General features: G+C 48.1%; 1 protein-coding gene and 2 non-coding genes across 3 annotated transcripts; 1 reads left to right on the forward strand and 2 right to left on the reverse strand.

Moving 5' to 3' along the window:
• Positions 1 to 1,303: 1,303 nt before the first annotated feature.
• Positions 1,304 to 1,497, reverse strand: LOC115642563. The gene has a single exon (XR_003998206.1). It is a non-coding gene; the product is annotated as a U2 spliceosomal RNA (small nuclear RNA).
• Positions 1,498 to 3,714: 2,217 nt separating this feature from the next.
• LOC115642564 lies at positions 3,715 to 3,904 on the reverse strand. Its single transcript, XR_003998207.1, has one exon. It is a non-coding gene; the product is annotated as a U2 spliceosomal RNA (small nuclear RNA).
• A 13,290-nt stretch (positions 3,905 to 17,194) lies between these two features.
• LOC115642551 (bone morphogenetic protein receptor type-1B-like) lies at positions 17,195 to 47,515 on the forward strand. Its single transcript, XM_030546173.1, has 12 exons — positions 17,195 to 17,293; positions 18,807 to 18,840; positions 21,668 to 21,764; positions 29,198 to 29,300; positions 30,849 to 30,957; positions 37,724 to 37,820; positions 38,608 to 38,743; positions 39,335 to 39,527; positions 41,107 to 41,404; positions 42,404 to 42,579; positions 44,252 to 44,382; positions 47,390 to 47,515. The coding sequence occupies exons 1-12, from the start codon at positions 17,195 to 17,197 to the stop codon at positions 47,513 to 47,515; spliced, it is 1,599 nt and encodes a 532-aa protein (XP_030402033.1).
• Positions 47,516 to 71,435: the final 23,920 nt, after the last annotated feature.

Below are 71,435 nucleotides of genomic sequence, written 5' to 3' on the forward strand. Positions count from 1 at the left end.
CCCTTGTGCTACTGCCCTTGTCAACGGCAGCACAGAAAGCCGCCCAGCCCTAGTGCCAAAAGAAGAAGATGTGTGTATGTGAGGGGGGGGAGGCTTTGCAAAAATTGGTCACACCAATAGGAAACCACACCCAGCAATTTGTGACTTCACTTCCCAAAATTAGATATATACATACACACACACACACAGCCACCTTTGCCAATGCACCACCTCACCTCATCCAGGGAGGTCTAGGCGGGGAGCTCTGTGTGGAAGCGGCGATGGACGGCACCATCAAGGTAGATTCTGGAGATGATCTCAGGAGATTTGGTCTTTAGGGTGCTCTAGAGTTCTCCTTTGCTCCATACTGAGGTTCTGTTTTTCTGCTGAGGCTGTGTTTCTTTGCCCCCCCCCCCTTTTTAGGACTGCTCTTTTCTTCAGGTTATTCTAGCATCATTTCACTCCTGTAGGCTAGTCTGGGCTGAGAGGAGCTGCCTGACTCCTTTGTTCTCCTTTTCCCTGCTTGTAGCCCTTGCTGCGTTTGCTGTGCCCACTGGCAGCTGCTTCAACACAATTAGTTTTTTTTTAAAGCCTTAAAGAGTCCTGTGGCACCTTATAGAATAACAGACATCATCAGATGCATTTGGGTATTCACCCACGAAAGCTCATACTCCAATACGTCTCTTAGTCTATAAGGCGCCACAGGACTCTTTGCTGCTTTGACAGATCCAAACTCACACGGCTACCCCTCTGATACTTGAAAATTCGTTTTTTGCTTGAGCCTTGTTACAGTCTTGGCCTTCACAACATTCTCTGGCAAAGAGTTCCACAGGTTGATGGTGGGTTGTGTGAAGAAATACTTCCTTTTCTTTGTTTTAAACCTGCTGCCTAGTAATTTCATTTGGTGACCCCTAGCTCTTGTGGTATGAGAAGGAAGAATGAACACTTCCTTCTTATTTTCTCCACACTAGTCATGGTTTTATAGACCTCCTTTGTATCCCCTTTTAGTCGTCTCTTTTCCCAGCTGAAAAGTCCCAATCTCATTAATCTCTTCTTCTACAGAAGCTGTTCCATAGCCCCTCAGCATTCTTGTTGCTCTTTTTTCTGAATCTTTCCACTTCCAATATATCTTTTTTTTTCAGATGGGGCAACAAAGAACCTCAACTCTATCAACTCACAAAAAGCTCCCAAGACATAACAATATTTTCTCATAAAGAAACCAAAACTCTGGACATTTCAATGACTTGGAAAAAAAAACTGCTTTCAAGAAATATCATCAGAGTAAAAGCCTTTCTGCTTTTCTAACCAAAACAGTCTCCCCAAAAGGAGATGCACCAATCTCGGAGACACTGCAATATGAGGTCAATGTATGGGGTGGACAGAGCAAGCTCCTAGTCCAGCCCCCTGTTTGGAAAACCAATGGAATATACAGTCTTTAAATTAAGGACATATCAGATATTCAACTGATAAGAACAAATACAGATTTAAAAGTTTATTAGAGAGTGTTTAAAAATAAATGATACAAAGAGTTTGAAGTGTCAGTTCTCAGTCATTGGGGGGAACATACAGAGTATATGGGGATGTTGGTATTTTGGTATTGTACAGCACATAACATATACGGACTGCAACGTCTCCAATGTGGGGTGTTCGGTGGGTGAGATCAGGATACAGTCAAGCAGTAGTGGGGGTACATCACTCATACATACAAGGAGCTATAGTTAATTGTAAGTATAAATAAGCAGTCTGGGTAATGGGGACAGAATGACCCTCACATGGTGGAGTTTGGTTCTGTTGGTTCAGGGCTTAGGGGGTATAGTCCAGCGGGGGGGGGTGGTTTACAGTTCCTTACCCAATGTTTTCACTCCTCTTAACCAGAAGGCCAAGAAGCAATGCTAAGACTCTACTAAGACTCTATGATGTACATGCACCCCTGCCCCCACTGTGGTCCCTGCCCCCACCGCTTTCGACCTCACCATGATGAGCTCCCAGACACGCAACGGACACCCTAACTAGGTAACTCTAAGTGAGGCTCACTTCCCGAAAATGACTCCAGTGGAAAAGTTCAAAGCAAGACCCCTTAATACACAATTCTGTTCAAAGACGGTTCCCTTTACACTCCTAATGTGCACAAACCCACCCACTGACCTGTGACTAGCAATCTCTCACTGTTAACTCTGTCATAACATTTTTTCCGAGATCTGGACCTTAGCATCCAAAATATGGGTGTTAGCATGAAAACCTCCAAGCTTAGTTACCAGCTTGGACCTGGTAATTGCTGCCACCAGCTAGGAATTATACAGTGCCTAGCTCACTGTGGTCTCCCCAAAACCTTCCCTGGGGGACCCCCAGACTCAGATTCCTTGAGTCTTACAACAAAGGGAAATAACCCCCTCCCCTTGTTCCCTTGTTACTTCCTCCCAGGCTTCCCTCCCTGGACGACCCTAGGAGATTCCCTGCTTCCAGTCCTGGAAACACAAGTACTGAGAGATCTAATCTCTCTTCCCCCTCACCCAGAGGGTATGCAAAGTCAGGCTTAGTAAATCTAACACAAATAGATTTTTTCCCCTGACTTCTTCCTCCCACCAATTCCCTGGTGAGCTGCAGACTCAATTCCCTGGAGTCTCCACTAAAGAAAAACTCCAACAGGTCTTAAAAAGAAAGCTTTATATAAAAAGAAAGAAAAAGGACATTAAAAATAGGCTCTGTATCAGGGTGACAATATACAGGGTCAATTGCTTAAAGGAAAAAAATGAATAAACAGCCTTATCAAAAAAGAATACAATTTAAAACATTCCAGCAACTACACACATGTAAATACAAAAGAAAACAATATAAACCTATTGTCTTACTATCCTTGTACTTACAATTGGAAACAGAAGATTAGAAAGCCTGGAGATAGAAAAATCACTCTCTGAGCCAAGAGAGGGAACAGACCAAGAACAAAGGACTCACACCCAAAACTTCCCTCCACCCAGGTTTGAAAAAGTCTTGTTTCCTGATTGGTCCTCTGGTCAGGTGTTTGGTTCCCTGTGTTAAACCTTTACAGGTAAAAGAACATTAACCCTTAACTATCTGTTTATTACAAACTCATACAGCAAGACAGGGCAAAGCAAGCCTATGCAAGTGCTATACCGCAACCCCAATGCTCTTGTCTGCTCCTTCCCACAAAACTACCTCAAACATGCAGTCAATGGCATCAAATCAATTCCTTGCCATGGTAGGGCCTCAGGCACTGGTGCACCTCAGTCCCTCTGAGGTGATCAGCTGGTTCTTTCTGGCCTTAAATGCTAGGAATGTGACTCAAAGGGCCACGACTTTCCTCCTCTTCTGCGCCTATGAACTATCCCTCATCTGGACAAAAAGTTTACAGAGACTGTTTCCTAAGTTAAAACAGTGGCATTTTCCAAAGGGGAAAGGGATGGCAAATTTCTCTTCTGTAGGGAAACGAGGGAACAAATGATCCAAACCGTGCACTCCATTCTGGAAGGTATACTAAGGAGAGCGATTAAAGAACCTACACAGAATAGACTAAGAAAGCAGCTGTTTGACCTACAATGAGACAGTAAAATCTGCAAGAGCAGCCTTTCAACTCAGAGGCCTAATAAGATGTTACTAATAACTAACCAAAGAGATACAAATGACTCAAAACCCTACTCTTAGTACAGACCGAATGGTAACACAGACACCACCACATTTCTTGGCTGCTCTTCAACCATCATATCTCCCCATAGGGAGGTCCAGTGTTCCCGGATGTCATTACTGCAATAACAGGGTGATGCGTGCAGTGGATGGAGCAAGCTGCCATTCCATCTCCCTAGTCCAAAAATCAGTTCAATAAATAGTCCTCAGTTAGAGGAAGGATCAGTTATTAAAGTGTTAAGAACAGATGTAACATTTTGATTCAAGCTAATCCTCTACATAATATCAGGTTTCAGAGCAGCAGCTGTGTTAGTCTGTATCTGCAAAAAGAACAGGAGTATTGTGGCACCTTAGAGACTAACAAATTTATTTCAGCATGAGCTTTCGTGGGCTACAGCTCACTTCTTTGGATGCACAGAATGGAACTCAGAGACAGGAGATATTTATATATACAGAGAACATGAAAAGGTGGAAATATGCATCCTCTACATAATGCATAAATTACCCCAAAATAGCAAGTTTGGTTTAAAAAGACATAAAAAGCACATAGTCTGATACTTGGGGAAATCTAAGTCTAAAACACACAACCAATTTGGGGATTGTGCCCTACTTCTTAATTGTCTGCCCTGAAGTCAGCACTCGCAGTCACGAGCTAAGCCAGACACCTCAAGTCCTCTCATGGATCAGGAACTGGTTAGCAAATAGGAAACAAACGGTAGAAATAAATAGTCAGTTTTTACAACAGAAAGGGGAAAATAGCAGGCTTCTAAAGTATGAGATGAGACTACAGACATTGGTCAGTTTAGACAAAAGATGACTGAGGAGGGATACGATACAGCACTGGTTCTCAACCAGGCATCTGGCAAAAGAAACCTGGGCTTGACCCACCTCAGCAGGCCACCAAGCCTGCATGCCTCATATTCGGGATGGGGGAGGATGAAGGAGGGGCACAACAAAAAATTGCAGCATCGCTGCAGAAGAGAGAGCTCTCCCCCTGCCATCATCTGTAAGGGTTGCCTCACAGCCACTGACTCCCCAAACAGGCAGCAGCTAGCCAAGAAGACACACCACTGCTCTGTTCAAGTAAGAAAAGTCTAACCACCATTCTTTCTTTCCACAACAAGGGGTAACAGCCTCACAAAATTGGGTAGAAGCTCATAAATGATGTTTTCCAAGGAAATTGTTGGCTTAAAAAAGGAGGGAAGAAGAAAGGAGTAAAAAAAAATTATACAATCTGAAAAGCAACCAGAGCAAACTGCAGAGGCACTGCCAGGGCACACGCGCCTTCTGCTCATTCAGGGTGACTACACTGACAGCCCACTAAACCTCTCGCTTTTAGAAGAAATTTAATTGAACTGATTTAAATCCCGAGTTTGATCATCAGAACGAGGTATATTGGGAGCAAAACCAGCCCCTTGACCAGCGACTCGCTTCGCTGCATGCAATGCACTGTGGGTATGAAAATAAGAGTCCCCAGTGGCTCCCGCTGCTCAAAGGAGTCTTTTCTCAGGGCTGCCCCTGCTCGTTCCCCAGCTGGACAGAGATTGGGATGGAGGCGAGAAGCTGCTCTCCTGAGACAGTCCCGCTGCCGCCCAGGCACATGGAGAACAGAGCTTGACCAGGAAGCTAGAGGGCACTCGGCTCCCTTCTGTGTTAGCAGGCTAAAACCCAGAGCAAATGCACACACTTTGCAAAGAAACAAGAGCTGGGATCTCCAACAAATATCAACATTTTATCAAGATGATCAAAAAAAACAAGTATGGTACAGAATTTAGGCATAAAACTTTCTGGTGATCAGGGAATAACACAGATTATCAAGGGGGTGCAAAATTCAGTTTAAGATTAGGTGGCAGAAGGAATACATAATCTGCAATAACCCCAACTGAGGGTAAAAGTTTAACAGGTCAACGTACAGCCACTGAGCTAGGAGGGTATGTTGTTCATATGATAGCTAAGTTCAGGTGTGGAGCAGCACAAGTGGATACAATGATGAGGATGTATTGACCCTCATTTGGTGAGATTTAACGTTCACTGTTTTTTAATCGTTGCCACAATATATAGTGTAAGCAGGGTCAGAATGAACTCTACCCTGCCATCTGTTGTAAAGGCCTTTTGGGGCTGATGTTATTTGCATGGTTACACCCACTCCCGATTGCATGATGGGAGTGCTTGTCCAAACAGACATTTCACCTGCTGTGGGATCCCCAGGCTCTTTGTTATTGGGACAGGCGTAATCAAGTGTATTTTCCAGTTTATTTTGACTCAAGGACAGAATAACTGTACCTGACATTTGAGGGGGTGAGAGCTTTGCCCTTCCCTGAAAAGTACTCACCATTAAGGTTATGGGGTCAAAAACCCAAAGCCCCAGAGAAGGAGAAATGGATGCTTGTTCCCAGTGTGTAAATGTTGCTTTTATTCCTGCTGTCCACGAAGTTGTTTTTGAATCTATTAGAGTTATTAGTTACTGGCACTAAATTTGAGCATTAGGTCTCTTGTCATGGTATGTTTTGGTACTGATAGATAAAAGTCTGCTCCATGTGTGGTGTTATGGAGTGAGGTAAAAAATGCTATTTGGACAGGTGATGCATGGACCCCAAAAGTCATCCAACACCCCACCCCACCCACAGCTCTACTCTCAGAGTCCAGAAGTTAATCTGCAAAATTATCTTGAAGCCTGAGTGGAAAGAAGTGGCTGAATGCCTCACCCCACCATGATGTTTCACAGCTGACTTCACTGCCAGGCACTCAGCACTACATCTTTACAACTATCAGTGTATAAGTGAGGGCAGAGTCAGCCACCCGAAGTATGTCTGAAGGACATAAATCCACACCGTGTAGAGGTCAAGCATAGGAATTTATTACACACAGCACTGACGGAGTGTCACCTGGTTTATTAGGCTCAGAGACACTGTCAATCAATTGATTACAATATAATATATAGATTTTCCATGGGTGGGGGAAAGTGATGGGGTAGGCAGTTCCACACCCCGGGATAGGTTTTGCTGCAAGCCAAGATAGCACATTAGCCAATGGTTAACAGGATACATACTGCTTCCGCCCATGGTCTCAAGTTAGCAAGTTAACATTTAATACTTTGATGAAATGTTATTAGTATAAAATATCTATGTTGAATTCTGATTTGGGGTCCATAGGAATTGAGCAACTCCTTTGATTGTCCAGTGGGTACATTCCTAGGGGTTAAAGCAAAGAAACAGTGAAAGTATATGGCAATACAGATTAACCCGTTTATGTCTTAAGGCAGGCATTGGTCCCTGGGAAGGGAGGTGAGAGGCTGCCATATCTTATACTGACATGTGCCAATTTTCATAAACTCAAGGTTGGATCTGTGGGAAGAACGTTCCCTACAGAAGATACTGACGCAATAGGAACAGGGATCCTTTGTTCAATTTGAAACTCTGAATAAGACACAATTATTTAGTTCTTAGCTCCAACACCTGGCAATTTGCTGACCAGGCTTATTTTAGCAAAAAAAGATGACCTGTTTACACCAGCTTTCTCTTAGCTAATCACTATTTGCTAGGCCTCTGGTCTTTGGGTCTGGGAAAGAGCTGGCACAATCCATATACCAGGTTATTATATAAAATGCAGATGGATTTTAACCTCTCAGTGTCTGACGCTTAGAACCAAACATCACTGATTTGAGTTCAGAAACACAGAACACCACTCCTCACAGACTGAAAATCAGCTCTGTTTTTAAAACAGAAAAAACATAAAACCAACATCTAGGGCCATAAGCCCCCTCTACCTAATACCCATATTCAGCCTCATTCTCATTATGGAAACCCATGTCCCTTGCCTAGCGAGTGTCATATAGATTAGGGCGAGGCCATCAATCATGCCATGCCAAGTACTGTTCTACCGTCCTTCATTCATATAACCAGGAGAACTACACTGGACTCTCTCCAATTTGTCCACATCCCTTCTCATGTGGGTCCCAACCCCAAACGTACTCACATTTCACCCCAATGGCCCCAAAATGCCGGCTTTTAATATGCAAATAGGATGTTGCCATGGTCAGATCACCCCCGAGCTCTCCAGTGGAGCCTGCTGGCAGAGAATAAGGTGAAAATTAGCCAGGACATCGCTCAGTCAATTCCCTGTGCTCCCAGCAGGTGGTATTGGAAAGCTCCAGGATCACTCACTTCCCTTTCTCTCATCAGCTTCAGGCCCCAGGGTTACAAATGCACAAACCAGTTGGGATTGTAACCACAGAACATCCCTTCTGCCCTGGGCTCAAGGAGCACAGGGTGTGGGGCTGCTCTGAGAGAATGGACTTGCACACTTGGGATGTTAGTGCAAAGATACAATTTCAATTTCTCTTAGAGAAATTTGAGGGCAATTTATATTTGGTAAAAATCTTATTTAGTGGAAGAAAAGCTACAGTGACAGCCTGGTTACTGGGGTGAAAAACACTTTCCTCCTGCGAGAAACAAGATGTTAGAATTAGAAATTTACATCGTTTGTTCCAGTGTTGGCACAGGTTTAATATTGCTTCTGTGTTAGCTTTGTTTCAGGCTGTGACCGTTTCGATTTATTGGGGGTTTTTTTGGTTCTTTTTAGTTGGAGTGCAGCAATACCAGTTTTGACACCATTCTGCATGCTTTATACAGATTTGGCCAGTATTCAATTCCTTTCTAGGAGGGTGTATTTATTGTATGTTCATTTATCATCCTGCTGTTGCACACTTTTCTGATAAAATGTTGAAATTATTAATTTGTGGCATTTGTACATTATTATTTTTAAAAACCAAGTTTTCCTTAATGTTTGGGTTTTAAATTAAGCATTGTTTTTGGTTTCAATTTTTTTTTGTCTAGGTTTTGAATTCTGATGGGATATTTAAGAGGATTTTGGATTTAATTCTAAATTTGGATAGATTTAGATTATTTAGAGTAAACCCTGTTTATTATTTTATTTTAATAAAGGTTGTATTGCTGGAACCCCTGGACAGGGGGTAGAGGAGATGAGTGGGAGGGTCTTGGGGCTCCGCAGCAGAGAGCCCATTCGGGGATGATCCCCCAGGGAAGGCTGGAAATCAGGGTCCCCCTCACCAGAATAAAGTCCCCAGGAAGGATTGATTGAGACTGGTGCGAGGGGTTAGTTTGTTAGCATGGCTCCGCGGCTCCCAGGAGGGCTAAAGGGAGGCACCCCCTAGACAAGCTGGGGGGCTGGGAGGTGGGTGACAGCAGGAGCACTTGGCCCTCAAGGCTGAGACTCGCCAACTCATCACAGCAGTGACTGTGCAGAGGGCCACCAGCTCCTGTGTGTCTGCATCCCCCGCGCTGCATTCTGAGGGGTGTCTGGTGACTGCAGCCCCCTCCCCTGCTGCACCCTGGGGGGGTGTCTGGTGACTGCAGCCCCCTCCCCGCTGCACCCTGGGAGGGTCTGGTCCCTGCTGCACCCGGGGGCGGGGACTTCTAGTCACTGCAGCCCCTCACCCCGCTACACCCGGGGGTGGGGTCTGGTGACTGCAGCCCCCTTCACTGCATCCTGCTGGGGGGATCTAGTCACTGCAGGCAGCCACCACCCTCGCACTCACACATGGGGGGGCGGAGCTTTTTTCTTGCACTCCGATTGGTCAGGGCTCTGTTTCCTCTTCCTATTGGCTGTGTTGGGAGGGACGGAGCTTCCCGGGGGGAGGGGGGAGGCCGCGGCCGCGAAGAGGGTCCTGAGCAGCACCTGGCGCAGCCCACAGCGCCAGCGGGTAAAGGCGGCGGCGGGGGCCTGAGCTGCCCAAACTCCCCCCGGCCCCCAAACACCTCCCGCCCCCGTCTAATACCCCCCACACCCTGCCCCCTCCTCAAATGCGTCCAGCCCCCCTTTCTACCTCCCACAACCCCTCCTCCACCCCCCGCCCCCTCCCCAAACACCTCCCACCCCGTCTAATACCCCCCACCCCCGAACACCCCCTGCCCCCTCCCCAAATGCGTCCAGCCCCCCTTTCTACCTCCCACAATCCCTCCTCCACCCCCCGCCCCCTCCCCAAACACCTCCCACCCCGTCTAATACCCCCCACCCCCGAACACCCCCTGCCCCCTCCCCAAATGCGTCCACCCCCCCCATCTACCTCCCACAACCCCTCCTCCACCCCCACCCCCTCCCCAAACACCTCCCACCCCGTCTAATACCCCCCACCCCCGAACACCCTCTGCCCCTCCCCAAACACCTCCCACCCCGTCTAATACCCCGGACCCCCGAACACCCCCTGCCCCCTCCCCAAATGCGTCCAGCCCCCCATCTACCTCCCACAACCCCTCCTCCACCCTCCGCCCCCTCCCCAAACACCTCCCACCCCGTCTAATACCCCCATCCCGACCCCCCCTGCCCCCTCCCCAAATGCGTCCAGCCCCCCTTTCTACCTCCCACAATCCCTCCTCCACCCCCCACCCCCTCCCCAAACACCTCCCACCCCGTCTAACACCCCCACCCCTGAATACTCCCACCCCCTTTCCCCAAAAGCGTCCAGCCCCCCTCTGTACCTCCCACAACCCCTCCTTCACCCCCGCCCCCTCCCCAAACACCTCCCACCCCGTCTAATACCCCCAACCCCAAATACCCCCGCCCTTTTCCCCAAATACGTCCAGTCCCCCCTGTTCTACCTCCCACACCCCCTCCTCCACCCTCCACCTCCCCAAACACTTCCCCCATCTAATACCCCCACCCCCGAATACCCTCTGCCCCCTCCCCAAACGCGTCCAGCCCCCCTTCTACCACCCACACCCCCTCTTCCACCTCCCTCCCCAAACACCTCCCCCGTTTAATACCCCCTGCCCCCTCCCCAAATGCATCCAGCTCCCCATTCTATCTTCCACACCCCCTCTTCCACCCCCCGCCCCCTCCCCAAATGCATCCAGCCCCCCTCTTCTACCTCCCACACCCCCTCTTCCGCCCCCGCCCTCTTTCCCCAAATGCGTCCAGCCCCCCCTCTTCTACCTCCCACACGCCCTCTTCTGCCCCCCGCCCCCTCCCCAAATGCATCCAGCCCCCCTTCTACTTCCCACACACTGTCTTCCACCCCCCGCCCCCCTCCCCAAATGCCTTCCACCCCATCTAGCTCCCCACCCCCAAATACCTCCTCCCTCATCTACCCCCGTCCCCCCAAATACCTCTCACCCCCCTCTTCTACCCCGCCCCCAAATACCTCCCGTCCTCCCCTTCTCCAATCCCCGCCACACACCCCCCCCCCGAGATACCTCCCAGACCAGAACATAATATGGAAAAAAGCAGGGTTTTGTCCTAAACATAAGGCCAGCAAGCATTCACAGTAGAAAGTCGAGGAAGATCACCAATTAATTTTTGAAATGGGCTCTGTAGCCAGGACATGATTTCATTGAATTGATGCCTTGCAGACTGAATTGTGTTTGAATACCTCTTCATGCTGCTTATTTAAACCACCCTCTTGTCTCGTGTTGGTTTTTTGCTTTGTTTTTTATTTAATAGAATCATGTTTTGCTTTTAATAGTGTTAGCAGATAAAGTGAAATCCACAAATCAGTGTGTAAGGTTAGGCTGATAAAGAATTATGCAATGTTTGTATAAAGTGCAGTTTTAAAAATGTGGTTATAATATTTACTGTGTTTAATTCCATTTTCTTCATACTGTTTTTGCTGTATACTATTAAATTACAAAACCCTTCTCTGTTAAAAGAACATTCATGTTATGAAGTCAAATACTTAAAAGTTAGCAAATCCCAGAATTTGAAGGCTGCCCAAGCATCTAATAAAAACATTTCAGCCCCCTTTACTTCCCAGTGCATGAGAAACTAATATTGTCCCAAACCCAGGAATAAAACTTTTAGGCAAATAGGTTAAATATATACAGATATGTAATATGTTGGTCTGGATGACTACAACATTAGAGAAGGGAGCTCGGACATAAATCCTGTCCACTGCAGAGATTCTATGGGAATTTTCCCAAGGGAGTTTTCATCCTTCAGATAGATCTTCGTGTAAAATTGCTTGATTGGTTGCCTTTCAGAGCCAAGTCTTCATGAACAAGCTATCGCAATTGACCCATCACACAGAGGAAAGTAGTACCTTAGACGCCTTTCTGAACTTGTGATTGCTGTTTCAGTTCCACTACATGGTCAGCGGATATCCAGTCTCAGAAGCAAAGCTGTCGTTATGTTCAGTACAATGTCTGTGCTTTGAAATAAATCAAAGGCCTTCATGGAGGTTTCTCATTGATTTTACAAGAAATGATGAGAGAAATCATGCTCTTCTTGGCTGACATTCACATGTCAGGGTGTGTACATTAATTAGGGGTTTGTGGTTATATAAAAATAGAGCTAAGATAATCAAAGGAAATAATTCTTTTAACTATAATTAATGATCAAATTAATTCAAATAGTTTGGAGAATAAGAAAGGCACATTATCCAATTGACTACGCTACTGAAGCTGCTAAAAGTTTTCTTGTGCTAAAAATACAGTGAGATTTGATATTAAATTAGAAATGTGACCAAACACTGGTTGTAAGGTGCCAAGTAAACAGTTGGTGCTATCTGAATAATAATTAGGGCTCCGTGTCTGTCACGCAGTTTGCAGAAGTCACAGATTCCGTGAGTTTACATGACTCTGCAGGAGCCAGTGTGGCTGATCCCAGGGCCGCCAAGCAGCTGGGTCCTTGGCCAACCGCTCAGGTAGCCCCCAACACATCCACACAGGCTGCTGCTGGAGTGGCCCTGGGGATAGCCACAGCAGCCGCCTCTCTGGCAGCTCTCAGCAGTGATCCTGGGGTGACCGGAGCAGCCGTGGTCCACTGACCCAGGCAGCGGTCCCTGGGTAGCCAGCCAGAGCAGCCGCAGCTTCTGGCAGCTGGTGCTGCTGGCCCCAGGCACCTCCCCCCGGCCCCGCCCCACAGTGGCCCCCTTGTGCCCCCCAACATCATCCCCCCAAGATTTAATCACAGCTATTTTTAGTATAAATCATGGATCGGTCGGGGGGGTGAATTTTTGTTTATTGCCTTTGACCTGTCTGTGATGTCTACTAGAAATACCCATGACTAAATCAGAGCCTTAATAATAATCCCAGAGAGAAACTGATTTTGATTAGAAAACTGACAGTCTCAGTCTCAGATGCCAATTTTATCAGGGCACTTCCCTTTTCAGTTTAAGATGAATAATTGTTGTAGGGTCATTACAGAGAATAATATCACAAAATATGTTTTTTTTTCTTTTAAGAATCATGACAAAAATTCCCAATTTGCAGCTCAAATGATCAATAATAAAATGATAGTTCAGGGGGAGATTTTTTTTAGAGAGAGGGGCCAAATCCTGGGACTTCTCATCTCACAAAAGTGAGCAGGATGTAGCTGGCTACCCTTTTTTCCTGTGCGTTACCAGGATCCATTCCTCAGCTGGACTGCAGCATTTGGCCCTCAGTTGTACACTCGTGGATAGTGGCTCTGGGACCAAATGCATCTCTGGTGTAATTCCACTGCAGTCAGTGAAGTTACACTAGATTAAATTGATCCATGAAGCCTAATTGTTACCTCAGAAACATCAGTTCTCAAGTCAGTGGGGGTTATTTATGGATTTCTAAGGATATGGTAAAAAAAATGGCATCACTGAGAGATGAAGATAACCACTGTGAAACATATAAATCCCTGGAATGCATTTTGATTATAGAGGGTAGGAAAGAAGGTCCTCTTTCCCCCTACCTCCCATCTGCACATACAGACCACTGTTGCTTAAGTGCACAGTCCACAGCTGAGCATTTGCAACATAAAACAGAGAGACTGTTGCTGGTATTCCTAGAACCCTGATGAGTCACACAGGTACACCTGGGGAGCTATTCTGTAGTGTACATCTGTCTCCCTTTAACCTTTGTAGTGAACATCTGATTATGTAAATGGTGTTGACCCATCCGTGGGGTTGTGAAGGAATTTCCCCTCTGGTTAGTTTGGCAGACCCCCTTGGAGCTTTTCATCTTCCTGTGCAGCATGGGGCATGGGTCCCTTGCTGGTTTGAACTAGTAAATGGTAGCTGTTCTTTGGGTGCTTGCTCATGTCCATTGCACATTGTGTGTGTGCTCTCCACATGCACCGGTGTGGGATGTTTTTCCACCAGCAGTATCCATAGGGGACCTGCTCCGGCCCCCTCTGGAGTGGTGCCCGCATGGCACGGTATAGGGGGTGCTGCCGGTTCCCCCCACCCTCAGTTCCTTCTTGCAGCCAGTGGCGGTGCATGGGATGTTTGCCGCTCTTACTAGCGTTGCTTAGGCTTTGTTCGTATGAACTAGAGTTCTTGTAAAGGGAGTGTTTTATAAGGACAAGGTCCAGCTGCAGCTCCACCCAGCCTTCCTACCAAAGCTGGTATCTTCCTACCACTTGAGTCGGGACGTATTCCTGCCTGTGCTGTGTCGCAGGCCACACAAGACTGGACATCCGGGGGGCCTTGGCTTGGCAGAGCTGTATTACAGTCTGTGTTTCTGTGCACTCCCACCCACCTCCACAGGAACTGCTGGGTCACCTAATGTGGAATGGACATGAGCAAGCACTGGACGAAGAAAGGACGGTTACCTGTTCCGTAACTGGTGTTCTTCGAGATGTGTTGCTCATGTCCATTCCATGACCCACCCTCCTTCCCCCCTGTCAGCGTTTCTGGCAAGAAGGAACTGAGGGTGGGGGCAGCTTCAAAGTTTACACAAATGCCTGTGTGGGCAGTCAGGCCATACTCCTGTCTCAGCAATCCAGTCTAGCTTGGGATCCTTGCTGCCCTGCTGTTGTCCTCCCCATGAGGTGATCAACTGAGGTCTATGTGGTAACAGAAAAAGCAGCAAAGAACCCTGTGGCACCTTATAGATTAACACATTTTGGAGCATGAGCTTTCATGGGTGAATACCCACTTCCTCAGATGCATGGTGTGTTGTAAACAAGACACGAGAAGTCATTCTTCCGCTTTACTCTGCGCTGGTTAGGCCTCAACTGGAGTATTGTGTCCAGTTCTGGGCACCGCATTTCAAGAAAGATGTGGAGAAATTGGAGAGGTTCCAGAGAAGAGCAACAAGAATGATTAAAGGTCTTGAGAACATGACCTATGAAGGAAGGCTGAAGGAATTGGGTTTGTTTAGTTTGGAAAAGAGAAGACTGAGAGGGGACATGATAGCAGTTTTCAGATATCTAAAAGGGTGTCATCAGGAGGAGGGAGAAAACTTGTTCACCTTAGCCTCCAATGATAGAACAAGAAGCAATGGGCTTAAACTGCAGCAAGGGAGATTTAGGTTGGACATTAGGAAAAAGTTCCTAACTGTCAGGGTAGTTAAACACTGAAATAGATTGCCTAGGGAAGTTGTGGAATCTCCATCGCTGGAGATATTTAAGAGTAGGTTAGATAAAGGTCTATCAGGGATGGTCTAGACAGTATTTGGTCCTGCCATGAGGGCAGGGGACTGGACTCGATGACCTCTTGAGGTCCCTTCCAGTCCTAGAGTCTATGAGTCTATGTAGTGGAAATTTCCAGGGGCAGGTATATATATGCTAGCAAGCAAGCTAGAGATAACAAGGTCAGTTCAATCAGGGAGGATGAGGCCCTGTTCTAGCAGTTGAGGTGTGAAAACCAAGAGAGGAGAAACTGGTTCTGTAGTTGGCAAGCCATTCACAGTCTTTGTTCAATCCTGAGCTGATGGTGTCAAATTTGCAGATGAACTGAAGCTCAGCAGTTTCTCTTTGAAGTCTGGTCCTGAAGCTTTTTGTTGCAGGATGGCCACCTTAAGGTCTGCTATAGTGTGGCCAGGGAGGTTGAAGTGCTCTCCTACAGGTTTTTGTATATTGCCATTCCTAATGTCTGATTTGTGTCCATTTATCCTTTTCCGTAGAAACTGTCCAGTTTGGCCAGTGTACATAGCAGAGGGGCATTGCTGGCATATGATGGCGTATATTACATTGGTGGATGTGCAGGTGAATGAACCAGTGATGGTGTGACGGATCTGATTAGGTCCTGTGATGGTGTCGCTGGTGTAGATATGTGGGCAGAGTTGGCATCGAGGTTTGATGCACGGATTGGTTCCTGAGCTAGAGTTATTATGGTGCGGTGTGCAGTTACTGGTGAGAATATGTTTCAGGTTGGCAGGTTGTCTGTGGGCAAGGACTGGCCTGCCACCCAAGGCCTGTGAAAGTGTGGGATCCTTGTCCAGGATGGGTTGTAGATCCTTGATGATGCATTGGAAGGGTTTTAGCTGGGGGCTGTATATGATGGCCAGTGGAGTCCTGTTGGTTTCTTTCTTGGGTTTGTCTTGCAGTAGGAGGCTTCTGGGTACACGTCTGGCTCTGTTGATCTGTTTCTTTATTTCCTCGTGCGGGTATTGTAGTTTTGAGAATGCTTGGTGGAGATTTTGTAGATGTTGGTCTCTGTCTGAGGGGTTAGAGCAGATGCGGCTGTACCTCAGTGCTTGGCTATAGACAATGGATCGTGTGATGTGTCTGGAATGGAAGCTGGAGGCATGAAGGTAGGCATAGCGGTCGGTAGGTTTTCGATATAGGGTGGTGTTAATGTGACTATCACTTATTTGCACCGTGGTGTCAAGAAAGTGGACCTCCCATGTAGATTGGTCCAGGCTGAGGTTGGTGGTGGGGTAGAAGCTGTTGAAATCGTGGTGGAATTTTTCCAGTGTCTCCTTCCCATGGGTCCAGATGATGAAGATGTCATCAATGTAGCGTAGGTAGAGAAGGGGCGTGAGTGGACGAGAGCTAAGGAAGCGTTGTTCCAGGTCAGCCTTAAAGATATTGGCATATTGTGGGGCCATGCGGGTGCCCATAGCAGTGCCACTGATCTGGAGATATATATTGTCATCAAATTTGAAATAGTTTTGTGTAAGTATAAAGGCACAGAGCTCAGCAGCCAGTTGTGCTGTGGCATCATCAGGGATAGTGTTCCTGACAGCTTGTATTCCATCGGCCAAACTGGACAGTCTCTACGGAAAAGGATAAATGGACACAAAACAGACATTAGAAATGGCAATATACAAAAACCTGTAGGAGAGCACTTCAACCTCCCTGGCCACACTATAGCAGACCTTAAGGTGGCCATCCTGCAGCAAAAAAACTTCAGGACCAGACTTCAAAGAGAAACTGCTGAGCTTCAGTTCATCTGCAAATTTGACACCATCAGCTCAGGATTGAACAAAGACTGTGAATGGCTTGCCAACTACAGAACCAGTTTCTCCTCTCTTGGTTTTCACACCTCAACTGCTAGAACAGGGCCTCATCCTCCCTGATTGAACTGACCTTGTTATCTCTAGCTTGCTTGCTAGCATATATATACCTGCCCCTGGAAATTTCCACTACATGCATCTGAGGAAGTGGGTATTCACCCACGAAAGCTCATGCTCCAAAACGTCTGTTAGTCTATAAGGTGCCACAGGATTCTTTGCTTCTTTTACAGATCCAGACTAACACGGCTACCCCTCTGATACGTGGTAACAGAACTGGTTTGTAACAGGTTTGTCTTTCACATTCTTCTGTCAGGCTTGCTGGCAGACTTGTCTGAGGATCTGACAGAGGCAAAGCACAGGGACTACCCAGAAGAACACAGGCAAACCAGAATCACTCCTCTCCTGCAGCAATGGGTTGGCTGGAAGCATCAAACTGGCAGCTTCACGTTTCCTTAATCGTGCTACTCTCCATGCACATGAAGGGTAAGGAGAAAAAAGTGTTCCGCAATGTAATTCTAACAGGGTGGTGAGCTGAAAGATAAAAGGGAACTGTTCAAATTTATTATGAAAGGAAAAGTTTAGTGTGGAGAATCGCAGCTTAAGACTCTCCAAACCACAGTGCAGTCTGGGAAAGTACAGCATTTTAGCTGTCAGTATGGCGCTCCTCCTGCCATGCACCCCACTTTGGAGACCACTGTATGAAACAGTTCAGCGTTCTGTGATGCACCTACAATCCTTCAGTACTGGACATGTGGTTTGTTTGAGAGTATTTTTTGTTTGGTGTTTTAGGAAATCTTACTCTGGCTTCCTAATAGGACATGATACAGTTAAAACAAATGGCCAGAAGAAACAGCAGTAATACCTTTGTAGAGTCAATTTGCTCTCAAAGATTGAATGTGTGGTAGGAAGGTAATAATCAGTAGGAGAAAATTAACTTCATGAGTCTGCTCTGTGCACCGAGCCCAAATAAAACTGTGGATCCCAACACCCTGAACTATGGTGAAGTTCAGCTCAAGGTCCCACCTTCCCTGATGACAACTAGCTTGGAATATGGTTCTTAACTGAGTGATTTGAACCAATCTCCAGTTTATATTGGGGAAACTGTTTATGAAGCATAGACGCCATCTTACTTCTTAAAACTCTGTGTAGTAATTGAGTAAATCTTGCTAAGTTAAGGTGAAGCTTCAAAATTCAGTTCTGTATCTTGGTTAAATGTACCGCGTTAAAACTGCCCAATATGGAACCTGAGTGAGGTTGTGTCTGACATTTTATTTTTCCTCAATTCTTTTTAAAGTTTGGGGATACAAATGCAAACTGTGCTTCCTGTCAAACGGAGTAAGTCAGTGCCACTTGCTCTTGAATTCACCCATCTTTTCAGCCAGAGATTTGTTTTGTACCTCAGCACTCACTAACTACTTACAGATTCTTTTCCTTGCTTGGTGTTTCCACACAGTCAGTTCAGAGGATGGTTATAGTAGGAGGTAAAAGAATGAGACTTTTATTGCATGTCAAAAGCAGCATCCTTGTTCAGCATGTGTGTGGTTAGCCCCACAGGAGCTTCAGGCAGTTCAATTCACTCCCTATTTTGGCAGCTAACCAGTACACTAATTTATACTGTTAGTTATTCAGTTACATAAAACACTGACTTGCTGGTTGGCCTGGTGACTTGGCAGGGTGGCATTTGCCTCAGAGGAGTTAAAATTCTTGCAAATGGTTGAGCAGCTCATTCGGCAAAATATGGAAATTTCAGCGCATCACTGAAGTCCATGAGACTTTTGGGCATCGGGTGTCACTTTCCCATCAAATAACTCAGCAGAGTGTGTTGGTGTTTTCTGGCGGGATGAACTGATGCACCCACCCAACCCTCGCTGGGTACAGCTTAGGTCAGGGTAAGTTATGTTGCTAGGGGTGTGAGAAAGCCACCCCCAGTGTGACATAAGTTAAACGAGCTAAGTGCCAGTGTGGACAGTGCTTCTCCTGCCAACATAGCTACCACCGCGTGCATGGCCTGGAGTAATGAAGTCGACGGGAGAGCTCTCTCCCGTCAACCGAGAATGTCTGCTCTAGCAACGCTACAGAGGCACAGCTTCATTGCTGCAGCTGCGTCCCCATAAGCTCTGTAGTGTAAATGTAGCCTCTGGCACCAAGGGAAGAGGCAGTGAGTGCTGGCGAACAGGGGCTTGGGGCTTGTGGAGAGATTCAGGACGGATTAATGAGAGAGCCAAATATCATAAAAGTCCCGTACATTTGTAATGTCAAGTGTATGTGTATAATCACTTGCTTGCACAGAGGACACAATTTGTGTCAACTACGGTAGCGTGTATTTAAATTCTGCATGCCTGAATTTCGCAGCTGGCTTGGGATTCATTTGAAAATATGTCCTTAAGAGAGGGGAGATGACACAACTCATGTCATGGAACTGAAAAAGAAATGTCTCAAATATAAATCTATTTCAAAAAGGCCTTGTTACTCTGCGGCGCAGTCTGAACTGATACTGAATTTTACTTCTAGCCATGAACAGCTAAAACACAATTAGTTGGAAGGGCAGTGGCACTTGTGTATTATGTCAGCGCAGTGTTTTGTAAGCTTGGCTCATCCGTGCCGTAATTATATTTTAATATGCAGATATAGACTCTGCTTTTTGGCGAAAAAATCCAGTTGCTATTTTGATTTTTGTACTTAGTATTTTCTCCTGAATCCAAGTGTGATGGTCCTGGATCACTTTTTAATTGGAATAGGGAAGAGGAGCTATGATGATTTATCAGTTGTATGGGAGGGATAGCTCAGTGGTCTGAGCATTGGCCTGCTAAACCCAGGGGGCCATTTAGGGAACTAGTTTAAAAATCTGTCTGGGGATGGGTCCTGTTTTGAGCAGGGGGTTGGACTAGATGACCTCCTGAGGTCCCTTCCAACCCTAATCTTCTATGATTCTATACTAATAATATTTTTATTTAGATTTCCTGCCCCATGAGCCAGACGTCTGAAAATATTTGAGTGGAACATTTTAAAAGTTCAGTCCTTATCCACAAGGAACAGTGTGATATAGTCAGAAAACATGCTTTGTGAAGGCTTGTTGAATGAGGACTTAGTTTAAAAATCTGTGTTCCGGTGAACCACAAAGAGAACATCTATTAATGTTAATTTGTTGCATATAGGCTGGATTTAAAAATCTGATAAATACATATGTAACCCTTTTTAGAGATGTAGAAGCAGATCATAATGTAAATATAATTTATTTAAAAAAGAAAATAATATTAATCATCGCTATGGGAAAGTAGAGAATACATCAGATGCAGTGAATTCCTTGTGTAAATTGGTTTTAATTTCTGATTTTGCTAAAATTAAAAAAAAAAGCAGCAGCAGCTCTGTGACTCTGGGGAAGCCAAGTGTATTGTGCACCAAATGCAAATACTTCACAATGAGTTTTTGGTTTGGCTTTCAGGAGTGCTGAGTACTCAGAGCTCTCATGGGGTTGAGTGGGATGAGGGCCCAGGCCATTCATGTATATTCCATGGGTCTTTGACTGTACATTCCGTGGGCTTTTCTTTCTCTTTCACATGCATTACATTGCTGGTTTTATTCAAATGTTTTTCCTGATAGGGATAGTTTGATATTTTCTGCCATGGTCCATGGAGGTGAAATTGGAATGGGAGGGCTATAATCTCCTCAAATCCAAGTTTTCTCTGTAGATCAGTGGTTCTCAGGCATTTCACCATTAGGTCACACTTTTATCAAAGCTTATGAGCTCAGAACCTTTTTTCATCGTTTGCTGAAGACTGTGTTCATTTGTGTCACTCAATGAATGAGGAGAACACTAAAGCTTGTACAGCCTTTGTAGCTGTTATCTGGACAGGTTTCCCTGAGATGGAAGAGCTAAGCTCTGTGTGCAGAGTTTATCCAGGTGTAGAGAGAGTGACCCAGTCTGAAACCCAAAAGCACCCTGTGAGTCCCATGAGGAGACTGGGCCTAATAGGGGGAAACAGCCCTATGGTTCCTGTCCCTCTAGCCTTTTACCCCTTCAGCCTCTGCCATCCCATTCTATCCTGATCACATTCTTGCCATTAACATGCTGAGGCAGAGAATTCTTTGAACCCCCTGCCTCCCCCAAAAAAGACAGAGCCCTAAATCACCTCATGCTTGCTGGTTTCAGAAGAGATTAATAACCTCCATAAGGCTTGCAATTGTTCAGCCTAAAGTGCATTCCTACTCTGTAGTTACTACATAAAACCTGGCACTTCCTTGCTTAATAGACTACACTATGTATATTTAAAGTAATAGTTCCTTGCTTTTGGTGACAAAAATAAGTTGGTTTTAACAGTTTGTTTGTTTTTTTAAATTCAAGGTAGTGGGGCTGCACAGGTACAACTGAGGGTTAAGTATGAAGCCACGTTTGCAAAGGTGTAACCAAGTACAGAATTTGTTTTACAGAATCTGGTACTGGTAATGATGCATCGAAAGTGGAGGGAGGCGGACCATTTGATTCTCAGCTAGGGTGACCAGATGTTCTGGTTTTATAGGGACAGTGCTGATTTTTGGGTCTTTTTCTTATATAGGCTCCTATTACCCCCCACCCCCATCCCAATTTTTCACATTTGTTGTCTGGTCACCCTATTTTCAGCTCCCACTTGAGGTTGTGTGGATGGCTGTTAGAAAATTTATACAATTAGAAAATTTGATATGGAAACATTGAGGCGCAATAAACATAAAACCCCACAATTACATTTTTAGAGTCACCTTTCAACTTAAAACTGTGCTTTAATCTCCAGCACAAAACAAAGAACTGTCTGAAAGTTTTGAGAGTAAGAAAAAAAAAATGAGACTAGTTCAGAGTCTTGCACGTCTCCCTCCCACCTGGAAACTTACATTTTTTCTTTCTTTTGTAGCCAATGGTGAGAGTACGGTACCTGCTCCTACCCAGAAGCCAATGTGGTGTCGCTGTAATCTCCACTGTAGAGCGGATTCGGTCAACAGCACCTGCAGGTTGATGGGACAACTAGTATTTCAGATATTCTATGGGGGAAGGTTATGCACAATAATCAACCTTTTAAAACTTGGGTGCATCAAGATCGGCATCTAAATCGCTTTAGGCACCTTTAGTACAATTTGTATCAAATGAAATGTGTGGTGGGTGCTCTATAAATCAGACCATTTTTATTTAGGTGGCTAAATACAGATTTTTAGGGGCTTAACTTGATGCATTCAGGGTTGAACATTTAGGCCAATACTTGTCTTAATAATTTGCATATGAAACAGAGTTGAACTACAAATAGGTTATCAAAAAGAACAAGCCATAGCTTATGGATGGATGGCACAAATTGCTCTTCCCCTGTGCATAAGGACCAGCGTTAAAGAAATTGTGCTTCTCCTGCAGTAGTGTAATGCTTTGCCTCTTTGGAGGGTTAGTGGTGGTTAGCGGGTAAATAATGGCACAATCTAACCCAGGATGTATATGTGGTTAGCCTCTCTTGTAGCAACATGAGGGGAAAATGCTGTTGTCAGATTGGTGTGGTGAATCTCAACTCTGTTGGTCTCTTTTCCCCGTATGTGAGGAACTCTGAGTTCTGCTTCTGTCAGGAATGTGGAATACTGAAGATTTTGCTATTTAATGTTAAGTCCCTACAGCTTTTAGGCTTTCATCAGAGTCCAGTGGAGTATTGGGTATGCAGGAACTCTAGAACTGGGACACAGATATATTACTGTGACCGGACATTCCAGCTGGGTATGCAGTTCAATCTGTGGAGGTTATAGGGAGTCTGATATTTTAATACTACTGGACTACTTTTTAAGGCAAAGTGTTATAAAAGAACAGGATGAAAGGAAGCTCCAAGATTGTTCAAGATATTGATAGAGATTTGGAGGGTTTTAAAAAAAACCAAACCAATTGCTTCTCAGTTCAACGCTATCCTGCACAGCCTGCAATTTCAAGACTTGTCAGATTTAAAAGTGCCAAAGCTTTGATAAAAGCCTTGGATAGTATTTTTCTGTCCCACTTTCCACTCCTCTTCCAAGTCCTAGCGCTCTGTCTAGGAGCAGCAGTTAACCGCTATTGCGTGGTCTTTTGTTTTTAAGGTTTAAAACTCCACACATGACTATGAGTTTGCAGGTTCTCTGCTGTGGGAATCAGTCATTTCCTGGTCATGTCTAAGGAGAGCCACTGTTTTTACACATACCAGCTTTCACAGCAGAGCACTTGTGAAGCAGTAACTAAAAAGTTGCAGCTGATTAGAAAATAAGAAAACACAAAGGTGTCCGCTTCGGAAACATTCAGTTAGCTGGTGGAAGCATCCCCAGGAGCTAGAAGCAGATCCTGCCACCAAACTAACACCTCATTAGCAGTGTAATGTGAAGTTTCTGAGGGTTTGTCTATACTTAAAGCACTACAGTGGCAGCAGATGTGCCACTGTCACATCTCAGAGTAGGCACTACCTAGGTCCTCCTGTCACTATAGGTAACCAACTTCCCTGAGAGGCAGCGGCTAGATCAACAGGAGATTTCTTCCATCGACCTAGTGCTGTCTATGCGGGGACTTGGGTCGGCTTAACAACACAGCTCAGAGGTGTGAATTTATTACACTCCTGAGCAACATAGTTAAACTAGCGTAATTTTCTAGTGTAGACCAGCCTACGGCGATAGCTACATTTAAAGCGCTGCAGTTGCAGTGCTGCAGTCTAGACTCTCACTACAGCAATAGGAAGTGAGGTTCTCCTGGCCCTGTAGTTAATCTACCTCATCTCCGAGAGGTGATTGCTAAGTCGATGGACGAATCGTTCCTTCTGTTGACCTAGTACTGTCTCCACCAGGGGTTAGGTCATCAGAACTACGTCTCTCAGGATGTGATATTTTCACACCTCGGAGAGACACAGCTGTGCCGATGGATGTTTTCAGTGTAGCCAGGAGCACAAGTCCCACAGAGAAACATCAGGATTTATTCAGAGTCCTTCGATGTCACACTTTTAAAACATCCCTTTAGTTTTACATCATAACCTCTAGCTGTTTTCAGCTATGTGTACTTAAAGCTAACCACTTACAAAGTTAAAAAAAAAAGTGAAATAGCAGAATACGATGTCATGTCAGCCCGAATGAGAGGGGAAATTAATGTTAAATTTATGTTCTGTTAACCCGAGTCTCCCGTTGTTAAACACCTGTCGCAAAATCATCCTTATTGGAGTCATACCTCTCTGGAGCTTTATTTCCAGTTTTAATTAAGGTGTCAGATGTTTAGTTTAAACCGGAGTTTACCTCACAAAACCTTATTCTCCCTCCAGCCCAGCACAACCCTTCGACCCCTGAAACGCTTTCATTTTCCCCCACCAGTTGCCCTTTCCTATGTCATCTGAACACAGTACTCTTTGTTCATTTCACACTGAGCAGCGGCATAAAAGAAGAAATTGCTAAGCCAGTAGCTGGAAAATGGAAGTTTGTACCGTACTTCTTATACTATATTTCTTTGTAAAGATACCCTATGATTTATCAGCAATAAAGTAAAGATATAATTCAAAGGGGCCTCTTACCAAATATAATATACAAGGACTCTTTTCAAGGATAACGATTTAATATTTGTATACCTCCCATCATTGTAGAATCTATGTCTGAGCTCCAGGTGACCCCGATTTTCCTTATATTTGCAGAATCCAGTTACTTTTTAATATTTTTTTTCTTTCTAAAATCTTCCGAACATAATTCAGAATTAAGGCAGAGAGATGGAAAGGGACCTCTGTATTGCGAAGGGTGCCCAGCTGCTGAAGGTGGGAAGGAGTGAGTGAGCGATATTAGAGAGACGAGGTGGGTGAGGTAAAATCTCCTACTGGACCAACTGCCATTGGTGAAAGAGATAGGCTTTCAAGCTACACAGAGCTTTTCTTCAGCTCTGGATGGAAGGATACCAAGATGAAGGGGATAGCACTGAGAGAGATTGTGAGGTCACCAGTCAGCTGACTGTATTGTAGTCAGTTCTCAAGAGACTTGGCCGAGCCTACCCTGCTAAACTGGAACTCCTTTTACTTTGGGATCCTCACGCCATAGAACCTTTAACCATTTTCACCCTTCACTGTAGTCTGAATTGCTGTTTGCACATTGCAGTGCCTTAAAACAAGCAGGAACTTTCATTCTGCTTCTCTATAAACGATGTTTCTCCTTATAGCGGGGTGGACCTCCGCTCCTGCCCTGAAGGGTTAGAAACAGCCCTGGGAGGGGGCTGTGGCTGGAGAAAGCAGTTTTTAGGCTGGGCTGATTGAGGGAAGTGGCTGCAGCTGGAGCCATTCCCCAAACAGACTCAGCTGGCCATGTAAAGGCAGAGAAGCCAGGGGCAGAAGAAACAGTCTTCCCCTGCTTGTAGAGGGAGAAGGGCCTGGTTGCAGGGAGCTAGAGACAAAAATACCTAAGTGGAGCAGGTCTGGGGAAAGGCAGAAAGTCCAAACCCTAATTGCCAGTGATGAGTAGGCTGATACTGCTTGTCGACCACAATGAAAACCCAAGAGTAATGAGGGGCTACGTCAAGTCTCATCTCCCTGTAATTTGGAAGTCGAACAGAAAGGCCTGGATGACATGCAGTATTTTCCATGAGTGGTTTGTAGACCATGCCGTCCCTGAATTTAAGGCTTATTGTCAGAAGGAAAATTCGGCCTTAAAGATTCTCCTTCTGCTGGATAACACAAGTGTCCATGAACTGGACTATGAAGCCCTCTGCCCAAAGGTCAATGTCCTATTTTTGCCGCACAACACCTCATTGTTGCTGCAGCCTATGGACCACGGTGTGCTGGCCACTTTCAAGGCTTATTACCTACGGAGGACATTCTCCATGCTGATTAAGGAGACGGCAGGTGAAGGAAAGCCCAGTGTAGAGGAGCTCTGGAAGTCCTACAACATCATGAACAGTGTGGAAAACGCTGATCTGTCAGGGGAAGAAGTCACTTCGCAATGTATGAATGGTGTTTTGCGCTGTGCAGTGCTAGATGCTGTCCACAGCTTCATAGAGTTTGATGCCATTTCTGCTTTCGAGCAAGGAATTGTCAAGTTGGGGAAGGATATTGACTTTGAGGAGGTGGAGGAAGATGATGTACAGGAGTTGTTGGAGTTTCACGCTGAGCAACTGACAAATGAGGAATTGATTGAGCTGGACCAACAACGGATATCTGAAGAAAGCAAGGACGATGATGAGGGTGACATAGGGCAGGAAGCCAGGAGTCTAATGACAAAGTATCTCTCCCATTTCTTTAGATTGCTGGGTGAGATGACGGAAATCATACAGAGGGGTGATCCTTTTCATTTTACGGTCTGCCAAAGTCTCCAGGGCTCTGTGATGCAGTGGCCTGCTACAGGGAGATCTATCATTCAAAGGGTCATGAAGGAGAGCAGACATCGACAAAATCCTTTTTTAAGACTTCTGCAACCGAAAAGCCAGCCCAAGAAAACCCAGCCGCCACCCCTAGCTAAGTTTAGCAAAATTGGCATTGTTGTATCCTGTATCACTGTACTGTATTTACTGTGTTAAAATGTTCTGTGTGTTTGAACAGTGTTAGTGGGATTCTACATTCTTTTGTTCAATGTTTTTGTGTGTATAATGTGTGCTGTATAAGCCATCAGTGTAAAAAGGTAACACTGTTCAGGTGAAAAGAGTGTTGTCATAGGCGAGTGTGGTGAAGTTGTGAACACATCCAGCTCTTATTCCATTATTTCTTATGGGGAAAAATTCACCGGTATACGTCGTTTCGGTGTCCACCGTCCTTTTCAAGAACACAACCCCAGTGTATATAGTGGACCCCCATATTCATCATTCTGTCTTATACACGCATGCTTACATGTAATATGCAGTGAACTACAGCATAATAGATGTGCTGCATGCTTGTTCAGATTGTTTTTAATGATGGAAAGATTTTAGTTCCTGACACGGCTGAACAGTGCAGCTGGAGTGTGCTATGCACTCCTCTGTATGTAGAGTGTGTTATAGTCACCCTTTGAGGATCTGTTCCCCACCAGCACAACAGAGCTCTTCCAGGGGTTCTAGGAGACACTCTCTCTTCTATTCTCTTGCCCAGATCTCTGGGTGGCTTTCCAAGGGGTGAAGGTAACTTTTACACTGAAAATTCTCCCTCTCAAATCTCATTTTTCCTATATAAAACGTTCCCCTTTTAATTTTGTTCCACATTCTTCATTCACTGTATCATGGGCTGAAGATTGTGCGACATTCTTCTATTGCTGTCTCCGAAAAGAATCATTTCCTCTATCCGTCAAAGTTTTTGAGCTCTCTCCCCCTCTGCTTTCCATGATCTAACTTGCTTTGTCATTTTACATCAGAAGTAAAATTTTCACAAGCACTTAAGTGACTTAGGAGCCTATGTCCCATTTTCAAAACTGATTTATGAGTCTATGTCGTGTTGAAAGTCAGTGGAACGCCAAAACTTCCTGAGTCTTCTCTTTCCCTTCTTAATAGCACCTCTTCTAATGATATGATTCTTTTCTTTCTCCTCCTTGTGTATATTGACTTTATTAGAGAAAATCAATTGTTGACTTCTTTTCTTTTTCAGTTGATTGCAGTTCACTGTTTCGTTACTGTGTCCCTGAGTTACATTTACTCATTGCTTTGAATCTAAGGCACCATGTAAACAAATAAAATGTAGTATAATATAATATTGTACGCTAATGGATTCTTTTCAGTCTCTTTTCTTGGCAATCCTGTCATTCCTATCCTGAGACTGAGTAATGAAGTCATGGGAGTTGTTATCCAAAAGGGTTGTTGTCTTCCTTACTTTACTCATGCACCACATCTAAGTAGTATAAAAGTAAATTGTGTGCTTTTGTGAGAAAGTGATCTGTAGTGTGCAACTGGTTACTGTTCAGATCCAAAAGTTAGTAACTTGTCCTGTTGTTGAAAATAACTGTGAAACAAGCTTACTCTGACTAGATTTCACACAGTTAATTTAAAAACGTGCCACAGCAAATGTTTGGTGTTTTCCTATCCGGCGTCCTTCTGTGCCACAGCTAATATTTCCAAATTGTGTTTATGCCTTCAGTGTGTAACAGGATGTTCCTCTTTCCCTACAACGTCTTTATTGGCATTTGTGGTTTTGTTTGTTTGTTTTGTTGGGTTTTCCTTTCTTTCAAGTAAAAAAAATAATTATCTGAAATTCCAATTTATATAAGTCTTGTAAAACCATTTAGTTACTTCTTCTGTCTGTTTCTCTTTTATTGTCCTTGTTCATTTGTTCTTTTGTTATGAAAATATCTAATAAACATAAATATTCAAAAGAAAATAAGAGGTTAATAAAACATTATATTGCTCTAGGAATTGTTTGTTTGAGGATAAGGGGCTCTTTCTTTTTTATTATTTGTTTTATTTCTTATGATCAGGACAATTTTCATTCGTGTTGATAGAGTGTTGAGTCCCCAGAAAGTGATGAGAAATGAGCAGAGAAGATTTTCACTCGGATGCAGGCGCTCTTTTTGTTTCCCTGATAACATTCATGCATTTGACCTTCATTAGGGAAGGACATTTGTCACCAGCACCATCTCGCCATCTGTTAGTATACTTGTCCTCTGTTGTACATGTTCTTGTAAACGGAAGTATAATGGATCACTTTAGGCTTATAACCCAGGTAAGCAGTTATGAAGGATATTGATAAGTCAAGAATTTGGACGCAACAGTGTTGCAGTTTGCAATATGGTTAAAGTAAGGAGGACCCTATCACTCTTAATAGTGTTTCATGGTCATTAGCTCAGTGACGGTGGCCTCTTCAGGTCTGCTTCTGTACAGTGTGTGCACGCACAAGTGGGCCTGCTTTAGCATTGATGCTTTTCCTAAGATAGGCTTTGCATCACTGGAGACCCATCGATTAGGAGAGACCAGTGGTTCCCAACCTGTTTACCACTGTGGGCTGCATATGCAACTCTCCATGCGTTATGTGGGCCATATCCACACAATATATTACTCTACCTCTATGGCCCTGAGGATATCACACGGGCCGCAGCTGTGCGCTGATTGAGCGCAAGCAGCCTGCAGGCCATGGATTGAGAGCCACTGGGATAGACATTTGTACAGAGGGGACGGGCCTTGGGTGAAGATTTTTAATTATAGGGGTTAGGGGTTTGTGTGACAATGTCAGCTTTGTGGCCTGGCTTCTTTATGAAGAAAAGTGATCAGTTTGTGATTGCCGTCTGTCTTAGTTAAAATTAAATCCAGCAGTGTATGCATGCCAGGAGCCTACGATAAGCATTTGTTTGTTTTGTACGTTGAAATAACACTGCGTAAATAAATAAGATTTTAAACGTGATAATAGTTTAGTCATACGCATTTTGTTACATTGCTGTTCAAAGTGTGTTGATTTATCAACGGTTTGTTTGTGGGGCACAGCATGTCCAATAGCAAATCTCTCATTTTAAAAAAAAACTAACTCTGCTTTGCTCTTTCCAGTCTTCAGGACTGATGGCTACTGTTTCACCACAGTAGAAGATGAAGAATCTGGAGGACATACAATTGCCTCAGGATGCCTACGCTTTGAAGGCTTAGACATCCAATGCCGGGTAAGAAAACAGTTATGATCAAGATTTGGTCTGGCTATTGTGATAGTTTTCATCCAGCAACAGTGTGGTCAGGATGAATGCACACATCTGCTGCTTTGAATTTTGGTCATGTGGGGAATGTGCTCTCTGCACGGAATGCTGAGGAAATGGAGTCTGCTCCCCAAAACTCTTGCTACTTCTTCAGGCACACCATATTGCTAGTTCACTAATGTTAGCCCCTGCTCTTCTGGTGAAATTACCACTCTGGTAATTCCATTCTGAATCTCTAAATTCCCCTGCAGCTTGAATTAGGTAAGACATTCTTCCCTTCCTTTCCCAAACTGCTGTGTGCTGCGTAGCCATAAAAAAGTTGCTGTTTTCACATGCGGAGTTGTTGCGTATCACTGATGTGTAACGTAAGTCCTGTAGGTGTAGACAGTCCAGCTGGTACATTTGGGGATCCACCTTTATGAAGGTTTTCTTGTTCCAGGGAGAGAAATGTGTGTCCATTTCAGATACTGCCACCAGCTTCTCACCCTATGTAGCAATTCTCTTTTGGGCTTCTATGTTTAACACAGAGAAATCACTCGGGGTTAAGTCCCCAGCTGTTCCGTGCAGACCTCAGCATGACGGTAGAGGCAGAACAGCCGGTGGAATGAAGATGACTCTGAGTACCTCTACACTGCAAAATAAATCAATAAAAGACCACGCCCATGGCAGCGATCCTCAGAGCCTGGGTCAACTGACTTGGGCTCTTGCTATCGGGTGTTGAATAAGGGTACAGGGTAAGAATAGCAGTGTAGACACTCCTGCTCAGGCTGGAGTCCAGGCTTTGACACTCTACCCCTTGCTGGGTTTCAGAGCATAGGCTTCAGCCCAAGCAGAAACATCTGCAGAGCTCTAGTGTGAGCCCAAGTCAGTCAACCTGGGCTCTGAGACTGGGCTACCGAATTTTCTTTGTTTGTTTGTTTGCAGTGTAGATGTATCCTTAAGTAATCTTTCAGCTCCCACACCTATATCTGGGCCTGTCCAGGGGGACAACCAGCTATTGGTTCAAGTTAGAGCAGGCTAAGGGTTGCTCTTATTTGCACTTGCTTGTAATAAACTCCTAGGAGCCATTATTCCAGTAAATATCTCCAAAGTATAGTGCACTGTGTTCTGCTCCCTCTTCATGCCCTTCACAAATCTATTTCGCTGGGGGGAATAGATGACAGAGTTGACTATGTTGGCTTTAAGCTGTCTGAGGATGCCCCTACATGAAGGGAATCATGCACTAAAGCCAAGATTTTCAAAAATAGGAGTCTAAAATGAGGCTTCTAACTGCTTACTAAATAAGTAGCCAGATTTTCCAAAATGCTGAGCATCCTAAAGTCTCTGAATTCATGCCTGATGGTAGGCATCTGTTTCTGGAAATCTTGGCCTTGGGGCAAAATTCTGTCTGCTTTGCTCTGGGAGGAGTGAAGCTGTTTCCCATGTCAGGTCTGTCTCCTTCTCCAGTGCCAAAACAACAGTGTCTGTTTAAAAGAACCAAGTTGCTCACACAGTTCTCTGTGACTTTCTCTGTTGCAGGATATGCTCATAATACATGAGAGAAGAACTCTTTCTATTGCGTGCTGCAGAGACAAAGATTTCTGCAATGAAAACCTTCACCCAGCGCTGCCACCTCTGAGAAATAGCGGTAAGAGGAAGAAGAAAATATAGCCTTAAATCAGTAGGTCCATGTGCTTCTCCTAGAAAAGAAAAGAGAATTAGATGACCTGCATGGAAAAACAACTTTTTTTTGTATCGTGTAGCTGTTCTGGTAATATTCAGAAACAGTATCGTCTTGGTTGTTGCTGGTGTTTACCTCTGTTTGTATTCCCATCATGCCTACAGGCATCAGTCAAGGATCAGAGACCCATTGCCCTAGGCACTGGGCGTAGTAAAAGAATGGTTCCCGCTCCAAAGAGCTCACAGTCTAGCTTGGGCTGGGGCAGGGACTATCTCTTACTTTGTACAGTGCTTAGCAGGGCAGCGGAGGTGACTTACTGAGGCCTCTGGGTGCTCATGCCATACAAATATAGAATAACAATCATGAATGATGTCACGGAGTATGTGGGGAGACCAGGCCCCGCACCCCCCACTTCCGGCGATTCACCGGGACTCTCAGCCAGCCAGTAACACAGAAGGTTTATTTAGACAACAGGAACGCAGTCCAAAACAGGTCTTGCTGGTACAGACAACAGGATCCCCTTTAGTTAGGTCCATCTGGGGCCCCAGAGAGATCACAGCCCCGGTGGGAATCCCAAGCCCCGTCGGGCGCCCCTCTCCATTTCCCAGCCAGCTCCAAACTGAAACTCCCTCCAGCCTCTCACTCAGCCTCTCCCCAGCTCCTCCCCCAGCCTTTGTGTCCTTTGTCCAGGTTCCTGGGAAGAGGTGTCACCTGGCCTCCAACCCCCCTCCTGGGTTCTCATGTTACATGTTCAGGTGTCCTCCCTTCCCCAATGCAGCCAGTCCCAGCAAAACTCCCTTGCAACATTCCCAGGTCAATACTCCTCACTCAGCATTCCCATAATACAGCAAGAACATTCCCACTTCGTCACAAATGCCCTCTGTCGTCTCAAAAGATTGTAGTTTGTAGCTACACAACAGTTTCTGAATGACGCTTGGGACCAGATCCTCAGCTGATATAAATCAGTGTAGTGCCACTGAAGCCAATGGAACTAATGACGATTTATAGCCGCTGATAATCTGGCCCTCTGAGAATAAGGTCTAGGCGTCACCATGACCTCTGTGTTTCAGAGCTATAGAACAAACAATACAGTAACACTCTGCACAAAAGCATGTCCAGTTTGGGTTAGAAGTTGTACAATATATATATTTTTAAATACAGCAGTTCCTGGGTAAGCACGACATTTATAGACATTGGCATAGCCTCCATGGTGTCCTATATAGGGGCCCGCCGACCCTCCACCTTCTTACCACCGGTGACAGGTAGCTGGAACTTCGCTTGCTCTTGCAGCAAGCCTAGCAGTGTCTCGTTTAAGTGTATATAGTTGTTTCCTCTCTCATAGTTTAGAGTTAGTGTTAGTTCTAGATAGTTAATAGTTGTTGGGGGCTTCCCCCCTGTAAGGAGGCGCCCCGGCTCCCCGCCGCGCCTGAGGGGGACGAGCCAGAGCAGGCGCCTCAGTGGGCGGAGTCAGCACGGCCTGTCCCCGCCCCTGAAGTCAAGGGGTGGGACAGGAAGTATAAAAGCCCGGCCCCAGCACTCAGTTGGGCGCAGGCTGCCGGAGAGGACAGACGCTGGTGCCCGAGCTCCCGCCGGGCCGGACCTGCCTCGCACCCACTACCCCGAGGAGCACTGGTCTGACCTGCCCCACGCCCATTACCCGGAGGAGCGCTGCCCAGACCTGCCTCGCGCCCACTACCCAGAGGAACGCTGGCCGGACCTGCCCCGCGCCCACTACCCAGAGGAGCGTTGGCTGGACTTGCCTCAGACCCGGTACCCGGAGGAACGTCGGCCTGACCTGCCGTGTGCCTGATACCCCGAGGAGTGGCCTGAGCTTCCCCACGACCGGTACCTGGAGAAACCTATGGTCTGGGACCCACCAGACGACACCGACAAGAACCAGGTACCCAGAGAGGGGGAGGTTGGAAGTAGCCCGGGGATAGCCGACCCTGGTTCGGCTCCTGAAGAGCCCGAACCCATGTCAGTGTGTTGCGGCCAGGATCCCCACTGACTGCAGCGGGTCTTGACCGCTGCTAGGGCCCCGGGCTGGAATGCAGTGGAGTGGGAGGGCCTGCGTTCCCCCTGCCACCCGTAACCGGGTGGCAGACTCCCCCTCTTCCCGCCTATTGCCACTGCCCTGCCCTGACCCAAAGGGCCAGAGCGACTTAGATTTGTGTTTGGTGCCCCGCCCGAACCAAGGGCTGGGCCCCATTGACTTTGCCACTGCCCTGCCCTGACCCAAAGGGCCAGAGCGACTTAGACTTGTGTTTGGTGCCCCGCCCGAACCAAGGGCTGGGCCCAATTGACTTTGCCATTGCTCTGTCCTGACCCAGAGGCCAGAGCTAAACTAGACTTGTGTTTGGTGCCCCGCCCGGACCAAGGGCTGGGCCCTTTGACTTTGCCACTGCCCTGCCCTGACCCAAAGGGCCAGAGCTAATTAGACTTGTGTTTGTTGCCCTGCCCAAACCAAGGGCTGGGCCCCGTTGACTTTGCCATTGCTCTGTCCTGATCCAGAGGCCAGAACTAAACTAGACTTGTGTTTGGTGCCCCGCCCGGACCAAGGGCTGGGCCCTTTGACTTTGCCACTGCACTGCCCTGACCCAGAGGGCCAGAGTGAACTAGACTTGTGTTTGGTGCCCCGCCCGAGCCAAGGGCCCGGGCTGATACTATGTTTGCTCAGCCCCTGCTAGGGGCCTGAGCCTGAACTATTGCTGCCCAGCCTGTCCAAGGGCCTGGGGTGATACTGTGTTTGCTCAGCCCCGCTAGAGGCCTGAGCCTGAACTATTGCTGCCCGCCCTGTCCAAGGGCCGGGGCTTATTGACTTTGAGAGCCCCGACCCCGGCTAGAGGGCCGGGCTCTACCCTGTTTACTGACCGTATACCCCGCTCAACACCTGCCGAGGGGCTAAGCCGACCCAGACTGCAGTGCGTAAGGAGGCACCCTGGCTCCCCGCTGCGCCTGAGGGGGACGAGCCCCAACACAACCGGTTTACACCCCCCCCAACATATTCGTCGCCCCACTAGGGCATGCCCGGGTCCCCAGGGTTTAAACTCTGCATGGACTGCGTGAAGTTTATGCCGAAGAGTGACCTGCACTCATCCTGCTTGAGGTGCCTTGGGGAGAGCCACCAAAGAGACCGGTGCGGTATCTGCAGGGGATTCCATCCCAGGACTCTTAAGGACAGAGAGCAGAGACTCAGAGTGCTCCTGATGTGGCTTTACAGCCACACTCGGACCCTAAGCCTGCCAATCCAGCGCCCAGCACCTCATCCTTGGTGCACGGTGCTCTGGCACCGCTAATGAGACAGGAGGCCCAGTCTAAGATCTCTAAATCCCAGCATCGGAGAGAATCGGGACATAGAAAATCGGCCTCCATGTGGCACCGATCACCATCTCCAGTGCCTGCGAAAAAGAAGAGGCCGGTGAGGGACCAATCACCCCACCAGGACCTTAAAAGGCCAGCGGCATCCACGACTGTGGTGGGACAAGCCGAGCCACAACCGGACCCTCCCAAGGTCCCGTTGACTGCTGCCCCGGTGGGGGTGCTGTCGAGTCCGGACCGGTCTAGATCCCCGGACCTCAGTGAGAATGTGCATCCCCCATTGACGCTGGAGGCGTTCGAGGTGGCCTCTGACTTATTAAGCCTCCCGGTGCCGGCCTCCCCACGCCTGTGGAAAGAGCTGCTAGACACGGCCCTACCCCCGATTCAATCAAGGGGCAAGCAGGCCAGGATGTTGCCCCAGTTCCCACCTTGTGCCGCTCCGGCAGCACCGGCACAGAGAGAGCACTCCCTGGCCTCATGGCGCCGCTCCCCGGTGACAGTGGTTACTGCTCCCCCTCGGTCCTCCTATTTGGAGACCTCGGACTCAAAGGCGGAATCCTACCGCTCCAGTAGATGGAGGAACTTCTCAGGCAAGCTAATGGCCTTACCCGGCGTAGTGGCAGCAATAGTGGCAACCTCCGTCCCAGTGGCCGTTCTGGACTCCCTGGGCCTACCGTCAGTCCCTGGGACATGTGCATGGTCTGTGCTCCAGGTCTGTGTCGGTCTCCTCGACGTCGGTGGCTCTGGCGCAAATGCATCTACCACCGGCACCACTGTCTGACAGGAGTGTGCCACAACAGAACCCGGCATCGCCTAATCAGACACTAGCACCGACAGGGACCATGTTTCCGATGCCGCAGGCACCGCCCAGCACTCCTCATCGTTTGGCGTTGACCCTGGTACCGGCCACGGTGCCGCATCCTACATCTGCACCAGCCACGCAACCAGAGTACTGTGTGCTGCAGAGGCTGAGGGTACAGAGGAAGGTCCTTTGCAGGCGGTCATCTCCTCTTCCTCGCCAGATGAGGCACTTGTGGCAACGTCAGTGGCACCAGCCCTAGAGGACAACCAGGTGCTTCAGCAGCTACTTAAGAGTGACGCTCAGAGCCTGGCGATCCAAGTGGAAGAGATCAAGGTGGATGTAGATCACGTAGTGGATATCCTGGCCCCCTCGGACCTACCTAGGCTTGCCCTACCATTAATCAGAATGCTAGCTGATACATCCCGCACCTTGTGGCAGATGCCAGTTTCGTTGGCCCCTATGGCCAAAAAGACAGAGAGACGCTACTTTGTACCCTACAAGGGCCATGCTGCAAATGTATTTTCCTAGTCTCCAGAGTATGAAGAATTCTCCCCCTATAGTCTGCAGACTCTGTTTAGCCTCTCCTGAGCCAATAGACAGTGACAGCTTCAACTGTTCCAAGCCACACCTTTAGAGGGAAATGACCGGCAGACCCAGACTGCTAACAAACCATGAAATAGAAGCTTGGCCCCCTGAGCTGCCACCTCTTTCACAGAGAGAACTGGACTCCCCAGCGGGCTCTCAGTTTCAGCTCCTGGCACACACAGAGTGACAGTTCAGGTAGAAATCTGCTGCTCCAATGAGAATGATGTGCTCTAGCTTTTTTTCCTGATAGGCCCTGTGTTGGTGTTTCCTTTCAAAGGCGATGGCCATGGCTTGAATGTTTACATTGTTAATGCTCCAGGACCAGGTAATGTCAGGTTAAAACATGACCAATGTGCTCACAAGGCAGATAATGGTAGGTCATCTCTGCTCATGATGGGAAGGAGAGGGAAGGAAAAAGTTGGAAGCAAAGGTGGGAGAGGGAAGTGGATCTTTAAAAGAAAAGTGCATGACAGTAAGCCAAGATTCCCCTAGGATCCTCTTTGTCTCATTACCCTAGTACAGGGGTAGGCAACCTATGGCACGTGTGCTGAAGGCGAAACACAAGCTGATTTTCACACTGCCCGGGTCCTGGCCACTGGCCCAGGGGGCTCTGCATTTTAATTTAATTTTAAATGAAGCTTCTTAAACATTATAAACACCTTATTTACTTTACATACAACAATAGTTTAGTTATATATTATAGACTTATAGAAAGATCTTCTAAAAACGTTCAAATGTATTACTGGCACGCAAACCCTAAATTAGAGTGAATAAATGAAGACTCGGCACACCACTTCTGAAAGGTTGCTGATTCCTGCCCTCGTAAATCTGAAACATAATAGTGTTATTCCAGGGTGAGTCAATAAGGCTAGAATTGTCACAGTTTACTGTGTGTTCAGCATTTGTGTGGAAGATGCAAGACAATCAGATGGTGAGGACTTGAGAAAATCTCATCTTTATCTGCCTAAGAGTGAACACCAGGCTGGAGGTGGGGAGTGTGCTAAAGTATCACAGTTTTGAGACTCTGCAGTTTTAAAAGAAGATGGTGCAGGATTTCTTCAGTTTTCAGCATGAGAATATGCATGATGGTCCAACACGTGTGTTTGAAATGCGTCTACAAATTTGGAGATGACAGCTAAATTTTAGAGCAGAAAATGGGTATAGCGTGCAAGGATTAATTCAAACTTTTCAGTTATTTTTATATAATCACAAATCTTACGTGTTGCTTGGTAATGTTGCATTTTGAAGCGGTTTTAAAGAATGGCTCATCTGCAATGATACATTTTCCCACAATTGCAAGAATAAAAAACAAATAATTTTTCCTGCTAAAGTGCTGTGAGAGAGAGAGAGATCCTTACATTGATGTAAATAGAATGTTAGGGACTTTAGCTCTATGCCCTAGCAGGGATTAGACATTGCTTATATGTCTTCTGTGTTGGGGTAGATACAGTTGGGTATAGGAATTGCTTTTGTTAAGACTCTCAGTTTTCTGAAATTAATAAAAGTTAGTTAAGATAAAGAGGCATCAAACAGGACAAAGTCTGTGTCCCAGCTGACAAGATACGTAAGATACAGGAGTGTAAATCCCAGGTTTGAGGCGGTGGGGGTTAGTGGATTGGTCATGAAGGGCTAAATACTCCCTTACAAACTCAGTCACAAGCACTAGAGTTACCAGTGAGAGCTTTGACTGAGTAAAGACTGCAGGGTCAGTCAGGCCCTCGATTGCTGTTCCATGTGCTGTGTTTGCCCTGTTCAATGAGAGCTAAAAAAGGAACACCTCAAATGGGTCTGAAATCAAGTGCTGCGTTACGCAATGCTGCAGTAGAAAAGAAAGGGAACAATTCTCTTGCTTAATATAGTTATAAATTCTTGTGTGTCTTTTTATATGGGAAACTAACCCCAGGAAGGCAGAATGCATGTTACACCCAACCTAATGGGAAAGGCATCTCAGGTGTGAGAGAGCAGCGTTGGCTTCTAAGACAAAAACACAGCCATTGTACAAAGCTTTTTTTGATTTTTTAAAATCAGATTGTGTTGAAGGAGACATTGGTCATAGGGCCTTGCTGATCTCAGTGATCGTTTGCAATATACTCCTGGTACTTCTCATCATATTCTGGTACTTCAGGTAAGTGGGAAGTATTTCAACTTTGTCTGCTTCAGATTTCTTCCTAACATCACTTTCCCCTCCCCCACCCCAGCTTATGAACTGTAAAATTAAAAAAAAATTAACAGGAGGGAATTGGGGAACAATTAAAAACACATTGTTTTTATTATAGGGAAAAATTGTATATTTTGTTAATGTTAAAATCACAAAGTCATCAATATAATGTCCCATAAAATAGTTGGTCTTTTGTAAAGCATCCTTCATAGAAAGTATATCCTAAAAAGTTTTCCAGTGGGAAACAACACAGTAGTATACACTGAAAATTAAAGAAAACAATAGTGCAAAGACACGCTATAGTAAATAAAGCTCACAACCCAGTGTACACAAGGTTGACACAAATTCACAAACTCTACCCAAAGAGGCAGGGAGATTCAGAAAGCACAGGTAAATTCATAACAACACCTTTGTTTGGTCATAAAAAACCCACAACATTCATAACTAAAAGGCGAGGGATTTACTACCTCTCTGTTTTTAGGACTATTCTCTGAATTAGGGGTTTAAAGTTGGTACTTGGCTATGCAAAATTATGCTGGATTCCCCAGCAGATGATACTCATCCCCTTTCATAGACCGAAAGCATTCTAATGTTGCGAATAGATCAGAAAATAGTCGTTGATGAGACTAGCTCATACTTTGGGTAATTGCTGGGGACTTCTGAATGACTAAATATTAAATGTGAGTAGCGTTTTCTGTGTAGCATCTGTTCCTCATTGCACTGTCAACTAATTTAATTTTCACTAAAATCGTAGGCACAAAAGGCAAGCAACCAGACCTCATTACTGCATTGGAGTTGAACAGGATGAGACTTACTTTGCTCCAGGGGAAACCCTGAAAGACTCGACTCAATGGTCTCAGAGCACAGGAAGTGGGTCTAGTTTCCCTATGGTAAGAAAGGAATGTAATTTAGATACACACAGAGAGTCCTGTGGCACCTTATAGACTAAAAAGTATTGGAGCATAAGCTTTCGTGTGTGGATACTCACTTTGTCAGACGCATATAATGGAAATTTCCAGAGGCGGGTATAAATTTGCAGGCAAGAATCCATCTAGAGATAATGAGGTTATTTCAATCAGGGAGGATGAGGCCCTCTTCTAGCAGTTGAGGTGTGAATACCAAGGGAGGAGAAACTGCTTTTGTAGTTGGCTAGCCATTCACAGTCTTTGTTTAATCCTGAGCTGATGGAGTCAAATTTGGAACTGAACTGAAGCTCAGAGGTTTCTCTTTGAAGTCTTGTCCTGAAGTTTTTTTTGCTGCAGGATGGCTACCTTTAAATCTGCTATTGTGTGTCCAGGGGGGTTGAAGTGTTCTCCTACAGGTTTCTGTATATTGCCATTCCTAATATCTGACTTGTGGCCCGTGCATTCCAGCTTTGTGCAAGGGTTCCTATGTTTTAGCATGAGAGAAGGAGATGGACAAAGAGAGATGAAACCCATGTTGTGGAGTATATTTAAACGACATTTCTTGGGATTTAACAGGTCGAAATTACTATAGCAAGGCAGATTGAGATGGTGAAACAGACCGGTAAAGGTCGCTATGGAGAAGTTTGGATGGGAAAGTGGCGTGAAGAAAAGGTAGCTGTAAAAGTGTTCTTCGCCACTGAGGAGGCCAGCTGGTTAAAAGAGACTGAAATCTACGAGACTGTCCTGTTGAGGCATGAAAACATTTTGGGTGAGTGAGTGAAATAAAAGATAGAAATGATGCCATTTAAAGTTTCTTAGTTATTCTTGCTAATAACTTTGTACTTGCTGATGTCCTTTGCTTCATGCATTTTGTCACCTGCCATGCTTTGCCATTAACCACAATATGCTTCTCTCCATGGGGCAGACATCAAAAAGCAAATCGTTTTAAGGGTCTCCATGCAGATACGGAGTAACTGGCTTTGGGAGGTTGTAATCCCCAACAACCATACACCTGTTTTTCCCACCTGTGTCTGGGGTTCTGTTTTTAGAAAGCAAACTCCAAGCCACTGAACTGACATTTAACAATGACACCATGTGGAACTGAAAAAGAAGAGACACTGAAGGCATTCTCAGGGTATTTGTTTAAAACTCAGTTATGCACGTTGTACAGAGCTCTCTGTAGGGGACGATGTGGAGCCACGCTATGCTAGGGAGAGCCGTCAGGAGGTATGTCTCTCTTGTGGCTGCTGGATGTTTGTGTGATCCTTCCCCACACAATTATGTCCCTAGAGTGACCAAGAACTGAGCAGACATAGGAACATAAGAACGGACATACTGGGTCAGACCAAAGGTCTATCCATCCCAGTATCCTGTCTGCTGACAGTGGCCAATGCCAGGTGGCCCAGAGGGAGTCAACCTAACAGATAATGATCAAATGATCTCTCTCCTGCCATCCATCTCCACCCTCTGAAAAACAGAGGCTAGGGACCCCATTCCTTACCCATCCTGGCTAACAGCCATTAATGGACTTAACCTCCATGAATTTATCCAGTTCTCTTTTAAACCCTGTTATAGTCCTAGCCTTCACAACCTCCTCAGGCAAGGAGTTCCACAGGTGGACTGTGTGCTGCATGAAGATCATCTTCCTTTTATTTGTTTTAAACCTGCCACCCATTAATTTCATTTTGGTGATCCCTAGTTCTTGTATTATGGGAATAAGTAAATAACTTTTCCTTATCTACTTCCTCCACATCACTCATGATTTTATATACCTCTGTTACATCCCCCTTAGTCTCCTCTTTTCCATGCTGAAAAATCCTAGCCTCTTTAATTTCTCCTCATGTGGGACCCGTTCCAACCTCCTAATAATTTTAATTGCTCTTCTCTGAACTTTTTCTAATGCCAGTATATCTTTTCTGAGATGAGACAACCTTGCTTAACGGAGTGGTTTCTTCGACTCTTCCCTTGAACAAGCAAAGGACAGAGAGGGTGTTTTGTTTTGTTTTTTTGGTGAAGTCCCTGTCCCCCTCGATCACAATTTAACCTTTAACCTGGGGATTAGACAGAAACCAGCGATAACCTTTAGCTTGAGCTGGTCTTAATATAGCTTTGAAATCACTCAGAGTAATTGTTGCACACTTTTTTCATGCAGTATAATCCACATTTTTAATATGTGCTGATGCAGGCATGGTTCATATCCTTACTAACTGAATACAATATAGATAGAATAAAGAAGTTGAACTTTGTAGCTGAAACTCACAAGTGGATGAGAGAGAATGTAGAGTCGTGTGTGGTGTTCAAAAGCCCCAAAAAATATTAATCTGAAAACATTTCCTCCCTCCCCATAGGGTTCATTGCTGCGGACATTAAATGTATGGGGACTTTGACCGAACTGTATCTTATCACAGACTACCATGAGCATGGCTCCCTGTATGATTATCTGAAATCCACTCCCTTGGATCCAAAAGCCATGCTAAACCTGGCCTATTCTTCTGCTAGTGGCTTGTGCCACTTGCACATGGAGATCTTTGGGACTCAAGTCAAGCCAGCTATTGCCCACCGGGATCTGAAAAGTAAGAACATCCTAGTGAAAAAGGATGCAACCTGCTGTATAGCAGACCTAGGCTTGGCGGTTAAATGGTTTAGGTGAGTAAAATGAGGTGCATTTCTTTGTGGGTGAATTCTTTCCTGCCTCCAGGCTTGTTAATGTCAGCAATAAAATGGGTGTTTTTTAATTGAAAGGGATCGGAGAGATACCACGGTATCTTTTTGTATCATTGACATGCATCCGACGAAGTGGGTATTCACCACGAAAGCTCATGCTCCAATAGGTTTGTTAGTGTATAAGGTGCCAGAGGACTCTTTATTGTTTGTGGGGTGTAATATATATGATATACCCTTATACTGTACTAGGGGCAGGTACAAGTCTGTGACATCTTACGCGCATTTAACTTGCACAGTTTCAGCTTTATGCGGTTGGCAAAAACAAAAAAAAGAGAAAAAATAACAATTTTAATATCGTACGTGTAGTGCGGGCGATTCCGCCCGCCATTACACTCAATGTAATTTTGACTAGATGCGATTTTCACTTTATGCTCTGAGTGCGGAACGTAACCCCAGTGTAAGATGCGACAGACCTGTATATTATATATTGCATGTTTATAAACAGCGGTTTTGTATTTAAATAGTAGTTCTAATAGTATTTGCACACAAATTCCATTTTCAGTAAGTTGTCCTTAATAGATAATCAATTAATATTTCTGTATGCTGAAAACAACATTTTAAGAAAACAACATTTAATGAAGATTTGATTGGTATCGCCTGCAGTAGCGTTAAGTCTAATGCTAAACAAAATCTCCCAAATGTTGCCAGGGTCCCTATTGAGTCTTCTCTCTGTTGTGGTTCTGCATTTGAATGCTTAATACCACCTGAGGCAAGTAAGCCTTTTAAGAAGTTGGGGGCTGGTCACAGCCTGTACCTTTCTCTAGAAGAACTGTTCCATTAAGATTATGCATTATTTTTGACCTTGTTCAAGAGTGATTTTTGTTTGAATTTGTTTTTTCTCCACATCCAGTTGGGTTCTGAGGTGATTTTTTTTCAGATTACTTTTTGTATGTTTGATTCTTCTTTTTCTTTTCCTTTTAGTGATAAAAATGGGGTGGACGTACCACCTAAAAAACTGGTAGGCACAAAGCGCTATATGGCTCCTGAGGTGCTGGATAAAAGGTTGAATAGGAATCACTTCCAGTCATATCTCATGGCCGATATGTACAGTTTTGGACTCATCCTTTGGGAGGCAGCAAGGAGATGTGTGTCAGAAGGTGAATGGCAAACATATTGTTGGTAAGTGGGACGTGACTTTTCCTTGTAGCAGCAAACTCCATTTATAACCTGAAGCTTCAAGTTCTGTCCTTTCTTTCTCGGTAGTAGATTTTGTTGCAATAAACTAAGCTGGGTAGACACCTTGGCAGTCCTGAGCCTATTCATTTCTGCTTCCTTGCACTGAGGGTTTGTCATCTTCAGTCTTAGTTTAACAACAAAGATTTACACTATGTTTTAGTAGCCTATTTAAAGATGCAATGACTCATCCCTGTGGTGGGAACGTGGAGCTAATTTGTGGGCTTTTTCAGGGAAGGTCTACACTGCAGCCAGGATTGACTCTCTGAGATCAATCTACCAGCGGTCAGTTTAGTTGGTCTAGTAAAGACCGACCAGAACAACTGCAGATCGCTCTCTAGGCAACTCCTATACCGTAACCCTGATGAGAAAAGTAAAGTAAGTCGATGGGAGATTTTCTCCTGTCGCCCCCCACCCCCACCCCATGGTGTAGACCCCGCGGTAACTCCACCTAACGTACGTCGACTCCAGCTACATTAGTCACGTAGCTGGAGTTGCGTAGTGTAGGTCAACTTACCGTGGTAGTGTAGACATAGCCTCAGAGTGGTAAACATTTCTGCTGGAGTAGGAACCCTCTGCTGTTTGAGCAGAAAAAAAAATGAGGTGATTTTGCATAGGTGTTACAGTTGACAAATGATTTAAACAGACAACTATTAGGCAGTTGACTGTTGTTCTCTCTCTGTTATCTTTAAAAAAACACAAGTTGCTTCCGTGGCAAGCAGAAATGCAGCCAGGATGCAGGAATTAGTAAGAGGGAAGAGAGGCACCTATTCAGTCATCACCATTCCAACATCATCCTGAATTTTCCTTGGACATCTGCTATCCAGGTACAGAATGAGGCCCCGATATTACAGTTGGATGCCATATGAAGTCATCGAGGCTCTCTGTAGGCCCATGAATCCACCCATGTGTATCACATTGCAGGATCAGGTCCAAAATCCGCTCATGCTCAGATTGTGAGATCTGGATCCCAAATGGTATTATTACAGGCCGCAAACCCAGAAAAGCAACAAAGAGTTCTGCGGCACCTTATAGACTAAAAAATGTATTGGCGCATATGCTTTCATGGTTGAATACCCACTTTGTCAGATGCATACTTCATTTTCTTCAAAAAGATGACCCCCTCTCCAAAGCAAAATAGAATAGCTCACATGGCTAATATTCTTTAAGCCTGGTCTACACTGGGGGAGGGAGGGGATTGATCTAAGATATGCAACTTTAGCTACGAGAAAAGCGTAGCTGAAGTTGACGTATCTTAGATTGACTTACCTCCCATAAGGATTGATGGCCACGGCTCCCCTGTTGACTCCGCTTCTGCTGCTCGCTCTGGTGGAGTTCCGGAGTCGACGGGAGCACGTTCGGGGATCGATTTATCACGTCTGGACGAGATGCGATAAATCGATCCCCGATAGATTGATTGCTACCCACTGATCTGGTGGGTAGTGTGGACGTATCCTTAGTGTCTATGCTGAGCAAGACAGAGGTAAGTGTGACTGGTAGAGTCCAAAAGGGTGTAGTTGATATAGTCCAGACATCCTTAGTCCCCTGGGATTTTTATCTGCCAGTTATGATGCATCTGGAAAATGTTTCTTTCAGGAATAGTTGACAAATACCAGCTTCCATACCATGATCTTCTGCCCACCGACCCCTCCTGCAAGGACATGTGGGAGATCGTGTGTAGAAAGAAGCTTCGTCCTGCATTACCCAGTAGATGGAGAAGTGACGAGGTAAGAAATCCTTTTAAAATAAAGCAAGTTTTATTACGTTGCCATTTATCTGTCTTCAAAACTGTTGTGATTTCACCCAGAATAGACACGTGGGATTTTCAAACATAGCACTGTGCCTGTTAGGATCAGTGAGATGGTTATATTCGATTTTAGCACCTGCCATGTTGCCCCAGAACGGAAGGGCCACTGAGGTAGATGCTCTGATTCCCTGAGGAGCTGGCCTGAAGTCTTTTCAGAAAGATGTGTTATGTTTTTCCTACCGACCGGAATCACATCGTGAAAGCACGCAGACTGTATGTTTCAGCTCTGCTCTTATGCATGTTTTCCCTTTCCCTTGTCAGAATTACTGTTGTTAAAGACTGGCTGGCCAGAAGCTCAACCTACTTGCAAAATTACCCGCTGCGCAGTGTACTGGGGACGACTGTTTGTTTTAAATCAGGGCTACGATTGTCAGTGGCCCTTTTTCTGAGAGCCCTGGTTCTGTTGCGATGGGGGCAATCCCAGGCTTGCAGTCCTGAGGGCATGATTCCAGTAAGTTTCATTTTACCATTTGTACACAATACCACAGCATCCAGGAATCGCAGCCAAAACCCTCACCTAGTGCACTTATTTAGAAATACAGCTAACGGGCTATGTTGGGGTCCACTTGCCTTTACACTGTACCTTTTAAAAAGGAGATTGTATTGTATCCGCATCCAATCCGCCATCTGCAAAAATTCAGGTGGGTGCGCTGGCAGCTGTGAGGTGTCTGCGTGGAGTCGGCAGGTGGAGACACAGCTGGGGGCTGCTCTTGGTGCCCCCCCCCCCCGCACCATGGGCAGGAGGAGAGTCCGCTGCAGCTCCCTGCCTGGGTTCCACGCCAGCGTGGCTGAGGGGAGGGAGGAGACCTGTGGAGCTGCACTGGGGCTGCTCGGGGGCCCCCGGCCAGGGCAGATGGAGGATCCGCTGTGGCTCCTCACTGCTGCCTGCCCAGCTCTTACCATGCCCAGGCTGCAGCTCTGAGCTGGCAGCTGTGAGGAGCCTCCACTTACCCTGGGCCTGAGGCCCAAGCAGCCCCGGTGTCCCTGCCACGGTTCCTCACAGCTGCCTGCCAGCTCTGACTGTCTGAGCCCTGTGCAGATTTGTAGCCACAGCTGCGCTGCTATCTGCAGAAATGGTCCGCGGATCGAAAGCGGCTACTGGTGGATTTGCAGGGCTCTAGGTATCGATGCATCTCTTTGCCTGCACATGTGTATGTTTCCCCTAAGAATGGGCTCTAGGAAACGGCATTCCCAAGCATACTGGTGTTTTTCCTTTAGGGATGCTGGGTTTGAGGGGAGGGGAGGATCTGAACTCAGTCCTCTGAGAACTTCTAATGAATCAAAATGGCGTTTCTGCTCAGTAGAGCAATAATGGATGTACCTCAGACAAACTTGCCGACTGACAATGACGCTCTGCGAAGGTCACTCATCTTGTGGAAGGGGATAGTGTAGTGCTGTTATTGTAGCAGACAGGTGTGGTTTGGGAATAGCAGCGTTCGGTTGAGCGTTTGGCAGTTGGATCAAAGATCTCAGCTGCAAGAGCTGTAAGCGGTCAGAGAAGTGGGGTGTGGGTTAACACCCCCCCCACACCCCCATCCCTGGAAATTTGAGTACTTGTTTAACAGTGAAGGAACCACCTGTCTCGCACTGCCGCTGACCAAAGCCTAACGGGGACTTCATCTTGGGAGTCAGGCAAATGGGAAGTTGTGTTGTAGTGGGGCTGGTTAGAAAGGATTTAGCGCAGAGAAATAAAGAATCTAGTCTGGCTGCTACCACCCATCAGGTGCCGGGCAGGCTTGCTGAGTTAGCTACTCTTCTCCGAGCAGTTGGCATTACCAACTCCAGGATGGGGACCACACTGCCAGGTAGCAAACCTAGTAAATTAGTGCATGCGACCACATGGGTTCCCAACCCATTTTTATCTAAGACACTTTCAGAAAAGAATCTGGCTTCGCTGGTTATTTAGTAAATGCTGCTGTGCTTTTATGCTCTGCACCCACCTTTCTGACCTGTGCTGTTTCACTGTTCTTGCCATTAATGAAGGAGGGTTCATGGAGGTGGTATCAAGGAGTGGTGATGAGCAGGGCCATCCCTAGGGGTGTGCAGGGCCCAGACATCACCCCGATTCACCCTATCCAGGGGATGGCTCTGGTTACAGGACACTCCTATCTAGGGCCCCTCTCAGGCCGCTAAAGCCTTCCTGGCCTTATGCAAACAACAGGAAGGGTTTTTTCCAAAACCATTTTTTTTCAAATATAGCAACAGGGACTTGCAGTGATTTAAATCCTAGGATTCACCCCAGTGCAGATGGCCTGCGAGGGCCCTCTGTGACGGAGCAAAAACTAGGCAGAAGAGCTGTGCATCACGTCCTCTGTACCTCCTTTCCCATGTCAGGAGCAGCGACTGTCCCCCAGTGGGCCAGCACGAAAGAAGGAATCGTTGTGGCAGACAGCAGACATCGACCAGATCGTCTCATACTATGGGGATAAGGGTAACATAGAATAGAGTCGGGTGAGTGAGAAGTCCTGCAAGACGACTCAGTGGGACAGCAGCTGGAAAAGCTGCCATGCTCAGGCTGTGCTGAAGCCTGGGGTCACTTTGCAGGCTGAAAGAGTGAATTCTACCCTATCGTCCGTGTTGCATTCCAGACCCAAAGCCCTGCTGCACAAGGGTCATGCAGCCCACATTAAGGGGAAGTTATCAGAGAGGTTTTCCTTAGCATCCAGGGAAGGGAGATGGGAAAAGTGCTTTTCTGATGTTGGATTTTTGAACCAAATGTGGAGCCCAGTTTGTTATAAATGTTCAAATTGAGTGACCTGCTGAGAACTGCAGTCAATATACAGAAAATGTCATCCCATCCAGCGTGTACCTTTCTTTGTGGCATAGCAGCTGGCATCACCTTTAGAATACACTGCAGTTTTTCGGGACAGCAGTCTTACATTCCAGCTGACCCAAGTATGAGCCTTTTTAATCTTTTCTTTCCACAGTGCCTGAGACAAATGGGAAAACTCATGACAGAGTGTTGGGCTCACGACCCTGCTTCTCGGCTCACAGCCCTGCGAGTAAAGAAAACACTTGCCAAAATGATGGAGTCACGGGACATTACAATCTGAATCAACAAAAGACATCTCTGGTGAAAGCCCATCCAAAACTACTTTCCCTTATGGTCAGAGGACACGAAGAGGAATCAGAAGCATTCACTAATATGGATCCTGAACACAGTCATGCTTCAGAGCAACTGTGGATTTAACTAACATCTTTTGAGGAGAGGAGCCTTTGCAAAATCAGTGGCCTTTGACACACAAGATCAGAAAAGGCTCGTCTGCTCCCTGTTTGCATGGGGAACTACCATTTCAGTAACTGGTTCGAGATTATGCATTTTGTTTTCTGTGAAAGCCCATTATTTTTATTTTATTTTATTTTTGATTGTTTAAAAGAAGACACTGTTTTAAATTTTTATGAAAATGAAACTTATCGTGAGAAGTAAAGACCTATATTGTTACATTAAAAAATCAGAAGAAACTGTGCCTGAAGATGAAGGTAAAGTGACTTTTTTTTGATTTATAAAAAGATTTGCATGCCACCAGAAAACAAAAATATTGAGGAGCGGCTCTGAAGTTAAAAGAAACTGTCTTAAAAGCTACCTTCGTATAGAGACTACTTTTCACAGTCTCGTGTATTCTGTTCTCTCGGTGTAGATGTACCCTGGTTAGAAAGCTTCCCTATGTAAAGGTACTACTTTCTTGACTTTCTGCTGGTGGCCTGTCACAGGCAGAACTTACTGAATTGGAGAAAAACAGAAGCCATGTAGCAATGGCAGTTCTGTGGGCCTTGTGGTTTTTCATACACCCTTTGGATTTCTGGTTTCGTTAGTTTCTAGGATAAGCCAAAGCACACTTTTTCTAGCCTTTTTTACTGAAAAGTAAAGAATTTTGATGTGAAAGGAACAGGTTCACTCAAGAACGAGTTTAGTTCATCTTAACAGCCTTTCATTTACCAGAGAAACCACTGGTGAGTGAAACTGCTGTGAACCGCATATGAAAATGTTGCATAGGAGACACTTATACACAACACGAGTGAGGGTTCCCCTTCAGCATGTGAAAGAAGCATTAACGCTTTTAGGAAAAAAAAAATCCCGTTTATTCTGGGGGATTATTTGTTGTTACTTTTTAAAATGTAGTGAGACTTCTTAACTTCCTGTTGATAAGGACTGAAAGGAGGGAACTGCTGACAGTTAGTTGATCGTGCAGTTTGGATTTATTTAGGCAGAATTGGACCCAGTGCTGCGTTTCTCTTTCAACCAAAACCTCCCGCTGCAGTCAGTGGAGGAGGTGAGGGGTGGGCAGTCTGGTCCAAGCTTTCGCCCATTATGAAGTGTTACTGTTTATGAAGAAAAATTCCATGGTTACTGCACAAAGAAACATTAGTTCTCAGAATCCCTTTTGAAACACTGTTTGAATTATTTCTTTATTCTGACCATTATCAGGTCCTATCACTTTTTTTTAAAACCTAGATATGCATAGAGAATTCTTTTTCTAAAATGCATACAAGGTGTGACATTTCTAACTTTAGGAAAATATTTCCCACAATATGTTTTTCTTCTCCAGTTATGTTTTAATAGAAGGTATTTGGGAGAAAATTAACAAAAATTTGAGCTGAACGCTTTCAAAAATCTGAGACCAAAGTTCATTCCCTAAATCTGCGTTTAGATGCAGGAACAAGAGGCCTGATTTCCAAGAGCACTCAGCCCTTTTGGAACAGGCCACTGATTTTGAACACCTAACTGTGGATTTAGAGCCTAATGTTAGGCTCATGTTTTTTTTTAAATCTTGGTGTGAAACTTTAGCGTTCTTGTTACTTTAAACAGCCTTTGCACTAACCTCTGGATCTCTGGGTGGCATTGCTCAGTCATGGAGTCTTCCACCTGAGGACTTGTAAGTCATAGTGCTTTCATAAGGAAAGGAATTGTGTTTCCCTTTTTGGACAAAACTGATTTATTTGTATCATCCAGGTAAACATCATTTGAGTTCAGCTTTATCGCTTGCCTCAGTTATTTATAGGTTGAAAAATTATGACTTCATATTTTAAAGCTGATGAAAACGTGCAAAGTTCAAGACGTTTGAACAGAAGAGTTTCAGTATTGGTTAAGCATTTTCTAAGGTCAATTTCCATGGGCTTCAGTGGATGATGCATATGGTTATCTGAGAGCAGGATCTGGCCTTCTAAAGCAGTGGGGTTCTGTGCTTTTCTTTACTGAAATGTTTGTTTTCCAAAGTGGAAAGAATCGCACAAACCCTTTCTCTTTCTTCTCCTGTGTGCACTGAGTCTAGACAACTGTACTATAAATTACCCCTTTTGTGGTGTCACCATTGGTGATTAGATAATAGTGGTTAAAAATGCAAAACCTCAAAGTAATTAACGACAGTAGACGGAAATGGGAAAGGAAATGAACCAGCGATTGAACAATTCCTCATATACTGTGCCTCTGCAAATTATTTTAATCCTGAGGTCCTCGCTCAGATGAATAGAGAGAAATTTGTCAGGTTGAATAATAACCGAGGGACAGATCCTGGTCTCTGCCACTGCTCTAATTCCTCAGTAACTCTGATGAATGCAGTGGAGTTAAATCAGCTTTTGCTGCAGTAACAGACAGCAGAATTAGGTCATGAATAAGAAATGCCCAAAGAGGGGAAATATATTAATCTCCATTTTGAGGACAGCGAAGGTGCTAGAGGTAATCTTCACAAGTTCCACCAGTCATAGCTGTGTGAGTTTCCAGCAGTAATCCCCAGCAGTATAGAGATGAACATTCTGCAGGGAGGGTTCTCCCTAACAACGACCCTGAAATGACCCACTCCAAAGCTGTGAGGCCCAGACCTTGCTAGTTCTCCTGCAGATGGTATCCCAGGTCGTTTTTCCTTGTCCATTTTTCCCCAATAGAAGGAAATGTGCATCTCATTTATGTTAAAATATTCAATTTTTTTTTAATTTATTTTTCCCAGACTTATCTTAGAGCGGCTCAGCTGCCATTGTTCTGGTGATTGGCAGGCACAGTGCAACCTCGCTGTTCAGCAGCTTTCAGATAGACTCCTCCAAGCGCCCTGAACCAGATGCTCTCAGTATGTAGCAAGGGAGAGAGGCCTCGCGCCAGCCACTCGCTGATTGTCCCAATGAGTTCCCAAGGATTTTAATTTTTTTGTTCCTGAAAGGAAGGGATTCTAAGATGCCGGTTGGCAAGTCATAATATTTGTTATGTTAAGATGTTCAGGTTTATATGTTATAGACATAGATATATTCAGTTGGGAGTTAGAATAACTCTCATATGTGGATTAAGAGGAAAATATTGTGGATGATAAAGCACTAAATGAAATACAATATTTATGAAAATGTGCAGATTAACAAGTAACAGTGACAGTGCTATGTGGGAGGAGGGAAAAGAAGAATACGAGGAGATGCTGGGCCAAATTTTGCCCTCAAACCACACGCAAAATGGTCCAGGGCCTTCTTCAAACAACTGCAATGTCACTTTCAGTTTTAGCAGAGGGCTTCATCCTGCACCAGTGGAAGTCAGCGGCTTACGAACGAAAAGACTTCATGGAGAAGCTCAAGTGTTGTCCCTTCTCTAGCATAAACAAAACAGTTTCTTCTGAAGGAAGGTTGCCAATGTAAAGACTTTTCAGAGACTAATGTGCCTTATGGAACCTGTCAAATTAAAAAACTTTCTCGGGGTTGTGGGAAAATCACTTGGACTGCATGGACTGTATTGTAAGTTCAGGATATCAGTAATTGACCTCACAGTCCCATGCATCATAATTTGTGCCATATACACAATAAGTTGGCAGAAGTGTTAACGGGCTAGACTGGACCTCAGCATTGGCAGGCAGCCTGTCCACTGCATCCCCCTTCCCCCGTTTTCTGACTGTCAGAACTGCTGCCTCCATAGCACAAGGTAAGCCGCGGTTCATTGTTCGCAGCCAGCTGACCCTGACACTACCAAGACATGAGGCTCAGAATGAGACAGGCATCTTGGGCCATCCCCTCTCCAGTGCAGATAAACCCTATTGGAAGCTTCTGAGACTCTTAGGAAGAAACTGTAAGGACAAGGCTCTCTGCTCCCCTTCTCCCAGTATGGGATCTGGTAGACTTGCTATTAATCATAGAATATCATGGTTGGAAGGGACCGCAGGAGATCATCCAGTCCAGCCCCCTGCTCAAAGAAGGACCAATCCCCAGAAAGATTTTTACCCCAGTTACCTGAATGGCCCCCTCAAGAATTGAGCTCACAACCTTGGGTTTAGCAGGCCAATGCTCAAACCACTGAGCTATCCCTTCCCCCACAACTATAGCTCTCACCAAGGAGGAAATGAAAAGCTCTGGCATAATTTCAATGGGTCAGAAAAATTAACCAAGGAGAAATCAATGGTAAAAAGCTATTCAGGAAGGCCAGTACTAAAATACATTTTAAAGAGGAACTGTAATGTGGAGATAGTCTATAGTCCAACATCCAGACCCGTGAGATAGATACATGTTGCTATAAAAAATGCAAACAAACCACAATCGAGGAAGAAGGGTGGATTGGTGTAAGCAGCTATGAAAAAAATGGAAGAAAGTTGATAATGGAAGTAAAGCGAGACAAGGAGAAATCTGCCAGCAGAGTAAAGGTCAACACGGAGAAGGAGTTTCTGAAAAGGGTAGTGGGAGAATTATCACTAATAATTCAGAGCAGGCAGAAGTGTTAATTAGTGGAGAAGGAAAAGCCCAACATTAAACAACTACTGTCTAGTTAGTGGTAACAGGCCAGTGTTCCAGCCCAGTCAGGTCTCCGCGATGAGGCGGGTGCATGGCACGAGATCAAGGGACATACCAGACAGCACTGTGGGAGGCCCTTTAGTACAGGTGAGCCCTGTCACTTAGCAAGCCTCTGAGTATGAGCCCATCCCACCCATCGCCCCTTCTAAATTAACAGTACATCCCCCCATCCCCATGTAATAACCGGGGGGGGGTCCCAACCCCCAGTCTTTGACCCCCGAGTTAGATACCTCCGTCTGGGTCTGTTTCTGTGCAACTGTAACTAATCCAAGGGTGACGCGGCAGCCCCGCCGGACTCCAGCTTTTTCAATCCTTGCCCCCCCGTGTGCGGCCGGCAGAAAGCCAGCCCATGCCACAGCGTTACTGCTCAGCCTAACCTAGGCCAGAGATGCACCCCCCCAAAGCAGGGAAGTTGTAGGCCCTTCCTCGTCCTGCCCGTTGACCTTGCCGAATGCCGGGGGGCCTGTAGCACCGAGCCTGAGTAGGGAGCGGGCCAGGTGCTCCTGGGGGCCCGGCAGCCACTTGCATCTCTGGCCTCTTCTGTACTCTGGATGCTGGAGCAGCTGCTGCACCTGAGCCGCTTCCTGCTGTATCCTCCCGCCGTCATGGTCCCAGCCAATGGGAACGCTGGTCCCAAATGCTGCGCTGCGCAGACCACCGGGTGGCGCGGGACATGGACTGGTCCAGGAGGCAGGGGCGGGGCCTGGCTCCCCGACAGAGACGCTGCTTTATTCCCGTGCACAGTGTGTCAGCACCCGGGGCCGATGAGGGAGGTGGGATCACGTACAAATTACCAGGGCCTGGTGGTCCAGAAGGGGACCCGGGGCCTGGCTTCGTGGGCCCTGTTTAGCCGATCTGCCCTTGCTGGGGGGCCTGTCTGCACCACCACCACCAGGCCAACTCACTTTCCCCACGTGCTCCCTGCACGACCGGGAGCAGCCGGCTTGTTCCTCGCCCCTGCTCGCTGTTTCCCTGTGCCAGCACCTCGGTTCCCGGTGAGGCTGCTGCTTTCCCCCACCCCTGAGACCGCACAGGCCAGGCTCCCGTAATGGGTGTTATCGCTTGAGGAACCTGGTCACCGAGCCGGGCCAAGCCCTGCACAGACCCAGAGCCAAAACCAAAACCCACCAAAAAGCTGAGAAATAGGCACATGCCAGCGGCTGGGGCACAGCAATAACTGAGCCGCTCACACTGATTACCACCTCCCACCCCCGACGCTGCACGTGTACACAGCCCACACTCACTGGAGACAAATGGGAGAGTGTTGTGCTACCCACCCAGAGCAGGGTCATTGAGTTCCACCAGGGACTAGTACCTGCACGCACGCACACACACACACACACACACTATAACCCCACCTCTCTCTCACGCACACACACACACTATAACCCCATCTCCCTCCCTCTCTCTCTCTCACACACACACACACACTATAACCCCATCTCTCTCTCTCTCTCACACACACACACACAAACACACTATAACCCCATCTCTCTCTCTCTCTCTCTCTCACACACACACACACAGTAACCCCATCTCCCTCCCTCTCATGCACACACACACACAAACACGCAATAACCCCATCTCTCTCTCTCTCTCACACATACACACACACACTGTAACCCCATCTCCCTTCCTCTCTCTCACACACACACACACAAACACACTGTAACCCCATCTCCCTCTCTCTCTCACACACACACACAAACACACTATAACCCCATCTCTCTCCCTCTTTCTCTCACACACACACACACTATAACCCCACCTCTCTGTCGCTTTCTCTCTCTCTCTCTCTCTCACACACACACACACACACACTCTGTAAGCCCATCTTTCTCTCGCTCTCTCTCGCTCTCTCTCTCTCACACACACACTCTGCAAGCCCATCTCTCTCTCTCTCTCACACACACACACACACATACACTGTAACCCCATCTCCCTCCCTCTCTCTCACACACACACACAAACACACTATAACCCCATCTCTCTCTCTCACACACACACACACACTGTAACCCCATCTCCCTCTCTCTCTCTCTCTCTCTCTCACACACACACACACTCTGTAAGCCCATCTCTTTCTCTCGCTCTCTCTCTCACACACACACTGCAAGCCCATCTCTCTCTCTCTCACACACACACATACACTGTAACCCCATCTCCCTCCCTCCCTCTCACACACACACACACACACACACACACACACTATAACCCCATCTCTCTCTCTCTCACACACACACACACACACACTGTAACCCCATCTCCCTCTCTCTCTCTCTCTCACACACACACACACACACACACTCTGTAAGCCCATCTCTTTCTCTCTCTCTCTCTCTCTCGCTCTCTCTCACACACACACACTCTGCAAGCCCATCTCTCTCTCTTTTCCTCCTCCCCCTATCTGTGGGGCCCCAGGGGCACCTCACTGCTCTTAGTCTGGCTCTGGAGCCGCTCTTTGATGCCTCCAGCCTCTAGTTACAAGCGCGAGGTCCCCACGCCCAGTGCACTGCCCAGCCTGTGCCGCTCAGCACTGTCCCAAAGGAACAGCACATGCGGGTTTGTAAGGACACGGCCTGTCACAGAGTGTGGGGGAGTCAAGGTCCAGCACCCCCGGCTCCCTGCAATTCATTGGGACTCTCAGCCAGCCAGTGACAGAGAAGGTTTATTTAGATGACAGGAACACAGTCCAAAACAGGTCTTGCCGGTACAGACAACAGGACCCCCTTTAGTTCAGTCCATCTGGGGACGCAGGGAGGTCACAGCCCCATTGGGGAGCCCAGGCCCCGTCGGGGCCGCTCTCCATTTCCCAGTCAGCTCCAAACAGAAACTCCCTCCAGCTTCTCCTCCAGCCTCCCCCTGGCTCCTCCCCCAGCCTTTGTGTCCTTTGTCAAGTGTCCCGGGCAGAGGTGTTACCTGGCCTCCAACCCCCCTCCTGGTGTCCTCCCTTCCCCAATGCATGCCTGTCAAGGTATGATTCCCCACTCTGAACCTTAGCGTCCAAAAGATGGGGTTCCTGCATGAACCCCTCTAAGCTTAATTACTAGCTTAGAAATGGTAGAGCTGCCATCACTCAAAAATATAGTGTTTTGGGACACTTTCTGGACCCGAGGCCCTTCCCTGGGGACCCCAAGACCCAAAACCCCTTGGGTCTCACAACAAGGGGAAAGAAACCATTCCCCTCCCTTTCTTCCTCCCAGATTTTCCCCTCCCTGGGTTACACTGGAAGATCACTGTGATTCAAACTCTTTGAATCTTAAAACAGAGAGGAAATTCACCTTCCCCCGTCTTCTCTCCCTCTCCCAGACTGTCCCTGAGAGAGAGACAGTGATTTTAACACAGAGAGAAATTGGGCTTTTCCTCCTCCCTTCTCTCCTTCCTCCCACCAATTCCCTGGTGAGTCCAGACCCTGTCCTCTGGGTCTCACACAAGAATAAAAAAAACATTCAGGTTCTTAAAAAGGAAAAGCTTTTAATTAAAGAAAGAAAAAAAAAGTAAAAATTATCTCTGTAAAATCAAGATGGAAAATGTTACAGGGACTTTCAGCTTATAGACACCAGAGAGAATCCTCCCCCAGCACAAATACAAGTTGCAGCAAACAGAGATACAATCCTTCCAGCAAAATACACAGTTGCAATAAAGAAAACAAACATAGGCCTAATCCGCCTTATCTACCTAGAACTCACTATTCTGAACATATAAGAGCCTGTATCGGAGAGATTGGAGAGAAACCTGGTTGCACGTCTGGTCCCTCTGAGCCCCCAGAGTGAACAACCATCAAACACTAACAGCACACACAAAAACTTCCCTCCATCAAGATTTGAAAGTATCCTGTCCCCTGATTGGTCCTCTGGTCAAGTGACAGCCAGGCTTACTGAACTTGTTAACCCTTTACAGGCAAAACAGACATGAAGTACTCCTGTTCTATTAACCCTTAACTATCTGTTTATGACACACACCCCAAATTCCCCTCCAATCCCCTGCCTGGGGTCACAGGTTACATGCTCAGGTGTTCTCCCTTCCCAAATGCAGGCCACTCAAACTCCCCTCCAACCCCCAGCCTGGGGTCTCAGGTTACATGCTCAGATGTCCTCCCTTCCCCAGTGCAGGCCCCCCAAACTCCCCTCCAACCCTCCGCCTGGGGTCTCAGGTTACATGCTCAGGTGTCCTCCCTTCCCCAGGACAGGCCCCCCAAAATCCCCTCCAACCCCCTGCCTGGGGTCTCAGGTTACATGCTCAGGTGTCCTCCCTTCCCCAGTAAAGCCAGTCCCAGCGAAACTCCCCTGCCACCTTCCCAGGTCAGTATTCCTCATTTAGCATTACCATAATACAGCAACATTCCCACTTCCTCACAGCTCCCCAGTCACTGCTCTGCCAGTGCCCCTCACTCCCGACCCGCAGCCCCTGCTGTCCCTGCCCTGAGGTACCTAGTCGCAGCTCTGCCGGTGCCCCTCACTCCTGACCTGGCGAAGGCTGAGTATAAATGCTGCTGGAATTGTTTAGCTGGAGAGAGACCTGCCTAGGACTGGGGAAACGCTGTGTCCTAGCACACTCCCTCCCTCTTTGCAATTGCTTGAGAATAAATAAAGCATCTGGCTTTGCTGCACCCAACCAAAGAGTGAGAACTGAGTTTATCTCCGACAATAGATAAATGGGCTATTAAGAGCACGTCTACACTATAGCCAGGATCGACGCTCTGAGATTGAGCCACTGGTGGTCAATTTTGTGGGTCTAGTTAAGACCCGCCAAATCAACTGCAGATTGACTGCAGATGGCTCTCCAGTCAACCCCTGTACTCTACCTGACTCTACCCCGATGTGCTCCCATCGACCCCCCCACAGTGCACACCCAGCAGTAACTCAACCTAAGTTATGTTTGCTCCGGCTACATTATTCACGCAGGTGGAGTTTTGCAGCATAGGTCAGCTGGCTGCGGTAAAGTAAAGAGATCCTGAGCTTGCTAAAGGCAAGGACCTTATATTAAGTTGGGGCTTTGTGGGAGTGATTCTGCTGAAGTCTGGGATTTACCTGAACAGGCCTCAGGATAAGGAGAGAATCCCAGGTGAGATATATTGACCCTACATTTTGAAAAACTAACATGTAATCACCAACAGGTGCAATACCCACAGGATTCTGAAAGCAGGGGCGGGCTTTAGCAGTTAGGTTGCTATGCAGTATCTCAGCAGTTGGGCCGCATTCATGTATTAGAATTATTAATAAGTAAGTGATGTAAATCATGAGTATTAATGCTTGATGCTTAATTATGGACTTCCCAAAGGCCACATATGGGTTGGGTCAGCTATTGACATTACTGTAATCAGAGTAAAGGAGCAGATGTAGTATATAGCCATCCTATTACCATAAGGAAATGTATAAAATACCTCTCTTAGTTACCATTTTGTCAGGTCACTGAGACAGTGTCAATGAAGGAGGCCTTATTCTGATAGGCTCCCTTACCCCTCGATCTCTGTTTCCAATGGTATCCATAACTTATAAGTATGCAGACACAGTGCAAGACTCTCTTTACTATACTATGGTGACCAGACCACATGACACTGAACTCCATTTTGGTACCTGTATTTTTCCATACACTGGACTGGGAAGTGAGTTTGGAACAAAGGGTTCCTGCCATATGGAAAAACTATATAAGGTGGAGTGTGACATCATCTCTTGGCCTCATTCCCCACACAAGAGAACTGGAAACACCTGAGGAACAAAGTTTGAACTGGGGGAAGTGCTGGTCCCAGGGTAAAGGGATTTCTAGCCTGTGTATGGAAACTTGGTGTTTGTATCATCAGTCAGGGTGAGAAATTGCTCATTCAAATTCTATCCATCTAGTTTGTTAGGCTTAATTTGAGTTTTTGGTTATTTGCTAAGTAATCTGCTTTGATCTGTTTGCTATCAGTTAAAATCACTTAAAATCTGTCTTTCTGTAGTTAATAAACTTGTTTTATGCTTTATCTTAACCTGTGTATTTTGAGTGAAGTGTCCAGAGAAAATCTCAGCTTGGTTAGCACAAGCTGGTTGTGCATTATCTGTCCCATATCGAGGGGAAGGTGAACTGTGTTAATGAGCTTACTTTATACAGACCCCTGTGCAGTATAAGATGGTATAATTCTGGATTTATATTACAGCAGGTGTGCAAGCTTGGGGAGCTGGGAAATTGGCTGTTGTCTTCTCTCTGTCTTTGTGTGACTTAGGTAAAGCACCCAGGTAGCTTAGTGGGTGTATGGTGCCACCTGCTGTTGTGTTGAGTGAGAACAGAGCCTGGAGAGGCTGGCTGAATCTCCAGCAAAGCAGTGTGAGAAGGGCCAGTCCAGCTTGAGGGTTAGCGGGCACAGCAGTTCCCAGAAGCCCCCCAGACTGCACCCTGGGGTGACAACCCATCACATCCTACATTAACCAAGTCTCAGCAGGTTTGTCACATCCGGTCCCCTCCCTTTCTCCACCCTAGATAGTTTCTGCCTCCCACCAGCTCCAGCAGCTCCTACCCTCCTATGCATTTACTGCTCCTTTCCCTCCAAGCAGAACTCACCACCAGCTCCCTGGTAATCTCTTACCTGAGCCAGCTCCATTGAAGCCATTTCCTTTCCCCTGGGAGGATGGGTTGATCTGGAGCGAAATGTGGATGTTATCCTGCAGCCTCCAGGACGAGAAGGGCAATGTGAGAGAATTCAGACGGGGCTTTTGTCCATTCCACAAGCTAAGGGGCAGCCAGGGATAATTAGTGGGTTACGGGAATTAGAAGATGAAAATTCATTAAGAACAATGATATTTGTGATTATTATTAAATCCCCAGACACCCACCAATCCCCATCCTCCTTCCCATGAGCTATAAATATCTACGGGACTCAGCTACTGATCCTGCCGTGAGTTCCTGCCCGTCCCCACTTTCTATAGCAGCACTTTTAAGAACAGGTCAGGGAAACATGGAAATATTTTGAACCAAACTCCGGAAGCTTCTGAGCATGGACAAGTTAAAATGAAACCAAGATTCCGTCTCTCCAAGGACCTGGCCTCTAGTGCAAAATAACAGACACGCCTCAGACATCCAAAATGGCCACTTCATAACTGATAGACTATTACAGGCGAGTCTCATCTTACGTGCATTTAACGAGTGAAGTCAGCTTTGCAAAGTTGGCAAAAATAGAGAACAAAATAACAATTTAAATACTGTCCCTTAGTGCAGGCGATTGCGCCCACCATTACACTCAATGTAATTTTGATTATATGCAATTTTCGCTTTATGCGCTGACAGCGGAATGTAACCCCAGAGTAAGATGAGACTCGCCCGCATTTATCTATTGACTTCTGGAAATTATCAATAAAAGAAACAACCCAGTGCAGGTCACACCCTGAAGGAGAGAGCTCATGTGTCTTTACAAATTGGTATAATCTAATCTGGGACTTTATACACTAAAATGCCTTATTGATAGCCCTATGGCGATTGCATGGTGCCACCACAGGGCAGAGTTAAGGTTGGGGGCCTTAGCTGTGAACTTCCATCCCCTGGCATATTGCGATTGCTGTTAAGTGGGTTTGACAATATTCATTTTGTCGATTTCTTTTTTTTAATTTCAATAGAAGGTATATTTATTTTAAGTCTTTTTTTCAATGTTTACAGTTTCAGTGTTCAGAGCTGTGGGAAGTTATGGGGGTGGTCAGACAACAATTATTCAATGACAGTAAATGAGATTCCCAATGCCAAATTTTTATAACTGTTCAAACACAAATTGTCAATGTCACATGCAAAATATACAGGGTAAATATCCTTAAATCAAACTCGACTTTCTCCAGAAGCATTTCTGTATTTTACCAAAATAGGTTTTCATCTGTGTGTGTGTGTACAGTGAAATCAACATTTACTGCAATTTATTAATAAAAAGCCAATCCTTTCAAGCGTACTTTTAAGTAACTAAATACCTGAATTCTTTCATTTCCTGGACTGTACTGCATCCTTTGAGGATAATTCCATCCTCCCTGTGGTGTATTTTACTCTCAGTACTGTAACCCCATCGTGATGTAGCTCCTGTCTGGGAGCTCTGCTGCGGGCAGTGGCATTCTGATCAGAAGGTGACACTGACACATGAGCAGAGACCCATGGGTCAGGGTGGAGGATGAGGTAACATGGAGGCTACAGGGTTGAAAATGGCCCTACGGAGTGTGAGGAGCAAACTCACGCTCAGCCTCTCCTCTCTCCGCCTACCAGAGTCAGTAACTCTGATAATCGTTTCCTGAAATCTAAATAGCCCCCGTATGTGAGGCAGTGATTAACACAGGTGCCTTAGGGGCTGCAGCTCCAACCCATGCCTGGACGAGGGAGATGAAGAACTGCAGTAGAAACGGGTTAGGTTGGGAGAGGGCACAGCTGATGTGGGACTGGGAGCTGAGTTGACCAAGAGGCCAGAACTCATGGGGGGTTGGAACAAGAAGTGAACAGGATGGGGTAGAGGCACTTCTGGTTAATATCCCCGTTTACCATCCTGCCATGTATTTAATTTAGAAACTTTTCATTCACATTTAAATGCACTGGAGCTAAGCTGTGTTGATGCATTTCTACCTACAGTTTTAATTAGCTGCTTAATCAGATGCTTCTGCAACACAAAGCAGTCAGTAATTGGTGTGCTTTCATGAATTAATGTGACTGTGCTGTGCATCACTTTAAAAACAAGATGGCAGGAGCAAGTGTCAAAATGTCAGGCATTAAGAAATGGAAATTAGGTGTCAGTTCATTTCTCACATGTTTAATCTCATAATTTTAATTTCAGTTTTGAATCAGTATTAATACCATGTTGTTTAAATAGCACCAGAGTCTATTTGTATAATTGTTTGCAAGATTTCACTGGATATTGTGAACCAGCCATCTTAGCCTTTTCTTTTGAAATTCCTAAATACAACCCAGCGCACCACTCCTGAAAGACTGCAAGCCCTGGGCAGTGACATGGTTCCTAGGGAGCAAACACCTGACAAGCCCTTTCACCCTAAAATCGTTTTTGCCTCTCTGACAGTGCTTTATGCACCTTGTAAAGGCGCAAAGCCGGGGCTCGACCCTCCCTGAGGAGGAGGGGAGCCACACCGGCCTCGATACACATCATCTACATCAGCCCCTTTCTTCAGGGCTGAGCGACGCGGCACAATCGCTCAGGGCCCCAGCCTTCTGCTATAGGGCGGGGCAACAAACACCAAGTTATAAAGGCTTCGACCCTCGTGGCTCAGGGTCAAGCAGTCAATAGTTCATGCAGCTCGGGCTCCTTGGGGCAGGACCGAGCAGTGGCACAGTTAAAGGGGGCCCAGCCCTTGGTTCGGACGGGGCACCAAACACACAGTTACAACAGGCTCAGACCCTTGTGGCTCAGGGTCGAGCAGTCAATAGTTCATGCAGCTTGGGCCCTTTGGGGCAGGACCGAGCAGTGGCACAGTTAAAGGGGGCCCAGCCCTTGGTTCGGGCAGGGCACCAAACACACCATTACAACAGGCTCAAACCCTCGTGGCTCAGGGTCGAGCAGTCAATAGTTCAGGCTTGATGGCCTCCTTAGGCCGGGGAGAGGGGGATTCTGCCACCCAGGTACGGGTTGCAGGGGGAACGCAGGCCCACCCACTCCACTGCGTTCCAGCCCGGGGCCCTAGTAGCGGCTATCACCGCTAATGGTCAGTGGGGTTCCTGACCGCAAAACACTGACATGGGTTCAGGTATACTTGCAGCCTGACTGGAGTCGGCTGCCCCCAGGCTACTTCCAATCTCCCACTCTGTGTCTACCTGATCTGTGGCGTCAGCCTACAGGAAGTCTAGTAGCATGGGCCCCTCCTGGCTAGGGCTGGGCAGTAGATCCGGCAGTACCTCTGGGAAGTCCGGCCAGGCCTACTCTGGGGGTTCATCGGGGTAACAGCAGGGACGGGGTGGCTCCGGCAGCTCCTCGTTGTAGCGGGCGCGGGGAAGCTCTGGCCAGTCAGGGCAACGGCCCTGGGCCTCAGCAACTTCCCAGTCATGAGCACCCTCTAGCAGGTCTGCTCCTGACGGCGTCTGGGTTCCAACTGAGCGCTGACGGCAGGCTTTTATACTTCCAGGTTGCCTCCTAACCCTCTGAGGGGCGGGATCACTGCTCTGTGGCCCCGCCCATTTAGGTGTCTGATGGGGCTTGACCCTCCCTGAGGAGGAGGGGAGCCACACCACCTCACTACACGGCCCCCCCCCTCAAGTCTGGCTCCTGCCTGTCGGGGCCAGGCTTTTCCATCTCCTCGAGGCGGGATAGGAAGTCTGTGTTGGCATGGTCCTTGCTAGCCTGATGCTGGATGGTAAATGCATAGGGCTGCAAGGCCAAGTACCAGTGCATGATGCGGGCATTGTTATCCTTCATGCGCATTAGCCACTGGAGGGGGGCATGGTCCGTGACGAGTGTGAATGGGGTGCCCAGGAGGAAGAACCGGAGGGCTTTGCAGGCCCATTTCACCGCGAGGGTTTTCTTTTCAACAATGGCATAATTTCGCTCCCAGGGGAATAGTTTTCGGCTCAGGTACAGCACCGGCTGATCTCTTTCCCCTTCCTGAGATAGGACCGCCCCTAGGCCGACCTCTGAGGCATCCGTTTGGAGGATGAACCGTTTGTCGAAATCTGGAGTATACAGGACTGGTTCCTGACACAGGCAGCCCTGGAGTGTCCTGAAGGCAACCTCGCACTCCGGGTCCACCGTATCTGTTGGGGGCTATTCTTAGTTAGCAGCCCGGTTAGGGGTGCTGCAATGGACGCAAACTGCGGGATGAACCGCCTGTAATACCCCACGAGGCCCAGGAATTGTCGCACCTGGTGCTTCCTTGTTGCCGTCGGGCATTCCGCGAGGGCTTGCACCTTCCCTACAAGGGGTTTTACTCATCCTCGCCCCACGGTATAGCCGAGGTAGGTGGTCTCCTGCCAGGCTATACAGCATTTCTTGGGGTTAGCCGTCAACCCCGCTTGCCGCAGGGTTCTTAGGACCACCGTGACCCGGTTTAGATGGTCTTCCCAGCAGTGGCTATAAATCACCACGTAGTCCAGGTATGCAGCGGCATACTCCTGATGCATCCGTTAAGAGATGATTCATGAGCCGCTGGAAGATCGCGGGGGACCCATGGAGACCGAAGGGCATCCAGGTAAACTGATAGAGTCCCAAGGGGTTGGCAAAGGTGGTCTTCTCTTTGGAGGCCTCCTCGAGTGGGATTTGCCAATAGCCCTTGCTAAGGTCTAGAGTCGTAATAAACTGGGTCTCCCCGAGGTGGCCCAGCAGCTAGTCTACGCAGGGCATCGGGTAGATATCGAAGCGTGATATAGCATTGACCTTCCGGAAATCTATGCAGAACTGGCGGGTGCCGTCTGGTTTGGGCACCAGGACCATCGGACTGCGCCACTCACTCCGGGAAGGTTCGACAACCCCCAGGGCCAACATGGCCTGTACCTCCTCCTTGACCTCCTGGCGCATTCGCTACGGCAATGGCCAGGCGGTTTCTCGTATGATCTTCCCTGGTTCGGTTCGGATTGTGTGACAGGCCAGGGTCGTGTAACCCGGTATTGCCGTAAAGGTTCGCCGGAATGCCTGCAGGAGACACTTGGCCTGCTTGCGCGGTTCCTCCGTGAATGAGCTGCCCAGTGGGGCTTCGGTTGAATCCCCTGCCTGGGCCACCTTGGGGCCCAGCTCCAGTTCGGGCGGGCACGGGTCGATTAGCAGGCCCTCCCGGTCGCGCCAAGGCTCCAGCAGATTTACATGATATTACTGCGTCTTCTTCCGTCGATCTGGTTGGCGAACCTCGTAGGTAACGAGGCCTCACTTTCCGAGTTATTTTGTAGGGCCCCTGCCAGCGGGCCAATAATTTCGATTCACTTGAGGGCAGGAGCAGCAGGACCCTGTCCCCAGGAGCAAACTCTCGCACCTGCGCTTCTCGATTATAGCTTCACCCCTGTCTCTCCTGGGCTACCCTCAAGTTTTCCTGTGCCAGGGTTCCCGCCTGAGTAAGATATTCCCACAGCTGGAGGACGTACTGGAGGAGGCCATGGGTTGGGGAAGCCGATTGTTCCCACGTCTCCCACATTAAATGTAGGAGACCCCGTGGCCTCCGCCCGTACAATAGTTCGAAGGGGGAGAACTTGGTTGACGCCTGGGGGACCTCCCGGACGGTCAGCAGCAGAGGCGGTAGGAACTGGTCCCAGTGGCGCAGCTCCTCCAGTGGGAATTTCTTCAGCATGTCCTTGAGGATGCGATTAAACTGCTCCACCAACCTATCGGTCTGTGGGTGGTAGACAAAGGTGAGGAGCTGTTTCACCCCCAGGAGCTTGCAGACCTGTTTGAGTAGCCGGGACGTAAAATTAGTGCCTTGGTCGGTTAGAATTTCTTTGGGTAACCCCATGTGGGCAAAACTTTTACCAATTTGCCCACAATGGTCCAGGCCATGATGCTCCGCAGGAGGATAGCCTCCGGGAACCGGGAGGCGTAGTCTACGAGGACCAAGATGTACTGGAAACCGGCCGTACTCCTGGGGAGCGGGCCCACCAGGTCCATGGCGACCCGTTCGAATGGGGTCTCGACCAGCGGCATAGGGACCAAGGGCGCCTTGGGTACCAGGGACGGGGCAGCCAACTGACACTCCGGGCAGGAATTGTAGTACCGCTTCACGTCTTCGTAGAGCCCCGGCCAGTAGAACCGGTCCGGATTCGGGCGAGGGTCTTCTCATGCCCTAGATGTCCGGCAGCTGGCAGGTCGTGAGCTAATCTCATCATGGCCTGCCAGTGGCAGCGGGGCACGAGCAGTTGTGTCTGCGGCTCCCATGTGCGGGGGTCCCGATAGACTCGATAGAGCCTGTCTCGGCGTAGTTCAAAGTGAGGCCACTGCGTGGCCTGATGAGGATCGATAACCGAGCCGTCGACCGCCACGAGCTGCTCGTAGGCCCGGCTGAGAGTGGGGTCTGCCCGCTGGTCCCGGCAGAAATCAGTATCAAAGCGGGGTTCAGAGGGGGGCTCCTCCTGCGGACCATCGGCTTCTTGGTCTTCTGCCTCACCCTCCTTGATGTCCCCTACAGCCTCCGACGGGGGTTCCTGGGGTTCGGCTTCTAAGGCGGCGTGGACCAGAGGATCTCCTCAAAGGTGGGCCAGTCCCGCCCCAGAATCACGGGGTAGGCTAGTTGGGGGGCCAAGCTGACTACTAACTGTCAGGTGATGCCATTCACAGTTAGCCGGACATGAGCGCTCGGGTAGGGTCGGATGTCCCCGTGGATACACTGTAGGTGAATCGGCCCCAGGCAGTGGCCGGCCGGGGGTCCCAGGGCCTGGCGGATCAACGTTTGACCACAGCCAGAGTCAATTAGGGCCCGCATGGGTTGGTCCTCAACGACCACCAAGACCGTGAGTTTGGGGGGCTGTAGTCGTTGGGCCCGGTCTTCCCCTGCACATACCTGCCCAAAGCTACACTCCATTTCGGGGCAGTCCCACTGTAGGTGCCCCGCTTTCCCACATGTGAAGCAGGGTCCGACTTCTACGCGTCCACTCCGGGGAACGGCGGCTCGGGGACTTCGGGGAGGGCTCCGGTGGCCCCGCGGGAGCCCTGGGGTGGAGGCCAGCGGTACAAGCTGTGGGGCAGAGTCTGGGCACAGGGTCCAGGGTGCCAGCCAGGTGTCCGGTCCGGGTGTCACGGCCCAGACATGGTGGTTGCCTTCCTCTCACCACGGGGATGCTCAGGCCCCGGGGTGGGTGGTCGAAATGTAGGCCCCGTGGAAGCTTCCGTGGCCAGGAAGCCCTCCATTAGCAAGACAGCCGCCACCAGTGTCGCCGGCCGGTGGCGGAGTACCCAGGCCCTCCCCCGGGCAGGCAGAATATGGACAAATTGTTCCAGGACCACCTGCTCGGTTACCTCCTCTGCCGTCCTGGCTTTCGGTTGTAGCCAGCGGCGGCACGCCTCCTTCAAGCTCTGGGCTACCAGCCGAGGGCGGGCGCCTGCCGGGTAGGTCTGGCTCCGAAAACGCTGCCTGAAGGTTTTGGGGCTGACTTCCAAGGCATCCAGGATCGCAGCCTTCACCCGATCATAGTCCCTGGCCTCTTCCGCCGCCAGCCCGCGATAGGCGATCTGGGCCGGGCCAGTCAGATATGGGGCCAAGAGCGTGTCCCATTGGTCTCGGGCCCATCCTGCGACGAGGGCCATGCGTTCGAAAGTGACCAAGAAGGCCTCAGGGTCATCACCCGGGCCCATCCTGGTCAGGCGCAGGGGGGCAGGTGGATGCGAACCCCCGGCGCCTTCTCCCGGAGTCCAGTCAATAGGGCGGGGCACAGGCCCGATAAGTTGCTGCAGCTGGCTCCCCAGTTGCTGCATCAGTCGCTGCTGGTGCTCTAGCTGAGCTGCGTGCTGCTGCTGTTGCTGTTGGAGGTGAGCGGTGTCTCGCTGCTGCTGCTGCTCTAGTTGGGCCGCCTGCTCTTGTTCCTGGCTCTCCGCCAGCAGCTGGAATAGCCACTCCATATCCATGTTCCCTGGCTGGGAGGTGGTGTAATCTACCACCCTCTGACCGGCCCCTTCTCACAGGGACGAGGGTTACAGCCCCACATCAGGTGCCACTTATAAAGGCACACGGCCAGGGCTCGACCCTCCCTGAGGAGGAGGGGAGCCACACCACCTCACTACACGGCCCCCCCCCCTCAAGTCTGGCTCCTGCCTGTCGGGGCCAGGCTTTTCCATCTCCTCGAGGCGGGATAGGAAGTCTGTGTTGGCATGGTCCTTGCTAGCCTGATGCTGGATGGTAAATGCATAGGGCTGCAAGGCCAAGTACCAGTGCATGATGCGGGCATTGTTATCCTTCATGCGCATTAGCCACTGGAGGGGGGCATGGTCCGTGACGAGTGTGAATGGGGTGCCCAGGAGGAAGAACCGGAGGGCTTTGCAGGCCCATTTCACCGCGAGGGTTTTCTTTTCAACAATGGCATAATTTCGCTCCCAGGGGAATAGTTTTCGGCTCAGGTACAGCACCGGCTGATCTCTTTCCCCTTCCTGAGATAGGACCGCCCCTAGGCCGACCTCTGAGGCATCCGTTTGGAGGATGAACCGTTTGTCGAAATCTGGAGTATACAGGACTGGTTCCTGACACAGGCAGCCCTGGAGTGTCCTGAAGGCAACCTTGCACTCCGGGTCCACCGTATCTGTTGGGGGCTATTCTTAGTTAGCAGCCCGGTTAGGGGTGCTGCAATGGACGCAAACTGCGGGATGAACCGCCTGTAATACCCCACGAGGCCCAGGAATTGTCGCACCTGGTGCTTCCTTGTTGCCGTCGGGCATTCCGCGAGGGCTTGCACCTTCCCTACAAGGGGTTTTACTCATCCTCGCCCCACGGTATAGCCGAGGTAGGTGGTCTCCTGCCAGGCTATACAGCATTTCTTGGGGTTAGCCGTCAACCCCGCTTGCCGCAGGGTTCTTAGGACCACCGTGACCCGGTTTAGATGGTCTTCCCAGCAGTGGCTATAAATCACCACGTAGTCCAGGTATGCAGTGGCATACTCCTGATGCATCCGTTAAGAGATGATTCATGAGCCGCTGGAAGATCGCGGGGGACCCATGGAGACCGAAGGGCATCCAGGTAAACTGATAGAGTCCCAAGGGGTTGGCAAAGGTGGTCTTCTCTTTGGAGGCCTCCTCGAGTGGGATTTGCCAATAGCCCTTGCTAAGGTCTAGAGTCGTAATAAACTGGGTCTCCCCGAGGTGGCCCAGCAGCTAGTCTACGCAGGGCATCGGGTAGATATCGAAGCGTGATATAGCATTGACCTTCCGGAAATCTATGCAGAACTGGCGGGTGCCGTCTGGTTTGGGCACCAGGACCATCGGACTGCGCCACTCACTCCGGGAAGGTTCGACAACCCCCAGGGCCAACATGGCCTGTACCTCCTCCTTGACCTCCTGGCGCATTCGCTACGGCAATGGCCAGGCGGTTTCTCGTATGATCTTCCCTGGTTCGGTTCGGATTGTGTGACAGGCCAGGGTCGTGTAACCCGGTATTGCCGTAAAGGTTCGCCGGAATGCCTGCAGGAGACACTTGGCCTGCTTGCGCGGTTCCTCCGTGAATGAGCTGCCCAGTGGGGCTTCGGTTGAATCCCCTGCCTGGGCCACCTTGGGGCCCAGCTCCAGTTCGGGCGGGCACGGGTCGATTAGCAGGCCCTCCCGGTCGCGCCAAGGCTCCAGCAGATTTACATGATATTACTGCGTCTTCTTCCGTCGATCTGGTTGGCGAACCTCGTAGGTAACGAGGCCTCACTTTCCGAGTTATTTTGTAGGGCCCCTGCCAGCGGGCCAATAATTTCGATTCACTTGAGGGCAGGAGCAGCAGGACCCTGTCCCCAGGAGCAAACTCTCGCACCTGCGCTTCTCGATTATAGCTTCACCCCTGTCTCTCCTGGGCTACCCTCAAGTTTTCCTGTGCCAGGGTTCCCGCCTGAGTAAGATATTCCCACAGCTGGAGGACGTACTGGAGGAGGCCATGGGTTGGGGAAGCCGATTGTTCCCACGTCTCCCACATTAAATGTAGGAGACCCCGTGGCCTCCGCCCGTACAATAGTTCGAAGGGGGAGAACTTGGTTGACGCCTGGGGGACCTCCCGGACGGTCAGCAGCAGAGGCGGTAGGAACTGGTCCCAGTGGCGCAGCTCCTCCAGTGGGAATTTCTTCAGCATGTCCTTGAGGATGCGATTAAACTGCTCCACCAACCTATCGGTCTGTGGGTGGTAGACAAAGGTGAGGAGCTGTTTCACCCCCAGGAGCTTGCAGACCTGTTTGAGTAGCCGGGACGTAAAATTAGTGCCTTGGTCGGTTAGAATTTCTTTGGGTAACCCCATGTGGGCAAAACTTTTACCAATTTGCCCACAATGGTCCAGGCCATGATGCTCCGCAGGAGGATAGCCTCCGGGAACCGGGAGGCGTAGTCTACGAGGACCAAGATGTACTGGAAACCGGCCGTACTCCTGGGGAGCGGGCCCACCAGGTCCATGGCGACCCGTTCGAATGGGGTCTCGACCAGCGGCATAGGGACCAAGGGCGCCTTGGGTACCAGGGACGGGGCAGCCAACTGACACTCCGGGCAGGAATTGTAGTACCGCTTCACGTCTTCGTAGAGCCCCGGCCAGTAGAACCGGTCCGGATTCGGGCGAGGGTCTTCTCATGCCCTAGATGTCCGGCAGCTGGCAGGTCGTGAGCTAATCTCATCATGGCCTGCCAGTGGCAGCGGGGCACGAGCAGTTGTGTCTGCGGCTCCCATGTGCGGGGGTCCCGATAGACTCGATAGAGCCTGTCTCGGCGTAGTTCAAAGTGAGGCCACTGCGTGGCCTGATGAGGATCGATAACCGAGCCGTCGACCGCCACGAGCTGCTCGTAGGCCCGGCTGAGAGTGGGGTCTGCCCGCTGGTCCCGGCAGAAATCAGTATCAAAGCGGGGTTCAGAGGGGGGCTCCTCCTGCGGACCATCGGCTTCTTGGTCTTCTGCCTCACCCTCCTTGATGTCCCCTACAGCCTCCGACGGGGGTTCCTGGGGTTCGGCTTCTAAGGCGGCGTGGACCAGAGGATCTCCTCAAAGGTGGGCCAGTCCCGCCCCAGAATCACGGGGTAGGCTAGTTGGGGGGCCAAGCTGACTACTAACTGTCAGGTGATGCCATTCACAGTTAGCCGGACATGAGCGCTCGGGTAGGGTCGGATGTCCCCGTGGATACACTGTAGGTGAATCGGCCCCAGGCAGTGGCCGGCCGGGGGTCCCAGGGCCTGGCGGATCAACGTTTGACCACAGCCAGAGTCAATTAGGGCCCGCATGGGTTGGTCCTCAACGACCACCAAGACCGTGAGTTTGGGGGGCTGTAGTCGTTGGGCCCGGTCTTCCCCTGCACATACCTGCCCAAAGCTACACTCCATTTCGGGGCAGTCCCACTGTAGGTGCCCCGCTTTCCCACATGTGAAGCAGGGTCCGACTTCTACGCGTCCACTCCGGGGAACGGCGGCTCGGGGACTTCGGGGAGGGCTCCGGTGGCCCCGCGGGAGCCCTGGGGTGGAGGCCAGCGGTACAAGCTGTGGGGCAGAGTCTGGGCACAGGGTCCAGGGTGCCAGCCAGGTGTCCGGTCCGGGTGTCACGGCCCAGACATGGTGGTTGCCTTCCTCTCACCACGGGGATGCTCAGGCCCCGGGGTGGGTGGTCGAAATGTAGGCCCCGTGGAAGCTTCCGTGGCCAGGAAGCCCTCCATTAGCAAGACAGCCGCCACCAGTGTCGCCGGCCGGTGGCGGAGTACCCAGGCCCTCCCCCGGGCAGGCAGAATATGGACAAATTGTTCCAGGACCACCTGCTCGGTTACCTCCTCTGCCGTCCTGGCTTTCGGTTGTAGCCAGCGGCGGCACGCCTCCTTCAAGCTCTGGGCTACCAGCCGAGGGCGGGCGCCTGCCGGGTAGGTCTGGCTCCGAAAACGCTGCCTGAAGGTTTTGGGGCTGACTTCCAAGGCATCCAGGATCGCAGCCTTCACCCGATCATAGTCCCTGGCCTCTTCCGCCGCCAGCCCGCGATAGGCGATCTGGGCCGGGCCAGTCAGATATGGGGCCAAGAGCGTGTCCCATTGGTCTCGGGCCCATCCTGCGACGAGGGCCATGCGTTCGAAAGTGACCAAGAAGGCCTCAGGGTCATCACCCGGGCCCATCCTGGTCAGGCGCAGGGGGGCAGGTGGATGCGAACCCCCGGCGCCTTCTCCCGGAGTCCAGTCAATAGGGCGGGGCACAGGCCCGATAAGTTGCTGCAGCTGGCTCCCCAGTTGCTGCATCAGTCGCTGCTGGTGCTCTAGCTGAGCTGCGTGCTGCTGCTGTTGCTGTTGGAGGTGAGCGGTGTCTCGCTGCTGCTGCTGCTCTAGTTGGGCCGCCTGCTCTTGTTCCTGGCTCTCCGCCAGCAGCTGGAATAGCCACTCCATATCCATGTTCCCTGGCTGGGAGGTGGTGTAATCTACCACCCTCTGACCGGCCCCTTCTCACAGGGACGAGGGTTACAGCCCCACATCAGGTGCCACTTATAAAGGCACACGGCCAGGGCTCGACCCTCCCTGAGGAGGAGGGCAGCCACACCGGCCTCGATACACGTCATCTACGTCAGCCCCTTTCTTCAGGGCTGAGCGACGCAGCACAATCGCTTGGGGCCCCAGCCTTCTGCTATAGGGCGGGCCAACAAACACCAAGTTATAAATGCTTCAAACCTCGTGGCTCAGGGTCGAGCAGT

The sequence above is a fragment of the Gopherus evgoodei genome, unplaced genomic scaffold, assembly GCF_007399415.2.
Source record: "Gopherus evgoodei ecotype Sinaloan lineage unplaced genomic scaffold, rGopEvg1_v1.p scaffold_41_arrow_ctg1, whole genome shotgun sequence".
Taxonomy (NCBI): Eukaryota; Metazoa; Chordata; order Testudines; family Testudinidae; genus Gopherus; species Gopherus evgoodei.

Coding starts and splice junctions, on each gene's coding strand:
- LOC115642551 (XM_030546173.1), top strand. CDS start 17,195: ATGGGTTGGCTGGAAGCATCAAACTGGCAGCTTCACGTTTCCTTAATC. Junction 29,301..30,848: donor GCTTAGACATCCAATGCCGG/GTAAGAAAACAG, acceptor TCTCTGTTGCAG/GATATGCTCATAATACATGA. Junction 41,405..42,403: donor TTGGCGGTTAAATGGTTTAG/GTGAGTAAAATG, acceptor TTTTCCTTTTAG/TGATAAAAATGGGGTGGACG.